This window comes from Hippopotamus amphibius, chromosome 13 (genome assembly GCF_030028045.1).
Source record: "Hippopotamus amphibius kiboko isolate mHipAmp2 chromosome 13, mHipAmp2.hap2, whole genome shotgun sequence".
Lineage (NCBI taxonomy): Eukaryota > Metazoa > Chordata > Mammalia > Artiodactyla > Hippopotamidae > Hippopotamus > Hippopotamus amphibius.
In genome coordinates, this window is record NC_080198.1 from 22,565,056 (window position 1) to 22,637,144 (window position 72,089).

General features: G+C 38.3%; 2 protein-coding genes across 2 annotated transcripts; both read right to left on the reverse strand.

The window, feature by feature from the left end:
• Positions 1-25,218: 25,218 nt before the first annotated feature.
• On the reverse strand, positions 25,219-37,120 carry KBTBD8 (kelch repeat and BTB domain containing 8). Its single transcript, XM_057704363.1, has 4 exons — positions 37,048-37,120; positions 36,190-36,400; positions 31,336-32,450; positions 25,219-28,508 (listed from the first exon to the last, which is right to left on the reverse strand). Exons 1-4 carry the CDS (start codon positions 37,061-37,063, stop codon positions 28,045-28,047), a joined length of 1,806 nt encoding a protein of 601 aa, XP_057560346.1. The 5' UTR covers positions 37,064-37,120; the 3' UTR covers positions 25,219-28,044.
• Positions 37,121-51,139: 14,019 nt separating this feature from the next.
• Positions 51,140-52,375, reverse strand: LOC130834874 (OCIA domain-containing protein 1-like). Its single transcript, XM_057705897.1, has 2 exons — positions 51,800-52,375; positions 51,140-51,601 (listed from the first exon to the last, which is right to left on the reverse strand). The coding sequence occupies exons 1-2, from the start codon at positions 52,350-52,352 to the stop codon at positions 51,564-51,566; spliced, it is 591 nt and encodes a 196-aa protein (XP_057561880.1). The 5' UTR covers positions 52,353-52,375; the 3' UTR covers positions 51,140-51,563.
• Between the last annotated feature and the right edge of the window lie 19,714 nt (positions 52,376-72,089).

Sequence of the window (72,089 nt, forward strand, 5' to 3'; positions counted from 1 at the left end):
TGCAAATTTTTGTGGCTGTCATGTTAACCTTTAAATACTTCTAGGAACATCAGCATCATGTGAGAGATTACCATATCTCTGTAGTGTCTGTGATCCCCTGATGTTAGATATATTTGGGGGATAAGTGCATATTTCTGAAAAGAGAGGTCCTAAGTGTCATCAGATATTCAAAAGGGTCTGGAACTAAAATAATATTAATAATAATAAGAATCCCTGTTCCAGAGCTTTACATGATTCCTCTTTACTCTAGATGTAAAAGCTTTTTATTTCCAGTTGAGATTGCATGATGGCCTAGTGTGTGTCCTGTTGATCTGCAGTAGTGTTTCACGTTCATGAGAATGGATGTTCATGCTTGATCCTGTTTGGGAGAGTCCAGTATTTTAAAAATATGTATTGTGACTGGCAAGGATGAAAAAATTAGGCCATTAAAAAAAAAACAATTAGCAAACTTTCCACAATGATGCTTTTTCAACCTTTGTAAGACTACTAGATATAATTCATAGTAAGCACAATTTTCCGATCATGTGAAACAAAATATAAATAAAGACCTAAATCCAGCCATAATAATAGAGTGCCTCTCAGATTGATTAAAAATTATTTGTTTAAATCCTTCTTGGTACCCCATGACAGACAGAATAAATCCCAAATCCCTTCAATTAGTTTTGCGATCTAGCCCCATGGGATTTATGTCTACAGGTTTACCTATAATAGGACTTCTAGCCTAGGCACTGGTGACATTGGGGCCACGTAGTTCTTTGTGGTAGGAGGCTGTTCTGTGCATCATAGGATGTTTAGCATCATCCTTGGCCTCCACCACCTTGATGCCAGTAACCTCCCCCTACACTCAGCAATGTCTCCAGACATTGATAAATGTCCCCTGGGAGCCAAAATCTCCCTGGTTGAAAATCACCAGTGTAGAGTCTTTTACTCCCTCAAACTTGACTTCCCACCGTAATGAATTTTTTTCAGTTTCAGAATGCACATGGTTCTTTCTCTATAGTTGTGTACATTCCATGCCCTTTATGTATAGAACACTCTCCCCACTCCTTTGTGCCTGGTGAGCTCCATCTTATCTTTGGGCTCAACTTAGAAGTCTGGGTGAGGTAGGTACAGCTCTCACCAGCATTTTCCCTTTCACAGAGTGACCCAGCTCTGTGGAGTAATGGGATGTTTGCTTGTCTGTATCTCCTATTAAACCATAAGTTGCAAGACATCAGGAATCATTACTGTTACTCATTAGTGTGTCACCACAGCCTGACACATATTTGATACACAATAAAGAGTTGTTGAATAAACTAACATTTTAGCCAAAAAAAAAAAAAAGAGTGAGTACTACCATAGTGCTACTTTAAAAAATACATTTTCTACTACAGTTATTGAGCATTAAGCTTTCAAAAAAATAACCTTGGAGGAAACCTCGTACAACATGTGCCAAACACAAATCACTGTTTCAGCTTAATTCTTTCCATGCTTTTGACCTTTATAAATTTTCTTGGCTTAATTCATTTTATATTTAAAACCGATATTTTATCATAATTTGGCAGATTTTTGTTTGCTGTCTATTAGCACGGTAAAGGTCACATCATTAGATGAAGCCTGATGGCAGGAAAAACACAGTAATTTGCCAATGGGAAACATATAAAAAGTGACTTCATTTTTTATGTTGTCCTACACCTTTTACCTTGGGGTTGATTTTAAATGTTATTACTCAAAATTGAAAATTATGTCGAAAGTGAGTTCTGGAAGGACACAAAAGAGAAAAATTACTTAGAAGTTCAACTCTAAAACCATGGTTATTTCACACAATTAAATCGTAGAAAGGTGCTTAAAATATCTCGGCTGACAAGGGATTTTTGAAAGCTGCTAAATAATAGCTACTTAAGTAGGTCCAAAACCCTGGGCTATGTGTTTCACTTTGTTTCTTATCACTAACATTTTTTATAGTGATAAAAGAAAATAATTTCTAACAATACTTATATGCTGGACAGAAAATTATTTGATGTCTACCAAATTGGATACAAACTACATTCCATTCTTGATAGCGGTATGTGGGATGCAGGGCAATGCTCACAGTAATTGTCTAGGCACCGTTTCTCATTTCAAAGACTCAACTCTAATGCAAAGCAAGGTAACCTGTCACAGTGATTTACTGAGTGTCTACTTTGTGCAAAGAGTGGACTGAAAAAAAAACAATAAACAAAACAAAAAACAAACAAAAAAAAGTGGACTAGAGGAGATAACAAGAGATAAGTGATACAGAGCACTTGCTTGGAGGGACTACCCATCTGGTAAGGGAGAAAAGACACGTGCACAAAGGACTATACTTTAGCAAAGCAGTCCCTGTGTGTTAAGGATAAGCAGAATACTGCCTGAATTTGACAACAAGACAGAGAACATCACTGCGTGCCTATATATGTGTGTGTTTATGTCTCTGTCTCTGTGTGTTTGTAATGGGGTTGTCTCAGAAAGCAGGGCCTTCTGATAGATTAAATAATATGTTTAAAGAAGCATTTATGTAAGACATTTTGGTATCAGTGAGCAGAGGATGTATTTGGAGCTGAGAACTAGAATATTTGGTACCTGACATGTCACAGTGAAGGATGTATCTTTACCTTGGTTGAGAGGAGCCACATTTTAACAATATTTGTCTCTACCCCACTAGTATTAAAATGCCTGTCATTAAGTAATTGGTGGTGGTGGTGTGGCTGTTTGAGGGAAGAGAGGGAGGGAGAAAGGAAGGGAGTAAGGAAGGAAGGGAGGGAGGGAGGAAGGAAGGAAGAAAGGAAGGAAGGAAGGGAGTGAAGGAGGGAGATACTAGCAGGGAGCCACAAGAGATGTTTATATCAGGATTCTATAACTTCAGCTATATTGAATAAATCATCTGACGGTGGGCAACAGAATGAATAGACTGTGAGGAAGAGGGGTGTGATCAGATACCAGCTGACACTACTGAGATAAGAGGAAATGAGACCATGACTCTGGATGGCCATAAGGATTAAAGAAGAGATTGATGAGAAAAAATATATTTTATATGGAGGGTTTCAGGAAATGATAAATTACTGAATTGGGTGTTAGCAAGAAAGACTGGATACCACTCTGAAGTTCCGTGGCTGGACAAGTCAGCAATGTTTAGTAAATAGGGAAGCTGGTGAAGGGGGTGTATGGGAATCCTCTGTACTATATTCTCATTTTTTCTACAAACCCAGAAATGTTCTATAAATAAAGTCCACTTTAAAAAGAGAGAGAGATTGAAGCGTAAGCAATCCACTGTATAAAATGCTGCAGAGATGCTGAGAAGGAAGTCAGAGGATAGACCTGTGGGTTACACATTCATAAGTCAAATTCCAAAAAGACATTTCAGTTAAAACTGGGCAGGGAACTCTATTTACAGAGAATGCAGTAGTGAGTGGATGATTAGGGCATGGAAAGACTAAGAAGAATGATAGTGAAGACAGACTGTCCTAAAGAATCTGGGAGCTCAGACTCCAGGGAAGCTCAAGAGCATCTACAGGTGGGGGAAGGAACCAAGGAACAGAGGGAGTCTGAAGGGGCAGTGAAGGAGAGCATGGTGGATATTCACTCACTTCCTCTGGTGTAATGAATTACCACACACTAAGTGGCTTCAAACAACATGAATTTAGTATTTCCCAGTTCTGGAGGTCAGAAGTCTGAAATCAGTTCCAGTGGGCTGAAATTAAGCTATCAGTTGGTCTACGCCCCTGCTGAAAGCTCTAAGTGAGAATCTGTTTCCTTGGCTTTTGCAGATTCTAGAGGCCACCTGCATTCCTTGGCTTGCAGCCCCTCCCTCCATCCTCAAAGCCAGCAGGGTAGAGAGAGAGAGAGAAAATTCACCCTTTCTCTGTCTTCTGTCCTATTTGGGCCCTCAACGGAGTGGATCATGCCGGCTTACAGAGGTAAGGGCAGATTTTCTTAGTCTACTGATTCAGATGCTAATCTCTTCCAGACACACACTCAGAGACACACCCAGAAATATTTTTTTTACCAGCAATGTGAGCATCCCTTAGCCCAGTCAAGTTGACACAATTAGCCATCATAGTTACCCTTTTCAATTATGTGAAGGCTTCATAGAAAAGATGCTGATTGGTTATTCTCCATGCCCATGAAGTCATTATTGAGAAGTAAGGGGTCTCTTGTCAAGGAGATGAGAATGTAGGGCACATAAAGGGGGACTTGGTTCCTGGTGATGCTGAGGAACAAGGGGGCACCCGCCTTCCCCAGAGATCCTTCATTGGAGAAGGCAGCCCCCTTTCTGCTAATCAGATGTTCACCCACCTGAAAATTGTGAGCTCCTCTCTCAAGGACTTTTTTGCATAGAGCCATGATTTGATGATCAAAGGCCAAAATGCACTCTCAAAGTCATGCCTTTGTCACTAAAGTAAAAGCTAGTAAAATAGGAAAGAAGTAGTAGAGACTTTGTCATCCAATTTAAAATGAATGTAAATGACTGCTATGACGTTGTAGTAGAAAGTTTGGAAATGCATCTATGAAACAAAGTTCCCAGAAAAAAAGAGGAGAAACCATAAACAATTAGAAATTTTCACATATTTCATTCAACTTTTCTACATTTTCTTATTCTAAAAGATTACAATTAACTAAGTTAGTAGGCTTAGTTCTGCACCAAACATTTCTGATGTGAAGACGTTTTAATAAAATTACCGTGGTTAAATTCTTGCAGCTAGAATGGCTTCATTTAGCCTGACCTCCTGACACCAAAAGAATATACATTATAGTTTTTAAATTCTTAAAAAAGGTTAGAAACTAATTAAAAATTGTTTAAAACCTCTTCAGTATACACAGTACATTTTGGGAAGTATAAGACATTCATTTGCCAATGAGCTTTCTATCTGCTACCAAATTAGTTATGAAATATGATCACTAAGGCTGTATCCAACTCTACCAAAAAGCTAATTTTAGAATTTTAATATGATCAGCCCCTAAATATGATCAGCTTCAGATCTAAAATAACTGAGAAGGGATACTTATCACAGAACTTTTGACAAATTTTTGTTTCATAATTAAGGTAGGTACATCAAAATCCTCTTGAGATTCTCAGTGTAGACCTTTAGAGAAAAGGATTAAAGTAATACTGAGTCCTAACTTGAAAGAGCTTTCAGAGGATTCAATCTCACTAATTCTTACCCCAGAATATAATGAAAACACATCACTTTTTCCAAACTGGATAGAGTGTACCATGCTAGAAGGACCTAGATTGAACCTATACAATTTCAAGTTCATATCATCCCTGAGACAGAGGAGAACCTGGTTTTTCAAGCTACCAGTTAACATGATGATAAAAATATAACCACAGAATATTAATTACCTTCTCTACTTAAATGTATGCATAAGAATACATGCATAAAAGTTCAAAGTACGTATCTTTTTAACAAAAGATAAATGTATCCTTTTCTTACAATGGACTCCTGGGAGGACTTGTTTAAAGTTCTGCAACCTTCTGGATGTGAGTCATAAAATTAAAGAGCAATGAAACTGGGGGAGGGAGGGATAAGATGAATAAAAAATCGGTTTGATATGTCAAGAGAGTCTGTATCTTAAGTACTGTGTCATATTTTCTTCATTAAAAATGAAGAAAAAATGAGAAAATTGCTATGAAAATCAATTTATTCACTTGAGCAGTAAAGAAGTATAATTATGTAAAGCATAAAAGGAGATATCCACTTATAAATATATATCAAAGTTTTATATACTGTTATTTATAAAAACTAACTGGTCTTTAAAAAAGTAAGCGAGGGCAAATAATTCACAATTATTCAACATGTGCCCCTAAATAATAGTTAACACAGAAGGCTTAGTATATGCTAGAAAATTTGTATATGTTTTACATTGCATATATATTTTTTACATTGTATATATTACTGTATTAATCCTCTAAGTATTTTACTGAGGTAGGTACTATTATTATCCTCTTGTTAAAGATAACTGAAACTATGAAAATTCAAGTTACTTGCCAAAGATCATACAAGCCAGTGAGTGGTTGAGTTTGGGTTCAAATTCAGGGAATTATAGTGTTAGCTTTGTTTAGTTTGTGTAATAAGTAAGACATTCTCTTTGTTTAAAACAAGTAAACAAAAAACAACTAAATGAAAAAGCTACTCAGAAAGGAACAAACAAAACTGTTCAGAATAGTATAAAATGAATCAGAGCACATCTCTCCATCCTGGGCTCTAAATGTAAATAGTTTTGGGACTTAAGTATATAGACTTTATACATATGTATACACACACTTTCATAAAAATGGGACACATTAATACCATGTATATCATTTTTCTTAATAGCTAACGTTTCTGTGTCTTGAAAACACATCTTTCTGTGCACTATTACAAATAATATAACAATTACTATTCTTATACACATAAATGTTTTTGTATGTGCTGAATTTCTCTGAAACAAATTCCTAGGAGTATGATTCTTGGATCCAAGTGTATGTGCTTTAGGAAATATTGACAGATGATAAATTAGCCTCCAAAATGAGAATTAATTAGTTAATTACCACCTTGAATGTAATGTTAAAATCAGATCATCCTTTAAAATCATTATTTTGAAAAAGTCTTTTGTTTGTACATGCCACTGTTTTGATTCTTATATTAACAGTCATCTATGATCTCTGCCCAACTCACTGAACTGTATAATTAGTTCAACACTCTCCAGTTTGGTTTTCTTAGACTTTGTTTTTCTAAGTAAGCAAACCAATCATTCACAGGTAAATAATCTTGTCTCTGTTTGCCGACAAAGTCTATTTTGCTCCCTTGTCTAATTTTCCAATGGTTGGTGCTACCAGAGCAGGGATAAATAACAGCACCCCTTCTTCTGACTTGAGTAGGAACGTCTGTCCTCCACCACACGTGTTTGGTCAGAGTTTCTGCTAAGATATTCTTCATCAACGAAAGCAAATTTATTTCTCTTCCTACCTTACTGAGTACTTTTATTCACTTTAAGTGCTGAATTTTACATATACTGCTATGAGTACAGCTTTTCTCCTGTGTGATTTTCGGAAGTCTTTCTCCATGGCCCTGTCTCTATTTTCAGCAGTCTTTTCTACTTTGTTTCTTTTAATGCTGCTTTCTACAATGATTTTATTAGTTCCCATTTCTTTAGTAAGTTTTCCAGCACATTTTCATCTTCTTTTTTGTCTTCTGGCCACTTCTTTGACCTCTTTTTTTCTATAGTATATGATTTCTTCAACTAATACGAAAGTATAGAATTGTATGGGTCTGAAGTTTTCTTTTGTTTCCTGGAGTACTTCTTCTCTCATGTTTTCATTATCCACAAGTTACCTGTTACATTCCCCTCCCCCCTCCCCTGCTTCTGGAATCAAACCATAGATCCCAAAGTGATTCCTTTCTGCATGTTCCTCTTTTTTTGAATGTGAGTAGTTTTTCCTGGGCAGCTGGTTGACTCAAGAACAAAGTAGGGGCAATTTAGGGGAGCAGTTGTCTGCCACTAGCTTTAATTGGGATTTCTTATTTTTAAATACTTTCTTATTAGATCATGTCTTCTGTCCTGGGGGCAATACCATTCCTCAGTTTCTAGCATTCTTCAGTTAGGGGTGAGTAGGAGGTGAGAGTAGCTTCCTGTGCCACAAATCCTTCAGTGATTCAGTGTTGCTTTATCTCTGTTCACTTGACTTGATTAGCACATGCAAAGGTCATCCCTGCTTCTCTTCTCTGCCACTTATCTTCTTGCACTTTTAGGCATTTTTTCCTGGGAAAGGCATCTAGTTCAGAGTAAATCTGGATGGCAAGCCTATACATTTCCTCCTCCATCCCTACCCTCCCATTCTACTCTGCGATGGCATCCCCATAACTAGGTCTTCTTTTCTTACAGCCTAGCCATCCACGAAAGTCAACACTCATTTGTAGGATCTTTCAGTCCACTTTCACTTACTTTTGAGGAAAATACAGATCTATCTCAGCTAATCTTAGTATGAGATATTTCCTTCATTCCACATTTCCACTTCTACCTGGGTATCATATGAAACTTGTCCTTTAAATCTGAGATGAAAGTTAGATATTAATGCTATATATGTTCAGCCATCCAGCTTCCGAGGGAAGAGGGGAGTGACCTGGGCTATGCATATTCACAGTGAGGGATCTTGGATACTCTGTACTTTCTCTTCCAAGGTGTTGAATCCTTTGCTTTAAGGGTCAACACTGCTAGATTGAATACTTTTTTATAACCCTCCCTAGGGGAACTTCTGAAATCTGAGGGTCAGCAGGCCATTGTGGTAAGAAGTTGGGTTAGAATGGCAGCTAACAGCTCTTCAATTGATGGATTAACAGCAACTTTATTCTGTTTATTTCTCTGCACAGTTGTGTTCTACAGTTTAAACTTGAAAGACCCCCAGATAACCCTTTCAGGCCTTACTGATGTGAGACCCAGAAGAAAATACTACTGTTTGGGGATAGCACATTTTCTCCAATCCTAATAGTACTTCTTATTCATACTGAGGTAATGGAAACCTAGTATCTTTCCTACAACCACTAGCCCCAGTGTAGCCTTTCCTGATGTTTCTAATTTCCAGGATAAAGGTAAAATCCTACATATTTTAGAATAAAGCGAAAACTGGTTATTTGCAAAGGAATAAGAATTAAACTGGTATCAGGCTTCTTACCCATGATACCAAATGCTTGAAGGTAATGAAGAAATGCCTACGAAGTTCTTAGAGTAAAGGATTGTAAACTTTCACAATCAAGGGTAAGAGTAAAATTAAAACATAAGAACATTTTCTGATACACAAGGACTCAAACATTATACTCCCTGTGAACCCTTTATGAACAGGATTTAATAAAATTTACCTCCAAGTGTTTCTCTTAGAAAACTAGTAGAGAATGGGTTCATATAGAATTAGGCAGAGGGCAAGAAAGAGGAAGTAGTAAATCTGACACAGTAGAGTAGAACAAGAGTTTTTAAATGACAGGGTGTAGTGGGCTTTGGGGACAGAAGTGTGGAGGACTCTGGGATGCTTGACTGAGGTCTTCAGGAAAAAACAGAGAAGAGATGAGAAGGGGAGGGAAAGGGAAGGGAGAAGAAGTAATAGGCATTTAGAAAAAAACTTAAGAATGTGTATTTAATTTGAGATAATATTTTTTTCTTTTGTCGTTCAAGAATTTTTCCTGGCCGCTAGGAGTTAACTACCTCCTACCAATGGTTAGAATTTTTTAGAGGAAGACTGCAGAGAGAGAGAATAGAGCAACACTTAGCTCATGCCATGCAAAATAAGATTATGCAGCAAGAAAATAATCTTGCAAGGCCAGCTTCCATTCACTTTCTTTCTTTTTTTTAATTAATTAATTTTATTTATTTATTTTATTGGCTATGTTGGGTCTTTTTTGCTGTGCACGGGCTTATCTTTTAGCTGCGGTGAGTGGGGGCTCCTCTTCGTTGTGGTGCGCCGGCTCCTCATTGCCGTGGCTTCTCTTGTTGCAGAGCACAGGCTCTAGGTGCGTGGGCTTCAGTAGTTGCAGCACATGGGCTCAATAGCTGTGGCTCAGGGGCTCTAAAGTGCAGACTCAATAGTTGTGGCTCACGGGCTTAGTTGCTCCACGGCATGTGGGATCTTCCTGGAGCAGGGATCGAACCCGTGTCCCCTGCATTGGCAGGCGGATTCTTAACCACTGCGCCACCTAGGAAGCCCTCCATTCACTCTCATGTGACCAAGTGCCTGCCTTAGTCACCTGGATATAGAAGTTTCTGTGAGACAGGTCTCCAGGAGGAGAGAGAGAGAGTGGTGGAGACATAAACAGGAAGGAAAAGAACTGAATGGCCAAGATGATTCTCTCATTATTTCCCTCTCAAAGAGAAGAGAGGATGTGTGAGAGATGTGGCAGCGACATCAAGAACAGAGCCAGCCTTCATCCTTGTTTACAGCTATGGCCATTATCATCCCCTGGGCTGTCCCCACACCAGCCCAGGACACGGCCACTCTGATTTGATAGGACAACCTGCTCATGCAGGGATAAACTGGGTGTGTTTATCCAAGAAACTGAAGACTCCTGAAAGGTTACGGTTAAATTTATTGGATCAAACTTAGCTTTAAATGAAAGTGGACATGTTATTAGTTTCCTCCTGCTTACCCAGGAGGATGGCTTGATTGGTTGGTTATATTCAAAATAATGAAATTATTATTTCTCCTTATATCTGAGTTACAATATTAAAGTTTTACAACCTCATTCTTGCTGCACACAGATCCTTTAGTTTCCAAGATGGGCTGCCACATGTGGTTAAAAAATTAGTTCCCGTCCCCTTTTCCCATCTGTTAATTTTATTTTTTCTTTACCCTCCCCACATACAACATGATAAAATAGATGGAATCAGTATAACTCTACCATTGTTCGAATGGAAAGGAAATCTAAATTCTCCAAAGAGATTTAGTAAGCGTTTAGGAAAAGTGTATGAAATCTCAACACCGACAAATATTCCATGCCCAGTCCTCTTTTCAGTCAGGAGGCAGTGTTTCTACCCACATGCTCCTGCTTCAAAACAAAGGACAATGTTCTTCCTAAAATCTGGTAAAACAGAGTTCAAGTGTATCACAGTAAGCAATGATCTCATTATGTATACTGCACATGTGTAGAAAAGCACCAGATATTTCCATCTGTCCATCTTTATCTGCAGCAAATTGATTTCACAACTTTTCCGGATGTTAAATGCCAAGCCCTGTATAAAAATGTTTGCCAATCACTGCTAAGCCTGAAAATGTATCTTTCCAAACAATGGGGAAATATGGAGCCTGCAAGTCCCAGAGAGGAAAAAGAAACCCGTGGTAAGTAGAAAAGGGACTTTCACACTTTAGTTCATCAAATAATTGGGGGATTCCCGTCTGCCACAGACCCTGCTCTGTGCTCAGCAGACGCTCAAGATTAAATGCACAACATATGTGGTCCCTGCTCTCAGGAGCTTCAAGTCCAAACAGGGACAGAGGAGAACCAGAGTACTGAGTGAAGGTGCAGGGGTATAAGAGGACAGTCCCAGCAACATTCATTAAAAAACAGTCAGGTTCCTCTGAGCCCTATTGGTTAGGCAACGAGGCATTCTGGTTCATTAAATCATCTGATTATTCTATATGAATAAACAATTTTCAGAGTCAGAATTTGAAGCTGACACTGAACAGTGAACTAAGGAGCAAAAGGCTTTACTGAGTTTTCCAGGCATCATTTCAGAAGTCATGGTCATTCTGAACACCTGGTTTGCACTTGACACTGCAGCCTCTTTACTTTGTCAGTATTGCATTCCTGGTTCTTCCAGGACCTCTCTGTTCTTGGCTCCTTAGAAAGGCTCCCTTCCCCTTCCCGTGCCTCACGTGGGCCCTCCAAGCCTTGACTTTTCCCCACACCCTCCTCTCTACACTCCCTCCGTGAACACTCACATGCCTCCGAGCTCCAGCTCTGCTCAGTCTTGGGAGAACTGCCAAATCCACATCTTCGCCTGACCTATCACCTTCATTCGGTTTCCTGTCTCCAGGCCCATCCTGGCTGTTTCCCTGCGCAGCAATCTATACGTAGTTATCCCACTGTCACTTGCAACTCGGCTCTTCCAAATGTGAGCTCACTTGCTTTACATCCCACTCTGGCTTCCTTTCCAACTGTCTGCTGTCCTAGCACCAACATGTTCTGTTTTTTCAATAGAACCACTCTGGCCATCCTCCTGGGTCCCCACTCACGGGGGACTGGGGAGAAATTCGTAAATCCACTTTCATTTCCAGCTACATTCGCATTCCATAACTTTAACAATTACCTTTCAGTTTCTTTGTTTCTTCAAGAGTAAAAACGGAGGCAGTGACAGATGACAGCAGGATCAGAAGTAGGATCTAAAAAGATAACACACACAAAAGCATTTCGAAAAGTAGAAAGTATCATGCAAGAATAAGATAGCAGCCAGTGGCTCATCAATATTAAAATATTTTTCACATGGGAGGCTATTGTCATATACAAGTATGATCAAGAGCATCCATCGCCTTAAAATACAGCCTGTCGTGCTGAACAGCAAATCAAACTTGCGTAGCTCTGTGCTCAGGAAACTGTGGATAGTATTTTATTTTTGGAGGAGTGAAATGTGGGTTTAAGAAGAAAACAGAACCATCTCTTAGAAACCTTCAAGGAAGACTTACAGATATGGAGGCACATATTTTGCTACATATCACATTTATGTATGACTATAAAAGTATATATCCACGTGCCAAAATTACCTCCTTTTTTTCTCCTGTTCCAGCTATCATTCTATTGTGGTTTAATCAACTGTGGACTGCAATTGCTCCAGGACTAAATCCTCAGGCATGTACTGCACAACTTGGAGTGGGTTGAAATTCAGGAAAATCCCTATTCGTTGGGGGCTGGGTCTAGTGATAGGTACCATCTCCCTAGCCTCCCCAGCTGCTGCCCAGACATGCTGCACAGACACCACGTGAGAGGAACTAGTTTCTCCACACCTTCTCATATGCGCGCTCTGATGAGCTCAATTCTCCTGCCTGTGACCGCTGCCATCACCACACCCACCACATTCTTTAGAAAACACAGGACATTTGAGGACTTATCACAAACCAGATGTTTTGGGTCAGGGGTGGGAACCAGATTTGGCTCTCAACTGAATTTCATCCTGCCTGTGGGGCAAAGTAGCAAGAAGTTGCAGAGACGGTTAACGTTTGTATTCTCTGGCAGAGATGTGAGAGGCCACAAAAAGTGTGTCTGTTTCTCTCTGGATCAAGTATTTTTCTCCCTGGTTTTTCATTCCGCTTCTATTTCTAAGAGTTTGTCTTGTGCCAATCCAGAGCTCAGCCTGCAGGTTTGTGTGTGTGTCTGTGTCTCTGTAGTTTTCATTACTTCAAGTGGGGACAGGGGAACTGCAGAACTCTCACCAGGGAATGGTCTAGAAATGGGATAGGTTATGACTTTGCATGGGTATTGCTCATTTCCTGTTTTTATTGAAAAGGCATGGAGTGCTCCGATTTATTAAACTCCATCCAGCGCCTCTGTTTCTGAGTATTGCCACCTCCGGGCTTCCTGGGCTGGGTGCCTGCACCCTCACCCACTCACACCTTCAACCTGCACCTTAATTCACAGCAATCTAATTTCTGCCCCTAGTTCTCTGCTAAAACTACGGCATCCTTTCTGATCTTTAAATTTCCAGAGCCAGGAGCCTCTTTATAGTCCTCGCTTTCCTTATTTTCTTCGGATCACATTCTTGAAATTCTCTCCTGCGGTACTACTCCTTCCTGGGTCCCTTTCTCCTTGATAACTTCTCAGTTGCCTTTCTTCTGCCCTTTCAACTGAATTTCTCAGATTTTTGTTCCTAGCTCACTCTTCTCATTTTACACTTTATGTTTGAGCCAATGCATCCATTCACTCGAATTTAACTAAAACCAGTTCTGTAGATGTCAGGCTCCTAAGTTCCACTGCTAATCTTGACCTAAGCTTTAGACCAATTGTTAGAGAGCATCTGTGGATTTCTTGTCATCTCAGATGCTCACTGGTTACAAGGAAATGCCCCCCTGTGTTGTGTAGATTCCTCTTGGCACATGACCTTTAAAATTTGACTTTGGCCACCTGATTCATGGAGAGTCCTCAGACATCCTAATTAAGTGTTGGCATACAATGCTTTGACCTTATCTTTTTATTCTTAAAGGAGCTTTAGAATCACGTATTTCAAGAACTGAACCATGTAACCTGAACTCTGTAGATCCCTATCTATAAATGAGAACCAAGGACAGGATAAACTCTAAGGACAGACTCTTTTCTGCTTTTAAAAACAGACAAACAAAAAAACCTAATTTTTATTTTGCAGACAGAAGTTACAAGCCTTGTGGAAATTGCTTTAAGTACTGTTTGTTTAATTTCAATCCTTTGGAAATGCACAGTGCAGAAGTGAAAGTGATAACTGTGTGACTATAAAACAGTGAAAATTGTTTTCATGCGTGGATTATGGGCACAATCTCATTAATAAGAGTCCAAATGGCTACCCTTCATTTTAGCATGTACCTTATATTAGCTATTAAAGAAATACTGTTCTACTAAGGCTGTGTTTTAAGTATATCTAAAATGCAACAGCATAGCTGTGAATAATACTAACAACAGTGTCCATTTACAGAGTGTTCATTATGTGATAAGCGCTACGATAAGAATTTTTCCTGCTTATTTGATCCTCACAAAAACTCTGCAAGGTGGATTATATTATTAGCCCTACTGTATATATGACAAAATTAAAGCCCTTAGAGTTTAAGTAATGTGCCCAAACTCACCCAAAACACTGTGATTCCTGTTCATAAGACCAATATAAAATACTTAGAAACTATATTACACATTTTCTATTTGTTAATATTTATGTCTAATTTTTTCCCACCAAATCATATAGCTGTGCATATATTTGTAGAAGAGGAAAGAAAGGAAAAGGATCTATTAAATATCATTAATTCTAACAAACTAATCAATAGAAAGTGTTCTGTATATACATGATAAGGATAATTTAAAATGATTACATTATAATGTTCAATTTAGTTTTAATAGTATAATTAAAATATATCTCAAAATGACTGAAAATTTTAATTAAATTATATCTATAATTTTGATTTGGTCCTGGAAAGCTGGGCTGTTAGGTACTCAAGAGTCAACAATCAGTGAACTATGTATTAAATAATTCTGTGGCCATATATATTACAAATAAAAGACACCTAAATATAATTAAGTATATGAACATATTTACTAAGTAAGACTAACTTTTTAACTTATTGTGAAGTACATCATACATATAAAAGAGGACGTATGACATATGAGGTAAAGAATAACTCATTCACTTAGTAAACAAGTAGAAGCTTATTATAGGGACTTCCAGATTCAGCAGTGAAATGTAAATAGTTTGGAAGCTGTCACTCCCAACCTTACAATAAGAAAAGAAAAAAAAAAGCTGTTCAACTGAGAATTAATGACTTTTCTTGGACCCATCAGAGAAATTAGTTTGCAGGGTGGTCACCCTGAAACCTGGAGTACAAGTGAATCCAGACAATTAGAGTCAAGATCTGCTTACCTAGACCAGAAGTCCCAAGAGCCATAAACTGAAAAAAAAAAAAAAAAAAAAAAAAACCACTTAAATGGTAACTTTGATGAATTGCTGAAAGCTGAGTGTGGAGTAGCAGGAGAGTGAGAAATTCCTGGCCCCCTGCACTTTTGTGGGCTTTACCTACAGGAACAAGGTTCTCCTGGTGAAGAGCTGAGAAAGACTCCGTAGAGGCTCTGGCATGAGGGGAGGGGTAAAAATTGTGAAATACACCCAGAGCCTCTTCCATAACAAAGGCCTGCTCTCCAGGGAAAAATACTTTGACTGCCCTTCATAGAAGCTGGAGGAAGAGCTAGCCTTCCCCTCTTATCTAAGGGGAAAAGGAATGAACACAGTCAACAGGGGTCAGAGCTTTAAGGAAATAGATTAGGAACACTGAACCAGGCAAGGGAGAATGGGGCAAGGGGAAATAAAAAGCTGTACCAGTGGAGAAGGTTACAAGACACAGGCCCACTAAAATACTGAGATTTAATCATGAAACTTTACAATATTCTTCCTCACCCACACCACCACACCAACAGGGCTGCAGATAATAAGAGTGGATTATAGCTGAGTCACAAGACGTAAACTCTTTCTGAGAATTACTTAGAGAAGTCCAAAGGAAAGAGGGGAGACAAAACAAGGGAACTACAGGAATTTGATGCCTCTGGTACCCGTAGCTACAGCAGTCATTACGAACAGCCCAAACTGCCAGCCATATTAATATAAATCCTCACACTAAAGGTCTGTTTACCTCAGTTCCTATTACCTGATACATCATGTCTAGCTTTCAACAAAAATTATGACATGCTAAAATAAGGCAAGAAAAACACAATCTGAAGAGCAAAATCAAGCATCAGAACAAGACTCAGATATGTCAAAGATTTTGGAATTGTCCATGTGGGAATTTAAAATAACTCTGATTAATATGTAAGGGTTCTAATGGAAAGGTCAGACAACAGGCAAGAACAGATGGGTAATGTAAGCAGAAAGATGGAAACTCTAAGAAAGAATCAAAAATAAATACTAGAACTCAAAAAACTATAAAAGAAATGAAAAATGCCATTGATGGACTCATCAGTAGACTGGATATGGCTGATAAAACAGTGAACTTGAATGTATGTCAGTAGAAACTTTGTAAACTGACATGAAGAGAGAAAAAGAAGGAAAACAATGGAACAGAATATCCAAGAACTGTGGGACAATTACAAAAGGTGTAACATACACATAACTGGAATACCAGAAGGAGAAGAAAGAGAAAGAAACAGAAGAAATATTTAGCAATGGCTGAGAATTTCTCTAAATTAATGAGAGATACCAACTTACAGAGCTAAGAAGCTCAGAAAACACCAAGTAGAATAAATAACAAAAACCATCATGTAGAGGTATCATATTCAAATTGAAGAAAACCAAAGAGAACAAGAAAATCTTTCTTTTTGATGAGATGAAAAATACATTCTACTTATAAGGGGATGAAAATAAGAATTACATTATACTTCTCTTTGGAAGCTATGTGAACAATAAGAGTGGAATGAAATATTTAAAGGGTTGAAACAACAACAACAAAAACACAAGCTAGAATTCTACGCCCAGTAAAATTATCCTTAAAAATGAAGGAGAAATTTTCCCAAACAAAACCTGAAGGTATTCATCACCTACAGACCTGCCCTGAAAGCCAAGTTAGAAATTCTTCAGAAACTGGTAAAATGAAATGTCAGAAATTTAGATCTACATAAAGAGATGAACAATGTCAGAGAAGGAATAAATGAAGGTAAAGTAAAATATTTTATTTTTCTTATTTAATTGATCTAAAAGAATAACTGTTTAAAGTCAAAGTAGTAGCAATGTATTGAGTGTTTATAGCATAAGTTTAAGTGACATGAATAGCATTGTCACAAGAGCTGGAAGGGAAGAATTAGGAACTTTGTTCTAACCTGCACTCTACGTGAAGGAGAACAGTGTTATTTAAAGGTAAATTTAGCTTTAAAATGTATATTGCAAATCTAGGCAACAACTGGAAAAAAATGTTAAAGATGTAAAATTGATGTGCTAAAAAGAGTAGATAAAATAGAATCATATAAAATACTCAAAACAGAGAAGGCAGGAAAATAGTTGGAAAAAAAGAAACAAAGAATAAGAATAACAAAGAGAAAACAGTAACAAATACGGTAGATATTAATCCAAACATATCGATAGTCACATTAAATGTGAATGGTCTATATATACCAATGAATAGACAGAGATTCTCACAGTGGTTATCAAAACAAGTCCCAAGTATAAGTTGTCTACAAGAAATCCATTTGGGTATAAAGATTCAGATAGTTAAAAGAAAGGAGATGGAGAAAAATATATCACGTTAACACTAGTTAAAAGAAAACTGGAGTGGCTATATTAATTTCAGACAGGAAGCCTCTAGAACAAGGAAGATGATCAGCGATTACATAACTATGAAAGGGTTATTTCTCCAAGAAGACATGATAATGATATTTTGTACTAACTAAACAAAATGAAAATACAGCATATCAAAATTTGTGAAATGCTACAAAAGTAGTGCTTAGAGGGAAATTAATAGCATTAAGTGCATATAGTAGAAAAAGAAGAAAGGTCTAAAATCAGTAACCTAAGCTTCCACCTTAAGTAATTAGAGAAAGAAGAGCACTTAATGTGTAAAGCAAGCAGAAGAAAATACATAATAAATATTAGAACAGAAATCAATGAAAACCACAAACCAATAGAGATAACTGGTTAACCAGAATCTGGTTCTTTGACAAGCCCAATAAAATTGATACGCCTCTAGCTGGGTAAACCAAGAAAAAAAGGAGAAGATACAAATTACCAAAATCAGAAATCAAAGAGGGTTAATCATTACTGATTCCATGGACATTAGAAGAGTAATAAAGGAATATTCTGAATAACTCTATGCCCACAAATTTGATAATGTAGGTAAAATGGACCAGATACTTGAAAGACATAAACAAAGTTCACTCAAGGAGAAATATATAACCTGAGTAACCAAGTGTCTATTTAAGAAATTGAATTAATTAAAAAAAACTGTCAAAAAATAAAGCATCAGGTTCATATGGTTTCAACTGTAAATTCTACCATACATTTAAGGTAGGAATTATACCAATTTTCCATTATCTGTTCCAAAAAAACAGAATCAGAGGAAAAACTTCTTTTTATGACTCTAACACCAAACCCAGATAAAGTTACAAGAAAGGAAAACAATTGACCAGTATTTCTCATTAACAGAGACATGAAAATCCTGAACAAAATATTAGGAAATCAAATTCAACAATGTATAAAAAGAATTATATATCATGACCAAATGGTTTTATTCTAGGTATGTAAGTCTGGTTTAACAGTTCGAAATCAATCAGTATAATCCACCATACCATAGGCTGAAGAATAAAAATTATATCACCATGTAAATTATTTAAAATGTATGAAACAAGTTCCCTGAAGTGGGTGGGAGGGAAAGGTGCTGACCTAAATAACTGTAGAAATGAGTAGAGTCTGTAAGAGCAAAGACAAAAGAACTGTACATAAGCACCATGCTCTCATTGATAAAGTTGCTTCTCTTGGGAGTATAGGTAACAATTCTGATACCACTGTATGCATCTACTAGAAATAAAAAATTTAGTAAATGGATGGTAGATGATTGAAGCCAGGCTTCTCACCGTTGAACTGGGAGAGAAGGCTACCGGTTTCCATGTAGCAATGGGTTACAGTAGGACACATCAGTATGAACTAAAATTTAGCTTCATGTTGATTATAGCTTCATATAGGAATTTTTTAGGTATGTACATATAAAGCACATATTTTATATGCACACATACTTCCTTTTTCAGTCAGCTGAGAGGGTCCAGAAACAAAGACATCCCAGTAGCAATGAGTACAGTGAGTGACCAGATGTCCAATGAAAAGAACTAGAGATTCTTAGAGAAATGGCTGATCCCAGGACTGGGGAAGGAAACATACGAGTTAAGCCTGGAGCATCTTGTAGGGTCGAAAATAGGAACAGCTCATAAAATATTAAAAACAGTAACAACACCACTCACATTAATGGGAGTATGTCCGAGGGGCACAGGAGCCACAGGAAAGAGCTCCCAAAGGCCAAAGCTGGAACAATTTAAGCCACAAAATAAAGTAGTAGTGGATTATAACCCAAAGTGTATAGGTGTGCGTGCGTGCGTGTGTGTGTGTATAAACCCAAAGTATAAAATGAGTCCATACTGATAAAAATAAATGATTGAATAAATAAATAAATTAGGGAGAAGAGAAAAATCTTTGCAGTAGAGTCCCGAATAATTTATGTAGATAACTCTGCCATCAAAGAGGTGGTATATAGTTCTGCACTCCTTAAGTGGAAGCTGCACACAGTGACTTACTTTGAAAGGAAAGAGGGGGAAACAACTTTATGGAGAAGTAACCTAACAAACATTATCTCAGCCAGGTGATCAAGGCTAACATCAACAGTCACAAGTCATATTGAGAGTATATACCCTTGATATGATGACATGGATTGGTACTTCACCTCTGTGGACTTCCTTCCTCAAACACATAACCCCAGTCTAATCATGAGAAAAACATCAGACAAATTCCACTTGAATTGGTGATGACCTAGAGGGACAGGATAAGGAGGGTGGGAGGGAGGCTCAAGAGGGAGGGGATATGGGGATATATGTATAAATACAGCTGATTCACTTTGTTGTACAGCAGAAGATGGCACAACAGTATAAAGCAATTATACTCCAATAAAGATCTGAGAAAAAAAAAATCCCAATTAAGGGATATTCTATAAAATGTCTGACCCGTACCCCTCCACATTGTCAAAGTCAACCAAAACAAGGAAAGTCTGAGAAACTGTCACAGCCAAAAGGAGCCTAAGGAGACATGACAACTAGATGTTATGTATTCTGCATGAGATTTGGGGGTATAAACAGGACATTATATAAAAACTAAGGATTTCTTAGTGAAGTATAGAATTTAGTTAATAATAATGAATCTATATTGGCTTATTAACATAAGATGTTAATAATAAGGGAAACTGGGATATACGAGGACTCTGTTCTATCTTCTCAATTTTTCTAGAAATTTAAGTTACTTTGAAATAAAAGCTTATTTTAAAAAATTATATGCAAGATACTTTTCCAGGTATGGGCAAACAGTGGATGGCAAATAGGGCTGGGCTTTGCTCTCACAGAACTTTCTGTTTAGTGAAGAGACAGCGAAAAGTTGTGGGAGCTGGGGGGGTGGGACACTTTGGGTGGTAAGATCTAGCATGACAGGGGCATTTACTTTAGCTAGGATTGTTTACTTGAAACAAAAGTTTACATACTGCAATAGGATTTAGCTAGGAAGATCTCTTTGAGACCTGAAGATAAGAATGAAGTGGTCATGCAAAGAGCAGAGGTGAAGGAGAGACCATGTTTCCAGGTACAGCAAACAGCATGCGCAAAGCTCATAATATAGGAGCCTTGAGGGATTAAAAAAAATGGCCAGTGTCTTCAGTTGAGTTTTTGCAGCAGCCAGTCATGAGCAAGGATTTGAGTGCAAGAACAAGGATTTGAATGCAAGAAGTTCATTAGAGGGAGGGAAGGTGGTCCCAAGAAGCATTGGTAGGAGAGTAGGAAAATGAATCAGGGAAGATGTGGTTATCAAGCAGATATTATGGGCAACTAGGGCTCATCCACTTTGGGGAACCCCAGGACACAGTCTAGAACATGCCTTGCTTAGCCCACCTGTGGGAAGAAGCTCCCATCAGGAAGTGGCTATAAGCTGCTCCTCAGGGGTAACTACCTGTAACTGGAATACCTGTATAGCAATTGGAAGCCATAAAGGTCAGTATCCATGAAAACAGTGAATGCCAAGTGTGCACGGGAGGAATACCGACAAGGTCTTTAGATACAGCCAGTGTATCTAAAGAATAGGTAGAAAGGGGGAAAGCGTCACTGGATAAGGATGGAGAAGTAAGCAAGGACTTTTATGTAGCACCTGATGGTAAGCAATTGCTACATTCTATCCCTGGCAATCACACAATACCATTTGTTGTAAGATCACTCTGGCTGTTTTACTGGGGATGGATTACTGAGAATGTGGACACAAGTCAAAATCGGCAGAACTGTTTTGGTGCTGCTGTAGCAGTGCAGGCAGTAGAAGCCTGGCTTCAGCATAGGTGAGAGCAGTGGAAATGGAGAGGAGTGGACAGATATAAATTGCATTTTGCAGGTGGAGCTTTCTAGGGGGTGATGGGAAAGGAGGATTTAAAGATGTTAAGTTTGAGATGTCTCCACCAACCCAATAGGAGCTATCTAGCAGGCAGTCGGATGGGAGACTGGAACCAAAAGTAGAGATGTGGTTTGAAAATATAAACTTGAAAGGCATCAGCATGCAAATGACATTCAATGCCAAAGAAATAAGGGAGGGCAGATGAGAAGACAGAAGAGGACTCAGGGAGAGAAGGAGCCAGTAAAGGGGGGTTAATAAGGAGAGGCCAGTAACAAGAGAATTTTCAGAACATGGTGTCCCAGGAGCCCAGGGAGGAAAGGGCTTCAGAAAGGAGATAGTGGTCGACTGTGCCATACATGTCTGTGAGGTCAAGGAAGATGAGGACAGAAATGTGAAGAATGAATTTACAGCTTAATGTTGTTGAAGAGTTTGAGGACAGGCGTTTGGTTGCTGAGGAGAATATAGTGACTGGAGTGGGTTGAAGAGTGAATGAAAGCTGGGAAATAGAAACACCTTGTAGAAACAACCCATTACGAACATTTGTCTTTCATGGAAGCCAAGAGAAGGGGCACGAAGTAGAGGGAGGTGCTGGACTGAAGGACAATTTGTTTTGTTTTTGTTTTGTTTTGTTTTGTTTTGCTAAGTGGGAGAAAGGTGCATTTTTTGTTTTAATAGAATGATCTGAGAGGAGTGTTGGATGACTCAGGAGAGGGAATGGTAAAGGAACTGAAGCATAAACAACCACGGGTAGAAATAGCACATTTCCTCCACATATTTTAAGAGGAAGAGCAGAGAAGATTCAGGGAGATGGTGGGAGGAAAAGGAAGCACCTATATAATGGCTGCTATCTTACTGACACATCATGAAGAAAAGTAGAGAACTAAGAACCAAGATGGGTGACAGATATGGCTATTTGAGAAAAGATAAAAACTGTTCCACCATGTTGAGAACCTATGGGAGGTACATCATGTCAAAGAGAGTCAGCTTGACCATGGAATTTCTCCAGCAATATTCCTCCACTCAGGGCCAGGCACAGAGGAGCTGGGATCTTCGGGGCTGGGGTTTTTTCAGGCAAGTATGGCAGCAGTAAAGAGAGGGAACTGAGGAAATGTAAAATGACATTATTTTGAATGGATCATGGAATTTAAGATGGGTAAGTTCAGAAAAAGTCCCCAGTAGGGGCTGATGGATAGTGGGAAAAGTCATGGGGTCAGTGGATTGGCCTCTCAGTGAAACCCAAAAAACCTAACTGCAGGATTCTTGAGCAAGTGAATTTAAATAATAGAGGTGGTAGCTAGTAGGAAGCTTATTATGTATTTTTTATCATTTTAGTGATTTAAAATACATGATTAAAAAGTAGACTATTGTGTCTATGGCTACCTAAGTCATACTGAACTGTGTCCCCCTCAGCAGTCATAGAATACTTTACACTTTCATAAGTTAAAATTTTGCCTTGTGGCTTAGCAATTTAAATCTCCAAATATATACTTTACGACTGGAACGTCTTCACTTTTTCCTTTCTCTGGGATAGCAGCCATATTGATTCCCCTGTCCAACCATGTACAATAGCCTCCTTATGAACCCATACAAGTAAACTAGGCTAAAGCAGGTTATCAAAAAAGGGAGGAAAATCAGCAGACCCATGAACCAGATGCCCAACTTTCTAGGTTCTGGGATCTTCTACCAAAGCGATATAGGTCGTCAAAATGAAGTGTGGAGTATGAGAATGAAGGACACGTCAATTTGATATTTACTAGAACTGGTGGTAGTTAATGCTACCTCTTCATGTTTACTATCGAAAGCCATTTAAACCCTGTCTACCAAAGTTCCAAGTCAAGAACCTTTAGTATATCCTAGACACATTAAATGAGAGAAAAAACTTTTTTCCCTACTCAAATCCATTACATAAAATTCCAAATTTCACTTCAAAAAACTAGCCAGTGTCATTTACAGCATTCCTCTGAGGAGTTAGAGATCCCAGACCACTTATTTTTAATTTTTGCATTTGCAAATAATTTTTCATTAAAAACCAGTCAAACAGCGAAGCTTTTAAAATGGCAAGTCATTTTAACTTCACAGAACCAAAATAACAGTACTCTAAATCAGTATTTCTCAAGCCTTTTCTTTTTTTCTTCAATTTGTTTGAGGGACTGAACTCAGAACGGTGGTATAGGTATGCTAACACATATATGGAATCTAGAAGAATGGTACTGATGAACCTAGTGGCAGGGCAGGAATAAAGACAGACATAGAGAACAGACTTGGGGAAACAGCTGGGGAGAGGGAGGCTGGGATGTAGTGAGAGAGTAGCGCTGACATATATGTCATACCAAATGTAAAATAGGTAGCTAGTGGGAAGCTGCTGCATAGCACAGGGAGATCAGCTCAGTGCTTTGTGACAACCTAGCAGGGTGGGAGGGAGGCTCAAGATGGAGATACATGTTACATATATGTAGGTGACTGACTTTTTTGTACAGCAGAAACTAACACAGCATTGTAAAGCAATTATACTCCAATAAAGATGTATATATATAAAAAAAACAGAACAGTGGTATATTAGCATAATGGTATAATGATGGGGGTGCAGGATGAGTGACTGAAGGTATTTTCCTACCTCATCTACTCCCTTGTTGAGAATCAATCAGTTATAAATTATAGTAGATATTATAAATAATAGTGTTGGGGAAAAGGTGGGACTCAGAAAAGGCAACTGTTAAACACAAAATACAGAGCATCTGCCTTTGTATCAGTTTTGTTTAGAACTAACGTAGCACATAGAAACTAGGTTGAGGTCAAATTGGAAAGCTTGGTTCTAATCCAGGGTGAGCGCCTCATTAATTAGATGACCTTCAGTGATTCACTTGGTCTTTGTGTTTCTAATCTAATAAAATAGAGGTGATAGCACTGGTTCTATCATATCTCAGGGTGCTCTAAAACTTAAATGAAAATTCATTTTTTACAAACACTGAATGCCTAGTATGTCCTAGGCACTGAGCTGAGATGAACAAGAAATAAAATAAATCCCTTGCCTTCATGGAACTTACATTTCAATGGGGGGAGATATATGAAAAATAAAGCGGGAAAAGATAGGTGGTACAGGTTGGGGTGGAGTTGGAAGGCATTCTATCTTATACAAGGTGGTCAGGGAAGGCCTTTCTGGAGTTTTAATAGAAACTTAAATAAAATAAATGAGTTGTCAGGGCTTCATTGGCAAAAGACACAGCAAGAGCAAAGGCCCTGATGTCGGAGGGGCTTGGTGTGGCCAAGGAACAGCAGTCAGTGTGGCTGGAATGGAGTGAGCGGGTTGGAATGCCAACGTAGTCTGAGCAGCGGGGTTCTAGATAAGTGGTGGAAGGAAGGGGTGTGGCTCTCATAAGAAGGGAGATGGGAAGCCACTAGGGGGATATGAGCAGAAGAATGTAACCTGACTTATGTTTTAACAAGATCACTCTGGCTACTGTGTGGAGGACAGAACAGATTACAAGAGGTCAAAGGTGATTGAAAGGAGACCAATTCAGTGGCAAAGCATTGAGGCAGACAAGTTAGGCTAGTTTAGACTTGGGTGATAGCAGTGCAAGTGGAATGTGATCAGAGTCTAGGTATGTTCTGAAGGAAGAGGCAACAGGATTCTCTGATGGATTAGACATGAATTGTGAGAGGAGTGGGATACCAGGAGTTGAGGGCAGAACCAATTCAACAAAGGAGCTACCAATATGAGTGAGCTTGCTTTAGACTTTCCAGAGCATTATATAAGGTGACATCAACTTGTTCATTTTGTACCAGAGACCAAGTACTTGATAGATTAAAATTTCCGTCTGTTCCTGATATAAGGTATTTCATGATTTTCACCAAGTTTTAATTATGCAAAACTCACTAGTCAGAGGTCAATTTACAACAATGGAAGTTTTCAGTCAGAAAAGGCTTTATTATAAGAAACAATGCCATCAGGTAAAAATGCAAAAAATTGTGCAATTATGGCAAAATGTTTAAAAATATCTACACGTATGCCCCCAAAGGACTACAGTACTTACTACATACCTGAGCACTGAACATTGAATGCCATTTTAAACTGCTTCACGTAGGGAATCTGATTCCTTGCAGGTTACATCCACTGTTCCTCATGCACCAATGAAATCAGCTTGATGCTTAAGCATCAACTTTGTAGGATAACAGAAAACAAAGATGGAAAATAAAGAATACAATTCCTACTTTCCTATAACATAGTATACCATGTCCAGTTTTCAATGTGTTAAAAAATATATAGGAAAGTGCTGCATACTTTCTTCAAATGCAAAAACAAAGGTCAAGTGGGACTGGCATCTGTCAGTCCTATATTTTAATTCTGTATTACCCATATTTTAATTCTGTAGTACCCATTGTGCCTTTTACTTATATTCTCATCATACTATGCAAATGTACCTTAAATATCTAAACATAGACCCACGCATATTACTAATCTTAGTTTTCTAGGACCTCTTCTGAAATCATTTGAAAAGTGGCAAAATATCCCCGCTATATAATTTAAACAAATAGTTCTTCATACAAAATTCAATATATAGTCTACTTCCGTAGCAAATTCTAAACCTTGGCTTTGACACACTATACTTAGATCACACCCTCAATATAAACTGTTACGTCAAAAGGATCAACTGTTGTGCAGATCAATAAAGTAAACGGACTGCAGAATTAACCACAGTACATTATACTCCTATACATCACATGGCACATGTAAATTGTGAACTCATTGTTCTAATGTCATGTTTTCAAGTAACACATTCTTCTAAATAAATACAGGAGATTGTCAAAAAGCGGCAGGAAGTCTTAGATATGCAACAAAGCTTTCAAAAATAAATTACATGAATGTCTCTTGTAAAACTCAGTTTTGTTTTTTCCTCCCCTTTGCAATGTAACACAGTAAAGATGCTTCCAAATGCTCACAGAAATAGCCCCAAAACAGCAGGAAGATAAAGAAAAACTGGGGAGAAAAAACATAGGTGATTAGTTGACAAAGTCGATAAGGAGATTATAGACACACTACCAAGGCCAGTAAGTAAAAAGCACGTATCCAGCTTCCCAAGACTAGATTTTAAAATTTGAATTCTCTACATGCTGTCCACTTTAAATTCGGCTTAAGGAAACGTTCCCTACTTGTAGAGGGCTATGACAAGCAGTTTGGAAAGTTTCTGAAAAACGAGGTATGTGATGCAAAGAGGCAATGTTTTAAATTTGTTTCACAGTATCACATTACAATTTGTGCAAGAGTTTTTAATACAAACCATGTCAGTTTGTTTTCTTTAAGAGATTTAAGAGAATCAAAATGTTCCAGTTAAGGACAGACTCTGGGCTGTACTTATATCCTCTATTAATTATTCCAGGCAGAGTAAAAAGTTACTGATCCAAATATCTGCCTTAGGTATAACACATGAGTTGATTTGTCCTCTGTTAATATTTCTAGCTAACTGTTAGAAATTCATCAGTTAAATATGAAAAATGATTTAGTACCTATAATGCTCTGGTTCTGTTCACTCACTCTTTTCCTTCTCAGTCACCTTCAGCTAGAACAAGGTTTTCAATGAAAACTTATTCATAACTGTTAAGTGCAAAAATTTTTTAAAATGAGGTTTTAATTGTCACAGATAACGTAAAAGCCATTAAGTTAGACTACTGCAGAAGTTTTGTTTCTGGAAAACAGAATTTTAAAAGTAGAAGTAAAACTTCACATTACGCTCTGTGCAGAAGAGAAATAAGTTAGTTTTCATTGTACTGATAATGAACGGGCAGGTAGAGGATGGAAAAGGAGGTTAGGTGACAAAATGGCCCATGTTAGTGCAAAATGAGTATAAAATTCTTTTCACGATTCTAAGATTGAATCTAGTTAGACCTATAACTGGCCATACCTTGCCATCATGTAAGTAGAGAATCTTATGAGATCACAAGAGTTCAACAGGTAAAGGACTATGGCCATGAAATGAACACACCAGTTTGAAAGTTAAGCATAGGCTCAGACAACTTAAATCTACCTAACTATACACATGAATTAACTTATACTAGCACCAGCCACCTGTGATTTGAGCCCTTTTCGGGATTTAAAAAAAATGAGACAGTGTTGGCACTTGAAAAAATTGTTAACAGAAAACTGCTACTTTAAAACTTTAGCTTAACTTAAAGCAACGTGGGAAATATAAAACAATGACACTAAAAGCTCTCTCTGAGACTGATTTGTTTTTCCTTCAATCTACTCTAATAACAGAACACATTTAAATCCAGTACACTTGAGAACAGTACACAAATATACACATATTCAGAATGAGGATCTAAGTGAGAGCATCTCTGTAGTAGAGAGGTCACAGCTACAGTCCTAGTGATATTGCCTCAGATTTTTACCCGTATTTAAAATAAAAATTCACGTCAAACTATTCTGGATGTCTCTAACCTATAATACCCTAACCGCTCTTTTAAGAGTGCATAGTTGTCAATTCATCTGGTAACTCAGTGACTATTCATCACAAAATTCTAGAATGATGTGATTACCAGAAAAAAAAATGCTGATAATTGCACTTTGTTACCTTTTGCTTACTGAAATGAAAACATCATAAGGATGAAAAGAAATCCCTCCCTACACTCATTTAAGAGCACCCATCTCCATGTATAAACTCTCAGCTTTCTTAAATACTGACACACCTCTTCTATCATTGAAAGACTACATTTCCTCGAGCACGAGATGCCGGTGAGCTCACTAAGGGCTGCCACTCATTAAAGTACTTTCTGAAGACACTGAGGATAGAGTTTAGCAACAGCACATTCAAAATGCCGGCCAAGGTCCCAGAGGCGATCTGGGGTCTCATACACTTTCATCCATTGGTCAGTGATGTCATCATATTGGTAAAGGGAATTTTTTCTGCTGGTTCTGAAGACATGTTCTTCGACGGTCACTTGAGTAGCTCGAACAAATAAATGGAGTTTATTCTGGAAAAGTACCAGTTTAAGGTATGGGTTTATGGACTCATCACATGGAAAGTCCTTCTTACGAGTCCATTTATTGAGCTCAATATCATAGGCTTCTACAGTAAACATCCGCTGATGATTTCCACAGGTTCCAGCTATGTAGTAGATAGAGTTCTTGTATACAGCTGCTAAGCCCTGGATTCTAGGCACAGTCATGGGGGTTAAGAAACCCCAGTAGTCTTTCTGAGGCTCATAGAAGAGGAAAAATTCTCCTAAAGAAAGAAAAAGGAAAAAAAAAAAGAAAAGAAAACAAGAATATGTACATTTATATGTCTCTTTCATTTGTATGTTGACGACCCAAGAGTAAATTGTCCAAATATTTTACTTTCTAAAGTATTTCTTTTATAATCTCCAAGGATACATGAAATATTATAAGAAAGCTTAAAACATCTTCATTCCGTGGCACAACATAATAACATGATATTAGAGTTAACCTGAATTGGGGTGTTCAAAATGGGGAAGTATGAGGCGTTACTTTGGCTTGATGGCAGAATAATAGTTAAGAGCTTGGCTCCATTTACTCTATCCAATTGGGTATTCAGAAAATTTATTTTAAGCCAGTTCTAAAAAAGAACATTATTACTAATGGTTAGCCAGTAAGATCAAAATATATATATAGTTTTAATCATGAATAAACCACTATAAATTTATGTGCTAATTATATAATTAGAAGATAGTACATAGAATTGTTCAGATTTGTGTCTATGGGCCACTCATGTGTTTCCTTTAGTGTTGCTTGTAATGCAAAGACAAATATTCAAAAGGAGAAAACATGACCTTAAGATGACAGAAAACATGCACATCATTTATAGAACTGACAGTGAGTCAGTTTCAGTTCTGTTTTGACAATGAACGGGTGTGCTGAGTTAGACTGCCAATATAAAAATGTCAAAAAGAATTAAATTAGTGAAGATTTACAAGAGCTTGGTTAATGATAACATCTGTATAAAATCCTTGACATGAAAATCTGAACCCTTTATGAACAGATTAAATGATTCTCCAATAGCCACTGACGGTAGAGCTTAAGCTTCTGACTATTCATGTCAAGTTTATTTATATAAAGAGGCTTTGTTTAGATTAAAGTACCTATTCTAAATTGAGCTTCCCTTTGAAAACTGTTTTGAACTAGGTTAACTCCTATCAACAAATATAACTGCCTACTTAATAAAAGTGATGCTATAATTTCAGTTTTTCATAAAATAGCTTGTGAAACTCCCAACTTTGCATATTACCTACACTTATTGACTAACACGTAACATGATTCTTAATAAAGGAGAAAGGAATTAACACTTTCTACCACGTACTACCTCTCTACAAATTTCTTATAAAGAGGGAAGATAACACATTTTCAAAGTTGATTTTTAAAATCTAAACTCTTCTTTAAAAAATTAAAACCAGTGATGGGCAACTAGGAAAACCCTCAGTGCCTCAGATTTCTCTTATATAAAACACAATCTCAGATTAAACAATGTTCGTTCCAGCTCTGAAATTCTATTAATTCCTTGTTACTTTGCTTTAGTATTTATATTAATACACAACCTCTACATTCCATTTGGGAGTCTTCTAATTAATACTATCCCTATCAACTAACTGGTCAGCCAGCAAAACCAAAACATATAAGAGAGAGCTTCATCATATTGGATGACATAGCCTATCCAACCATACCTGATATATTTTACATCCATTCAGATACTCCACGTTTTGGCAAGACCAACAAACCTAAATCGTGCCCATGCTTCTGTTCAACTAAAATAAGGCACTAGAGAGTACTACTCCCTCTGGAGAATTAACATTACATTTAAGTTAATTTTAAGTCAAATAAAGGATTAGAGCAAAGAACGTTAAACAAACAAACAAACCCCACAATAGGAAAAGACCTAAAAAATCACGTGTATCTACACAGAAGTTGCCCCCCTTCTCCTTGTTTTATTAGAGCAGTTAATGTAAGGAAAATATTTATGCATAAGCAGTTAAGACACAAAAGAAGAATAAAGATGTTGGTATTGTCAACACTGCATTCAGCATTCAAGCAACTAAAATAAGAAACCAAACACAAGGAAAATGTTAGCACAAATTAGAACCTTAAATATCTTATTTACTCTTACTCAGTTCCTCTTTCTACTTCTACTAGATCATCTTTGGCAGGGTACGAATTTTCAATCATCTAAACAAAAAATTTTAACCTAAGAATATTATTGTCCGTCTCATAATGTTAAAAGTAAGAAAAAGGTGACATCTCAAAGTTTTTCAGTGAAAAAAAATTGAAAACAATGCATTATGGATGATAACATTAACTGCAGTGAAATTAAAATCTTGAAGACTGTAATTTCAAACTCTTTGCAATTAAGTTTCATAACTTGACATCATAAGGCTTATACAAAATTCTTTGGCAACTGAATAGTACAACTGCAGTTGATGCTTTGTGTTTTTTTTCTCTTCTAAACTAATCCAGTAAGCTCCATAAGAAAAGTAGTTGCTATATTTCTTGATTATATATTATCGAAGAGCAAAAAAGTCATGTATCAAACCTGCTTTCTTGTTGAAAGCAAGTTTCAGATATTCCATTTTTTGGCAAGATCAACAAACCTAAATCATGCCCATGCTTCTATTCAACTAAAATAAAGCACCAGAGAGTACTACTCTCTCTGGAGAATTAATGTTACATTGAAGTTTAAATAAATGGGTTTAGCCTCTTAAAAATGGCTCTGAAAGAGTTTTTCCCAAATCCTGAACTATTATTTATGAAAAAAATGTTTTCAAAAATACTTATTCCACATGATGTCAAAACACAGTAAGAACATAAGACACAGGATCATTTTAGGACCTTGAAAGTACCTGCCTTTTCTGATTGAAAAGTTTATTTTCTTTACTGGTCCTTTAAAGAACAGACCCTTCCAACAAATAGTTTACGATAAGAAAGCCAGAGGCATTCCTCAAGGAACAGGAACAACGTGTTTTGCTTATGTTTTACTATAAGTGAGTGAACCACAATTTGACCTGTTACCCTTTCATGAAAAACTAAATCACTTAGGCACCTACCCTGTAAAACATAAATCTTCTCTTTGTACTCCACAGCATTATGAAACTCCATAGCAACAGGCATGGCGCAAACAGTCGTCCAACAATTCTCTCTGCTGTCGTAGCACTCCACGGATTTTAGTGAGTTTCTCCCATCACCTTCATAGACACGCCCTCCGATGGCGTACATCTTACCACAGCAATACACCAGCTTGCAGCCTATTCGGGCTCGAAGCAAGGATGGTTTGGATAGCCACCTATTAGTGGAATGGTCGTACATCCAGAAATCATTTTCTGCCTTGTGGTCAATGGATACCTCACTGCTGCTTGGCCTGTACCCTCCTGCAATGTAAATATCATTGTCTGGTGATACGAGAATCCCAACTTCTCTTAGATCATTTGGTGGTTTGCATAGTTTGAACACTCTTCCTGTGAATATATCTAGACAAGGCACTGTTTGCTTCTTTCCTGAGTGTTTGTGGGCAGCATCAAAACATATAATCATTTCTGACGCAGTCATTCCAAGTCTCTGGGTACAGCCATTGGTACTGGATGGTCCCTTTTCCACATAGCTTTTGGCTACAGCCTGTGCAAACTGAGGTGGAATTTTCTCTATAAAGGTGTCTTCCATCAGAGGAAAACGTATGCATTTGGCAAAAATTTCTGGAAGGTGCACTTCTCTTTCATTCTGCTCATGTTCAAACCACCTTACAATGCTCTCGTAAACATGCTCTTCCCGGTCTACGTTTAAATCGTCACTGTCTAGGATGCTTATCAGTTGGTCTTTCGTCAATTGGAGAAACTCTTGTTCTTTGGTGACACACAGGAACTTCTTACGAATGTATTCTTTAGACCGGTCTCCAAGTTCCTGATGGCCATAATGATCTGCAAAGATGAAGACCCCAATAGAATTCTGTGGGTCCAAATGGCTGATCATGTACTTAGCACATTGGTCTTGGATGGAGGGAATCTGGAAGATGCTAGCTGCCGTGAACAAGGCTTGAACATTGGCCTCTGTCAGAACAACTCTGGAGGTATAGGCATAGTTCAACACTAAATCCATCGACTCGGCTTCAACACCGACAATTCGAACTTCTTTTTGAGTGCTTTCTGTAAGGCCGCTAGTGAACATGGATCTAGGAAGGAAAGAGTGGTGAATTTATGTGCGCTACAAATAAAACGTATTGTGGCAAAATTTTAAAAGCATAAAGTTACCACAAAGATTACCTTTTGAAACTGAAAAATACTTCATGTTTCCTGATATCCTGAACATCAGGAAAGGGGACAAAAGTTGATCATCTAGCAGAAGAATTTTGTCTGTCTAATCTCAAAAACTCCTATTCTCAGGACCAGTCAGTCCACTTTGTGCCAACTCTGAGAAAAGGAGAGTATACCTAATTAAAACACACCAAAAGGTGGCATGGAATCCTCCAGGACATCTTATTCTCCTTGGAGCCCAATCCAGGCTTCTGGTCAAGTTGCCTCAGGGACTTGGATCTTCAATCACCAGGTCAGTCAGAAAGTTTAAGAATATCCATAGGATGTCATTGTGACACATTAGCATATAGAGACTGTCTAATAAAACTTTTCATGCCCCAGTGGAAATTTACAAGGCAACCTGTGCCCAAAATATATCTTTAAAAATTTCATCTTAGAAAAACAAGATGTTCTTCAGAAGTTCGTATTTTCTACCTATTCCTTTTTAAAATAATTATCCTTTGAATGCTTCCTTAAGCATTATAAAAAATATAAAGAACATCAGTTCACTTATCCTTGGATATTTTGAAAACCTTTGCTTGCTTTGAGAAAATCATGTATATTCCTTGATTACCTATTTTTAGTTACCTACTTTTACCTACTAAGATCTTATGGAAAAACCCAAAGGAACTTTTTGACCAACACAATATATTTGTATATAAACAAAGATTAAACAGTGTTTAAGAATCAAGTGATTCTTTGGAGATAATGGTTTTCAAAATTCCAAACTTTTGTCTTTGAGACCAAGCCTTTTTTTTTCCTTTTCTTTTCTTTTTTTAAATTATCTGTGCATTTATGGTACTTTCTTGGCCAAAACATTAAGTAACCAAAAGCCTGGCTCTTTAAAGTGCTAGTCACTTATAAACATCACTTGCCTTCCTTCTCCCTCCTTTAAGGTTTCATTCTAGCCTGCTCTTAAAATTAAATTGAAAAAAAAATCAAAAGCTCTTGTAAAGTCCTCTTGAGAAAAGGACTGTGTGCCCTAGGATGCTTAATAAATGTCTACTGAAGACACTGACCTAACACTGGTGATAAACTTGATTATTCAGTTCCAGACCCCTCCTGCTTTACTTTTAAGTGTGATGTTATGAAAAAAAATACCCTTAAATGGGAAGATTTCCGGTCACTTTTAAAGTCTTCATCAAAAACACGAAATTAATTCAAGAATGCAGTATAGAATACTGGAGGTATACAAGGGTGGCTGGACCCAGCTTGTTGCCTGGGTTAACCATGCTTTGAGTCCTGTTTTTACTTCTACTGTGTAAATTTTAAGTTTAATATCATGCAGGCTTTTTTTTTTTTAATGACCGAAAACTAGATGTTCCTATGTGTGAGCTGGTTTCTAATTCAGGTGCTGAAAAACTCAGTTATACAGCTCCCAATTAAAAAGAAAAATAAAGCCCTTCATTACGCAAAGATTAACTCCCAAAGAAGAACATTACCACATAGCCCTTTATCATGACAGCTACTATTGACTTGAATAAGCTGGTCGCACACATAGGAGCAGTGTGACACTCAAGTTCTCCTCTGTTCTAATAGGTTCCTTATGTAAACTCTATATGAAGTGGGAGTACTTCCTCACACGAAATCCTGAGCAGCAAACAGTTTCTAATAATCATACAAATTCTACTTCTGACAAGTTACTGGGATCAGGAAACAGCCATGCCAGATTTCAAGCTATTCTATTCCTCCATCAGTGATGCAAGACTTAGAAACTATTAAGTATGACTTTCTGCATCTCACATAAGGAACAACACTGGTGCCAAGAAACTTCTTTACAAAAAGCTCTATCAGGAGAGGATAACCTAATCCTTAAGTTTTCTAGCCAAATGTCTTCATTCGAATTCACATATCTTATGCTTAGAAAGTTTCCCAAGCATTTCCTTAACTGCTTGGAGATTAAGAAAATCAACTGTAGCATACTTCTTTCCAAGTGATTTGTCAGGTCTTCAAAACTAATTTTAAGTAAGTATTATAGTTAAATGATATAAGCCAGAATATAAAATTACAGAGAGATATAGACATTTTCAATTAATTAATTAATTTATTTATTTATTTATTTTACTATTCAAATCTAATATACAGTGAACACTTCTGTATATTAAACTTTAAAGAGGACCCACTCTTGTTCCTTAAAAGTCATACAGTGCCTAAGAAGCCTGGCTCTGGAATCAAATCCAGCCTCTGCCACTTACTAGTTAGATAGATGATTTAGCAGGTCACTTAACCTCCTTGAGCCTCAGTTTTTTCACACATAAAGTGGGAACAACACCTGTGTAGAGACTGATTGTAAAGATTACATAAAGTAATATATGCAAAGTGAGCTCTGCCCAGAGCTTGATAAGCAGTAATTGTGACATATATTTAAACACATAAATGACCTAACTATATATCTAATGGATAGCCTAAATAAATGAATCTCACCAGCAGTTTCCATTAGAGGTCTAACTTCATATCTTCTGTGTATACCAGTTTCTTCTTTTTCCTTTCCAGCTCACTGCCTCGTTATGCTTAATACTTAATAGTCCAGTGACCTACCTTACGCAAGTCTAAATGGTTACATCACAAGCATCAAACTGAAGTGACTATATTTAACCCAGTATTCTGAGAAAGAGGAACCAGAAACTGTCTGGAACACTACACTGCTATATGCCCTATAAAGGTAAGCACCTTCAAAAGGAAAAAGCACATTTAGAGTGTGGTTGAGAAAACTATCTCACAGTCATGCGTGCACCATTTTTGAATACAGAAAGGCTTAAAGTGAGCACTTGAAACAAAACAAGTTAAACTCAAACAGGAAATTGCCTTTATCACTGAGCTTTTCTTGGAGTATGAAATTATTTTTTAGACCCGTTTTGAAATTTTACTTTTCAAAGTTTTATGATATACAAAGATGAATATAAGTGAACATGAAAATTTAGCTTAAAAATACATCTGGAAATCTTAGAAATAATCAGTAGCCTGGGACCTAAGAGACATAGAAACTGTATTTCATTCATTTTTATTTCACTGCTCTTATCCCCATGGCATTAAAACAATCCATTAAATGGGTAATTTGTTTTTAAAAGAACAGGCTATTGTGTTTTAAATTCTAAAAGAGTTAACATGCACTAAAGAAATTCTGGATAAATTTTTGGAACAAATTCCAGATCAGCACTGTCAAATAAAACTTTTTTCAGTGATGGAAAGTTCTGGGCTGTACAGTGTGGCAGCCACTACCTACATGTGGCCTCTGAGCACTTTAAGTGTGGTTAGTGTATGTGAGGAACTGAATTTTTACTTTTACTTAATTTTAGATAAGTGAAATTTAAAAAGCCACATGTGGCTAGTGCCTGCCATATGGGGCAGTGCGATTTTAGATTTTTTCTGAAACATACAAACAAACATATATTCACTAACTTAACCAAACACCTGAATTCTAGAAGAATCTGTCAAGTGAAAAAAAGGAGGGGGAGGGGGGGAGGGCTTAATAAAATAGGGCCTGGTATTTATTTTCAGAAAACAAATGCATTGGTTTCATTTCATTGTTGCATCTCAGTATAAAAATCAAGTGGGCAATACTGAGGGAGAAAGGGAACTTGGTGCGGATATCAAAAGAGGTTTCCACCATCATCATACCTGAAGTAAGGGCTGATTGCAGCAAGAACGTTTCTATGACAGGAAAATGTTTTCCCGTGATCCACTTCCACTACAATGTCTGTCAGCTGTCCTTCATCGTACATTGTTTTGAGTTGCTTAAGAATACTGCAAGCATGGAAGGGGTCCATGGCATCGTTGGCTGTGTCTGAAGATGGAATCCCATTCGGTGTTGGGGAAGACTTACTTAAATCTAGGAGAAAAATCGTACAACCACAAGAAGTTCGGAGCCAGTTGCAGCGTCGCGGGTTTTATTTTTTGTTTTTTTGGTTTTGAGGTTTTTTGGTGTGTGTAGGCTGGGGCGGGGGACGGGTGTTTATTTGCTTGGCTTGTTTTTGCCCCACTACAGAAATACATATATGTATACAGACACCCATATACACACCGCGAGGTAGGATCTGGGAAAGAGTGAGCTGCGATGCAAGTTCAAACAAACCAGCCTGCTCCTCCGGGAGCCCGGCGAGCCCGAAGCCCCGTGCTCGCGGAGGGACCGTTCGGGCAGAACAGGCGAGGTGTCTGCGGCGACTCCGCCGACAGCCAGAACGTCCCAGCTGAGAGCGGAGGGCAGAGCCTCACGAGGGAAGCTCGATGGATGGCGGCCGCCAGTGCCCCCTCAACCGCCTTGTGAACAGGTCGGAGCGGCGGCGGGTACCCGGCCTCCCATCCCTGTCCCGCCGGACCGCCCACCTCCCTCTACACCATTCATCCTCCCTTCCCTCATCCCTGTCCACCTCTCCATCCTTCTCTCCGCCTCCTCATCGCCGCCCCCTCAGCTCGCAGCCTGAGCCTGGCCCCCGGCCCACCTCTCCTCCACACCTCCCTAGCCACCACACGACCCACCTGTCGACGCGGCCATTTCTCGACGCGGCCCGGGCTCCAGCTATTTAAAGAGGAAATGTCATTTCGCCCCTCTCTCTCCCGGGTTCCGGCTCTTCTAAGCCGCCCCTAGCCAATGGGGTGGCCTATGCATCCGGCTCCGCCCTTGTGCTCCGAACTCCGAGCGCCGATTGGCCATGAGGAGCGCATAGGCTCGTCGGGAAATGTAGTTTTTTTGCCCCCGCTCCCGCGTGGTCCGGATTGGGCGGAGGCCCAAGTCGGGGGTTCCTATTGGCTGGTCCGGGCGGAGGCGGAGAGCTGGGAACCCGCCAGCCTGTGTCTGTGGGGCACGCAGTGCCTGCCGGGAGAGGTAGTCTTCTGGCTGAGGAGAACTGTCATTCTGAGAGGCTGGGGTAGGGAAAGCTCTTGAAGTGCAAATTTCCCCATTTTAGGCCTCTCTCCAGGCCCCCGGATTTTTTTTTTTTCCACCTTATTTTTTCGTTTCCTAAACCTCCTGCCAATGATTAGCTTCCCGTATGAAAGCGGGGTTCCGCGTGAGGGCTGTGAAACCAGAAAAATTTAGAAATGAAGAAGAGAGCTGTTCAAAAATGCGAAGGAAATGTGACACCCCACACCAAAAAAATATATATATAAGGAAGCCGAAAAGCAAGCCATCTCTGATGAGTCACCTGTGACACCCAATTGAAATAGCGTCGCATTGACTGAGTGCTTCGGTTTCCACAGATTAACTTGGTCTGGTTACGACAACGGCTGTAACGGCTCAGGATCTGTAACTCCCACTCAATGCCTTGCTTTTCTCCAGCACCCAGAGAACACCTGTTCCACTTTTAAGAGTACATGAACGTTATAAAGGGATTCAGGTGCTTTCCTTTTTTGCTCCCGGTAAATGGAGTGGTGAGGATACTAAGTAGCCTGGGATTTCCTTTGAAGAAATATTGGAAAGTGCCCAAAGCCTGGAGCCAGGGACGGTTATTGAACCCTGGCTCTTTACTTCTTAATGTGGGACCCTTTAATTCTTGGACACTTAGCTCCTTCACCTGTAATGTGTGAATAATAATTCATATTCTATCTGCCTCATAGGCTGCAAGCCTTTTGAAACAAAGTAGAAACTTTACTGTTGACGTGTTTTGGTTATCTTGTCTGTGTTTCTAGCATCTAACAGGGTGCTTAGCACATTATAGATACTTAATATTTTTAAAATAAATGTAAGACACAAGGGAGCTAATGTTGGAGATGCTATTTCTAGATGTTTGAAAGGTAAGGAAGTCTTATCGGTGAATGGAAAGAATTTTTCGTAGAGATATAGTTAGCCCGTGAGGCTAGCTTTTCTAACGCTGAAAAGGTCAAACAATTAAATTTCCTAATGAAGGATCTGGGAATTTAAGTTGTGATTGTGAAACGGAGGGGATGAAAAACAATCCAATTCTGTCCACTAGGTCTGCTGAATAATTTAGAGCTCAAAGTATTGTAATTCTGTGCAAGTTAACAAGAATTGGTGTTTCCTTGGGGATGGGATATGTGGACAGTGATATGTACTTATAAATTCTCCTTATAAAAGCCCTATCTGCACAGTTCTGCATGGATGAAATTGATTTAAATTTTGTTATTCAGAACTTTAAATTTACAGTTTTTACAAGCCAAATGCTGTTGATTTCTACCTTATGGAATTAGTGGGAGTTTCACTCACAATATTGATGATATTAAGAAAAAAAAATGGCATCAATCCTTAGGGTTAGCCAGATTTAGCAAATAAAGACACAGGTCATGCGATATAGGGGATATACTTAGAGTAAAATATCATTTGTTATCTGAATCAAATTTAATTCAGTGTTCTATATTTTACCTGGCAACCTTTTCAAACCTGTTAAGATAGGGGGTTGTTTGTGTTTTGTTTTTGGTAGCCACCTGTCTAAGGCTTAAGAAACTTGGCCAACTTTCTTTTTCATTTAATTCTTCCCTAATTAACAAATGGATTTGGCAGTATTGTTTAATTTTTGTACGTTTTCTGATTCTCTGACCCACAAGAATTTCTGAATTTAGAGGTGGGCAGATGACAAAGAACAAAAGCCAATTTAAATATAAATAGGGCAAAAAATGAAGATTTATAATTACAAGTTTGCCATTTATATGACACTGTAAATAGACTCCATCCTACTGGGCAAATGGAATGCCATGTTAAAGATTCCAGCATCATTAGAAATACACTTTTAAAAAATATAGAATAAGTGTGAAGATGCAAAAATTGAGCCAGTAGTCCCACAGTATTCATTCTCACTGATCTGTAAGGATACAAAGAAGATTTTGTTTCAGGGTTGATACTAAATAGCCAAAGATTACAGCTTTGTTTTCAGATAGCTCTAATTTGAAATTTAATAACTCACTGCCAATCTAGAAAGGCAGTAGCAAGAGTAATCCAGTTTTCTTTATATATTAAGTACTATATTGTCCTCTGAAGCAGTCTTCTCAAATAGTTACAGTTTAAAGTAAATTTTAGTAAGGATGAAAACTGAAAAAGCAAACCAGAATAGTTGAAGGACCTATATTTGGTTCAAATTAGACATTTAGAGCTATTTTACTTTAATATTTATTACCTAGGAACCAAGACAAAGAAGATGGTTATAACCATGGTTGTTTGAAAGTAAAAAAGTCTTCACATTTAAATTCTAACAAAGATGAAGGGTTGTGAAAGCAGCAAATTTGGAAAAGGAGAAAACTGCATAGTCGCCTTGGTTTTTTTTCTGCTTCCACTTGAGGAGAATGACTTTTAGCAATTATCAGCTGTGCCCAGGCTCTTGTCGATAATACCACAAAACACAAGAAGGATAGCAGCTCTGATGAAGAAAGTGTAAAAGAAAATAGGACTTCACTTCTGCAAATATGTTCTGCAGTTTTCCAATTTCCCTGTTCAGTATGGCTTCAGGCTGTGAAATTGACCAGAGCTACATAAAATGAAAGTAAAGAGAAAATACCTGTGACTCTTAACTTTTTGCAAATGACATCCTTATAGTATATTTATTCTTTTCAGGCTACAGTCACAACAGAATATGGCATTTTTCCTTGCTAAAGATTTTTGTGTTGGCTGAATTAATGCCTGAAGTGCAGCAACAAAAGTGATTATTTGAATATAAATTGATATAATGTCACATTTTGAAGATTTTTTTGTGGGGGGTAATTTCTAGAACCTTGTATATGATTTAGTTTCTTTGAAATACAAAACTCTAAATAGATACTAACATCAGGTTTACTGATTGAACATTACTGGTCTTTGCTGTATTTTAATTTTTATTCCCTCTAAGGTGACGTGAGGATTCAAAATGGTAATAACTAAAAGATTACATTTTGTGAATCACTGAATTTGATCATACTGAAGGATGTTAAAACACATTAATCTGTCTTTTAAGTATTTGAAGTTTAGCATATATGTGGGAAAAAAAGACTAAAATGAGCAGCAGGGATATTCAGTTCCCCAAAAGTATTTATTACCTCCACCCTGAACCTGCATTCTGGGCAGGCACTGTATAAATGTTCTTGACACCAAAAACAATAGGTATAGGTGATAGAGAGAGAGAGATAGCAATACACATAGAGCCTGAATGTTTGTGTCCCTGCAAGATGGATATGGAAACGTGATCCTCAGTGTGATGGTATTTGGAAGTAGGGCCTTGGGGAGGTGATTAGATTATGGGGGTGAAGCCCTCATGAATGGGATTAGTACCCCTATATAAGAGACCCCAGAGACCTTTCACCATGTGGGGACACAGTGAGAAAACAGATATCTGTAAACCAGGAAGCAAGTCCTCAGTGAAAACCAAATCTGCCAATGGTTTGAGCTTTGATTTTCCAGCTTCCAGAATTGTGAGAAATGAATTTCTGTTGTTTATAAACCACCCAGTCTATGGTATTCTGTTATAGCAGCTTGAATAGACTAAGGTGTATATATGGATGGATAGATAGATAGATACAAATGATATAAGGTGGTATATTCTCTCTGTCTGTCTGTCTGTCTTTCGCTCTCTCTCCATATGTATACATATATGTGTGTATAGGAAATATGTATGTATTTCCTAACTTCAGGGATCTTATAGATCTTATGATTTATCCGTTGAGATAAAACACATTCACATGAAGATCAACTAAAAACTGAGGGTTGAGGGCAGCCCCTAGTTAGCATAAAATAAGTATTTAAAGAAACTAATGTTGAGGACTTCAGAAGAAAGAAAAGTTTCTGTTCAGCTGGTATGGGATTTAGTCTAAGCATCAAAAGAAGCATCAAAAGATACACCGCAGAAACAGTCATAAAAGCGATAGAGTATTTTCTTACCTATTTGCTTTATCTTGGCTTGGCCTGAAAAGCAAAGCATTAACTCATTTATGCTTCAGTATTGATGGGGCTTAATTCAGGAACTGAACAAGTAAGGGAGTTAGTGGCTACATGTTCCATTTTTTCACTTAATTTCAAGTTTTAATTAAATTTTATAGGAACAGTATTACAAATGAAGAGACTAAAACTTAGAGAATTTAAATAACTTGCCCATAGTCATATAGGGATCTACGGCTCCAAAGTCAACTTTCTTTTCTTTTTTTTAATTAATTAATTAAATTATTTATTTATTGGCTGTGTTGGGTCTTTGTTGCTGTGCACAGGCTTTCTTTAGTTGTGGTGAGCAGGGGCTACACTTCCTTGTGGTGCAAGGAGCTCCACATTGCCGTGGCTTCTCTTGTTGCGGAACATAGGCTCTAGGCATGTGGGCTTCAGTAGTTGAGGCACATGGGCTCAATAGTTGTAGCTTACGGGCTCTAAAGTGCAGGCTCAATAGTTGTGGCCCACGGGCTTAGTTGCTCCGCGGCATGTGGGATCTTCCTAGAGCAGGGATTGAACCCGTGTCCCCTGCATTGGCAGGTGGATTCTTAACAACTGAGCCACCTAGGAAGCCCCAAAGCCAACTTTCTTTTGATTACAGTATATATGGGTCCCTGGTAATAAGACAGAGTATTGAAAATGAAATGTTGTAGGATTTTTTTTCTCCATTAAACATGTCTAGTTCTCTGTCAAACACATGGTCAATTAGTATCTGCTAATATCTATCATGAATGGACAATACTATTGGTATAGGTTTGAGATATTTTTATGCCCCAAGAAAAGGGAAAAAGGATAAGCTAGAAGGGTAATAGTCACACTGTTAAAGTAATTTGAGTTTGTCAGACAGAATTGATAGTTTTAGACATACAGTAATTTAGAATTTTTTAATCTTTCCACTAAATTATTAAACGAAATGGTGTATATATATATGCCCCCCACACACACACACATACACACACACACCATGGTTATGTATATATGGTAAATCATATATATATAAATGGTTAATCATATATATAATTACATATATAAATGGTTAATCATATATAATTGTATGTCATATATATATACATGATTAACCATTGATATTTGTTAAGCTGACCATACTTCATTATTCTACTACAAGACTGAGTTGTTATACAAGACTGAAGACCCTGAATAGAATTACTGCACTGGACCCTTAAGTTACAATATTTAAATTTAGAATGATTGACAGAGCCAAAACCACTGTCGAAATGTGAGACATCAACACCCTTTCTTGTATGAAGATTAGCTTATAACCCAAATGGAACTGGTAGAATTAAACAGTGATTATTGATTCTTTCTAACCTCAGTCATGATCCAAAATTTTTTAAGCTCATGGTATCATTAAAAAGCCTAAAGAGAAGAAACATCAGTGCCTTCATCACGTAGGCATAGGAACAGAAATTCATGGAGAACAGACATAGGTATTAGGAAAGAAGTATATTAAACCAGCAGAGAGAACACAGAGTATGAAGAGTTGATGGTACATTAATCCCTAAAATAATCAAATATTTATAAAGCAAATCTGCTGGCATACCACAATAATTTCAGAGACACTTAATTTTTATTTCTGGTTGTTCTACCACAGGATTTCTTAATCTCAGCACTATTCATATCTGCAACCAGATAAATCTTTGTCATGGGGAAGTGGGGAGATGGTTTGTCCTGTGCATTATCAAATACTACTCAGCAGCATCCGTGGTCTCTACCCACCAGATGCCAGTAGCACCTCCCACCAAGACTTGACAACCAAAAATGTCCCCAGAGATGATCAAATGTCCCTTAGGGGAAAATAATCCCCAGTTGAGAGCCACTGTTCTACAGTATGCTCCTGTCTGTTCTGTGCCCTCCCGCTTTAACAGCTCCATTACACTTTACATCAATCTACTATGTTTATTATTTAAAACTGCTTTGTTTATCTTCCTTTTAAATATTCATTGCAAGGATTTGAGTTAATCATTTAGTGTGTTCATCCCCCCATTCTCTACACCCATCCTCTCCTATTTCATATACAACAATTATAGTGGTTTGATGTGGATCCTTGTGTTTATATCTGTTCTTGTAATATATATATTGAGGTTTTATATGTCCTTGATTGATATAATGGTATTCTGCTATGGAGCTCTTCTGTTTCTTAGTTATTGCACTCAGTACTATGTTTTATTGTTTGTTTGTTTGTTTTTAATTTATTGGCTGAATTAGGTCTTTGTTGCTGCCCGTGGGCTTTCTCTAGTTGTGGCAAGCGGGGTCTACTCTTTGTTGCAGTGTGTGGTCTTCTCATTGTGGTGGCCTCTCTTATTGCAGAGCGCAGGCTTCTAGGTGTGTGGGCTTCTGTAGTTGTGGCACATGGGCTCAGTAGGTGTGGCTCGCAGGCTCTAGAGCACAGGCTCAGTAGCTGTGGTGCACAGGCTTAGTTGCTCCCTGGCATGTAGGATCTTCCTCGACCAGGGCTCAGATCCGTGTCCCCTGCATTAGTTAACCACTGCGCCACCAGGGAAGTCCCAATACTGTGTTTTTAAGGTTTGTGAGCATTGCTTTTTGTACATGTGGTCGATTCTTCTTCCTCTTTACATTTCCATCAACTAGCTCAGTGTCTGATATACATTAGGTGCTGAATAAATGTTCACATAATCAGTTGCATAGGTGAATATATCAAATGGTAAATGGGTGTAGTAGACAGAATAGTGGCTGCCCAAAGATGTCCGTGTTCTGATCCCCAGAATCTGTAAATGTATTACCTTATAAAACAAAAGAGACTTTGCAGTTGTGCTTAAATTAAGAATTTCGAGGCAGGGAGGTGATCCTGGATTATCCAGGTCGACCCAGTGTCATCACAAGGATCCTTATAAGAGGAGAAAAAAGGGTCAAAGCCAGAAACAGATGTGATGACAGAAGCAGAGGATGAGTGATGTTATTCGAAGATGAGTAAGGGAGTGTGGCCAAGGAATGCAGGTGGCCTCAAGAAATTAGCAAAGGCAGGGTAATGGATTCTCCCCTAGAGCCTGCATGAGGAAGGTAGTCCTGCCAACACTTCGATTTCAGGAGTTCTGATATCCAGGACTGTAAGATGATTTCTGCTGTTTTAAGCCACTAAGCTGGTGGCAATTTATTACAGCAGTGATAGGAAAGTAACACAGTGGATGAATTAATACATGGATGAGTGTGCAAAACTTTCCAACAGTTGCACTTCTCTCTCCTCTTTTTCTCTCCATTAAGTGTTTAATATTCATAAAGATAGAGAGAATCTCAAGATATAAATGAGGAATGCCTTAAAAGGAAGACTTATAAAGGGAAAATTACGAGGTAAACAACCACCCTACATCGATCTGTTAACTGGATAGTCAACTTGACTGCAGTGGGGGCTTACTGGGTCATCTTGTAAGGAGAGTGAGATTCAAATTGGACAAGGCTTGAATACCTGGGAGATGTGGTTCCTTTGGGGCCACCTTTGGAGATTAGCTACTATGATAGAGACATCAAGCCTCATAATTGTGGCAGAATGCTTTCTATGGCTCTGGAACCAAAATGATAACACTCAGTAGATTAAACTGTGACTCAAAGCCAAAGATGTCTTACATGCAGCTTTCTGGCATGGCCAGATCCATCCTAAGAAAGAAATATATTCACTTAAATACATAGGTTTGATCAATTAAGTTACCATAATCCACAGAGGTGTCAAATTTTAATGTATCTCGCCTAATTTGAAATATATTTTTTCCAACCATTTCTTAAGGCCTCCTTGTTAGAGCATATATAGCCTTAACTTGTGGGACACATGTCTGCACATGCACTGGGACCTGGTTTTCTAGGGAATCAGAGTGAGAATCATGCTTTAGGAGGTAGATTATCATAGCTGTCAAAAGGCACAGGCTGTGGGATCAGGCTACCCCAGTTCAAATTCTTATAGCTATAACCTCAAACAAATGAATAACTTCTTGATGTCTTTGTTTCCTCAGCTCTAAAACAGGGCTAATAAAAGCATTTACCTCAGAGAACTGTTATAAGGGATGAGGAAGATAATTTGTGTAGATTAATATATTTAGTCCATTGATGGGCACAGAGAAGGTACTCAGTGAATACTAGTTGTAAGTAGTAGTAATAGGACTCAGATAGTGAAAATTCAGTTTAATTTTTCAGATAATTATGGCAGTTAATTTTTTATTCTTCATGGAATATTAACCAGTTTTGCAGCTTAATCTGAGTTAAACTTGATCAGGACCCTGAGATGCAACTATTTTCCCAACTCAAGGCTCACCATCAGTGACCTCTAGCCTTGTGAAGGGTGAGAGAAGAGGAACCAAGCCACCCTCATAAGTGCTCTGAATCCAAATGTCCATGACATTAAAACCAGCATGTATGCGTTAGAATAGACTAAAATAAGTTGTGGTAACAAATAATCCCATACTTCCAGTGGTGTAAATCACGAAAAGTTTACTTTACACCCTTACTTATATTCAACCCAGGCCAGCAGAAGGCTCTGCTCACTCAGAGACCCAGACTGATGGAGTGGCCACCATCGTAAATGGTGATGGTTGCCATGTTAGATAGAAAGCAAGCATGTGGTGAATTGTTCCCACCTGGGGAGACATGCATCCCTTTCCTTCCCATTTCACTGGCCAGAAAAGTCAGGTGGCCACTCCTTACTGCAAATAGGACAAGTTCAATTCTACCACTCTCAGAAGGAAGAAAGCCAGAAATATTTGGGAATCAATGTCAGTGATAAATATACTATACAAAGATTATGCTGGATACTTTTAGTGATGTGAAAGTAAAAAAACCTAGACCTTACTCTCAGTGACCTGGCAGATAAGAGGCAATCTGTGCATAAGCACATATGACTTTAAAATTATCTAGCAGTTGCTAAGATTACTTTACCCCAATCATGTGGGAAAAGTAAACCAAAGCCATTGATGGCAGGGATGCTCTACCAGGGTGAATTTGACCCTCCCCACCCCGCCCCGCCGGCGGATATGTTTGGTTGTTACATTTTAGAGTGTGGGTGTTGGTACTGGCACCTTGCAGCTTAGAGGACAGGGAGGCTGCTAAATATCCTACAATTCACAGGACAGCTCCCCACAAAAAAGTAATTATCTGACCCCAAATATCAATAGTGCTGAGGTTGAGAAACTCTGGGTTATTATAATTTTCACACTTTGTCACACATATTCCCAAATCCACCAAAATGAAGATTATATCTTTGAAATGTCTGCAGTTGAGACTGTACACACCAATGCTCATGACAGGATGCCTGAGTGTACTCCACCATCGTACATTTCACATTCAGGTATATGGTACTTTTATCCAGAAGTACAAATCTGGTACATCCATTTTGAAATACACATAGGAGAATTGACTGTGTTTTCAATTTTTTTTCCAAAAGACTTTGAAATTCAAATTGGAAGCAATGCTCTTCAGAACAGACAGTACCACAAATGTATTGGCCATCTTGATTAAGCAAGGTTTAGTCCCAATGGGGAAAAAAAAACCTGGCATGACATAATTAGATGCTGACTGTGGATAATAAGATGAGTGCTATGGTGAGGCCTTCTTGCCAGAAGCACCTTTCTCTAAGAAGAGTCTACCATGATAAGAGCAGTCAGGAAATGATCAGTGGTTAGTGACCAAGGAAAGGGGTGTGTGTAAATTTTCTTGGTACCAACTGAGTTTGTGAGACAAGGTTTGTCAGACACCAATGCAGAGGCAAAGGAGGCAGTGGAAGGAATTTGTTACAATACTTAAAGGTCAGGAGCTATAAGTAAACTACACTGAGGGAAATTTGAGCTCCCAGCGTCAACTTGTGTTTGAATTTGGGTTTAAAGTTGGATCCCAGATGGCAAGTTTTGTTTCCTAGTCTGAGTCTCAAGCCTGAGGCTTGCAGAATGACTGGCTCCAAAACAGATGATGTGATGCCTGGCAAAAGGAGATGTGTGGGTTGTTAATCTGTGAATCAAAAAGCAAACCCTGGCCCAGCAGTATGTTAATCCTGACGGTGAGAGGGAGCCAATACAATCATTTACAAGAATGCATTCAGCGTGGGGTCTCAGAAGTGGTTTAAGAAAGCTTCAGCTATGTTTGGAATGGACCAAATCAATAAATTGGTGATTTTTCCACCTGTGTTAGCCCACTGACTCCTCAGAGGGTTGAAGCCTGTAGTGCAAATGCAATCCAAACACTTTCTTAATGACTCAGGTCAATGGAGCATGCCTCAACTCAGTTTGGAATTCTTTCATTCACCGGGTTCCTGCAGTCATAGGGGAAATTGTAATTGCTATGCAAATTCCTCATTAAAAAATTGGCACCTTTCACACCTGGCCTTGGTAAAGACCAGCATTTTTTTCCTTTCATCCTCTGGGTTCTGTTTATTAAGTAAATGCTTTTGTTCCAAGAGAATATAGGTTCAAGTGTTTAGGAGTAAAGGGTCATGATTCCTACAAGATATTTTCAAATGGTTTGGCATAAATAATAAGTATAAAAGTATACACGCACAACAAGCACCTACTGTACAGCACAGGGATCTATACTCGATATTTTGTAATAACCTGTAAGGAAAAGAATCTGAAAAATAAAAATATATATATATGTAATATATACCTGAATCACTGTGTTGTACAGCTGAAACTAACATGCCATTGTAAATCAGTGGTACTTCCATTAAAAATAAGTAAACACACACACACACAGACTCACACACACACACAGGAATAAAGCAAAAGTGGCAAAATGTTAACCTTTTGGTGAAGTAAAGTGAAGCATTTACAGGAGTTTATTGTTCTACTCTTGCAGATTTACACTTTTTCAAATAAAAAAGTAAAAACAAACAAGCAAACAAAGAAAACCCCAGGTATATGTGGTAGTAGAAAGAAGGAGGTTCTACTGTCGAAGTTTGAAAACCTTAAAATGAAATGGCCATAAAAATTGTTTTGAATTTTTCCTTAAAGAAAATGTGGTGGAAGTAAGGTTGTAGCCTGAGTCATGAGGAAAGACTATCCAGATTTGATGGAACGCGGTGTTTATACCTTTGTTAAGTGAAGTGGATGATGCTTTTCCATCAGTGATGATAGATGATTCCAGATTTAGTTACACAATGTCAACTGATGCCGCTCGTTACAAAACAAACAAACAAAAAGAGTGAGGAGCTTAGGGGCATAATCAGGATGGTGACAATAAAAGTATGCTTTTTTATAATGACTTAAGTCTGAGTTGACTTTGATTCATCAGCGCTGGGCTGTAAGCTGCTTGGCTAACTAGTCCCAGATTGTAGATTGTGCTGGGAGAAAAAAATGCTTCATTAGCACTCAGTGCTTATGAGACCTAATAGTTCATTGTAGTAGATTGCTCTTTGGAGACCTCCTTGTTGATTGCTGCTATGCACTGAACTGTGTCTTCCCAAAATTCCTATGTCAAAGCCCTTCCCCCCCAGTATGACAGTATGTGGAGATGGAGCCTTTGGGAGGTAATCAGGTTTAGGTGTGTGCATGAGAGTGGGGCCCCCATGATGGAACTGGTGCCCTTATAAGAAGAGACACCAGAGAGAGCTTACTCTCTCTCTCCCCTCCACATGAGGATGCAGTGAGAAAGCTAATAAATTCAAAATAATGTGAAAGTGATAACATATGGTTATAATTATTCAAAACATAATATACCTTGCTAATGTGAATTAATATTCTGTAGACTTCAGTAATAAAAGAAAATTAAAACTAAAACTATTATATTACCTGCAGGAGGGGGGACTTGCATAGAATATTACACGCATATACACTAGTATATCAATTAGCCAGTACAGAAAGGTAGAAACAGTTTTATCTTTTGAATCTTTTGCCATATTACCAAGAAGATGCTGGTATATAACATTACAGTATAAACTAAAGTCACACCACATTGTATTTTAACACTTTCACTTTAGAAAAACATAACACAGGGACTTCCCTGGTGGTCCAGTGGGTAAGACTCCACACTTGCAATGCAGAGGGCCTGGGTTCAATCCCTGGTTGGAGAACTAGATCCTGCATACATGCCACAACTAAGAGTTTGCATGCTGCAACTAAGAGTTTGCATGCCGCAACTAAGAGCCCACATGTCACAGTGAAGATCCCGCATGCCGCAACTAAGACCTGGAGCAGCCTAAATACATAAATACATAAATAAATTTTTTAAAAAGAAAAAAACACAACAGTTTGGTTACATACAAAGAATTACAAAGTATGCTAAATCTCATAAAAAGGCTTAATATCTCCCTGTTACTCTAAGAATTGTCAATTCTGTGCCTATTTGTTATACTGGAGGGAGAAAGGTATGAAAGGTTATAGCAATAAACATCTTTCTCAGTTTATGATTGAAGTAGTTTTCATGTTATGTTTTATATTAAACTGAACTACGCAACTTCCCAGTATATCTTCCAACCCAACTTCAACCTTCCCTACATCTCTGAAGCTGCCATTGAATTGGTCCTGACTCTACTTAATGGATAGTGGTCTGAAATGGATGAGTAGATTAAGGAATGAGGTCAGATATTGTCAACTGGGGGAAGACAAAAGCACAACATGAGAGTTGTGAGTTATGTTTTATTTGGGGCAAAATGAGGACAATGGCCTGGGAGACAGCCTCTTAGCTAGCTCTGAGGGACTGCTCCAAAGAGGTAAGGGTCAGTACACATGTGGCTTTAGTGAAGGGGGTACGTGCAGTCAAGCACACATTTTGACAGAAGGTTGCTGCCCGTCACATGAAGGTTGCTGCTCGCCATGAGGAGCATATGTCTTCATTAATGGTTTTAGGGCTTTTCTAGATATGAGAAGATGCGAGAATTTGGGCTCTTACAATCTTCTCCTGAAAAATATCTCATTCTCTGCAGTCCTGTTCTGTCAGTTTTTCCCAGAGCACAGAGCACCTCCTTCCTAATATCCACCCTGAACTCCTTTAGGGTGTGTTGAAGGTTAGTGACTACAGTGGCTAGTAACCTAATCCTTGTAGAGGCAGATGGCAAGTGATAATTTTTCATCCACAATATAAAACTTCTGTTGCATTTTTGCTTGCCACACGGGCTAATCAAATGGATTCAGTGGGTTTAGGCATAGATTAAGCAAGAAATTTAAACACCTAATTGAAACATTCTCTCCTATTTTGTTGTACTTTGTTACTGAATCATCCAAATGTTTTGCCCTACTGAAATATACACATTAATTATATGTATAAATGACATATGTGAAATAGAATTCATATTTTATGGCAAGACGAGAAAAATTTAAACAAAAAAAGTCTCTGTCCTTTGGCCTCCTCTCTCCCCCAACTGTGCATTGTGTATCTGCATTATTCATCGACCAAACCTCCCCCACTGGCAGAATTACCTGCTAGCAGTATTCTCCTAGCATCAGTAAGACAACTGCTGAAAGATAACATTCTTTCTTGATCTCATAGGGGGTCACATGGTGCTTCCATCTGCATTGTATAAATTGCCAATAATATGTAGTGTACAGTTGTCTGCCTCAAAAAACTTATATAACTACCTTGACTTCTAACAGTGGTGGAACAGCTTTCAGAGCTTTCTCAGATGCTCTTCCAAATTATAATCCTCAAATTTGGCTTGAATAAAATTTTCCATGCCTTTTTTAGATTGACTGATTAATTTTTCATTGACATATATATGTATGTATATTGTATGTATATAAAAGTTTAAATAGATTTATAACAAATACTTTTTTTTTTTTTTTTTGGCAAAAAGCTTTTTTAATAATTTTTGATGTAAAGTTTAATGCTTAAAATTATGTTTGCTCCCCCCCAACTCAACATGCAAGTTATTTATTTTCAGATACAGTGATTCTAGAGCATTACACTCTCTTCATAGTTTTATAACTGAGTATCCTTGCCCTGTAACTTAAAACAATTTCACAAACTGTGTATAATCATGGTATATTACCATCATTCAAAGAGTTCCCCAAAATGAATAGATTCACACAATATTAACATTAAAATGTAAGCTTTTAAAACATCATCTTCATAAGCCAAACCACAAAAACCCAGGTTCTAGTTTTAAATGTGTTTATGAAGACTGCTTGCTGAGATCAAAGCATGCAGATGTTCATGACCACCTAGATGAAGCTGGATATTGAAACTTCTTCAGTAGGTCCAATGATGCAATTTTTCACTCATCCCAAGTATCTCCATATTTGTTTACTTTGACTTCTTTTTTTGGCATTCTTTCCTGCATAGGCCTGACTGAGGGGTCAGTCTTATGTGTTAAAGTAACTTCATATGACTCTCTGTTCTTATTCCTTAATTCCTCATATGTTATATTTTTTCTTTTAGGACTTTCTTCAATGTTGGGATCAGGTCGTTGGACCATAAAATGCTGAAATTCATTTCAAGAGAAGTTTCTACCTTGGGCAATATGATCAGTAATACCAGTGGGAGTAGATTCACTCATAGAAGCACTGAATGGAATTGGCTCATAATGAGGAAGCATCTCTTTTTCTGCATTGTCTGCTGCTGGGGATGTCACAAAAGATGAATGACCACTCACATTTGAGTCATATTTTGACTTCTGAGAATAGTGCCCAGTTGGTGAAGAGCGTCGTGCCTGTCCTGATCGTAAAGCTTCTCCAAGAGGGGAATTCTCAAGATTTTTGAACTTCTCTTGGCAAGTTTTCACATAGGAAAGCTTTCCGGCAAAGTATCCCATGATGCAAGCAAATATAAGTTTAGGGATGGAACCATATTTGGGATGACTTGAAAGGATTCCTTTACTAATCAATCCTTGAGTAATCAACATACTTGTTGCAGCCAAAGGTACAGATCTGAACCAGAAGCTTTCATCATTGCATTCTGCAAAGACTCTTCTTTCTTCCTCTGTTGGAATGTAATCAGCCCCTATGTGGGGAATTGGTCTTGGAACTTCTGCATTCGGTTCTCGAAAATCAGCCCTCCCATTCATCTTTCGGAAGGAAATGACGTTAAAACCTCCCTGCGGAGTCTGAAGGCGAGCAGGCTCAGAACAGACGCGCAGGCCTGCGCCTGTCTGCGCCGTCCGCCTCAGCTCCTTCCTCCACCCTTCCCCGCCTCCTGGTAACAAATACTTTTAAATAAATTTGGTATGTCTTTTTGCCATGTTTGTGGGTACATAGTTGTTAAGAATTATTTTATCTTCTAGAAAATTCAACCTTTTTCATTACAAAGTGACATTCCATATTTTAGTAATGCCTTTCATCGTGAAGTCTATTTTGTCAGATATTAATATAGCCACATGAGTTTCCTTTTAATTGGTATTTATATGGTCTAACATTTTCCTCATTTTTCTTTCAAACCGACTGTATCCTTACATTTAAATTGGCATACATTCTTAATATAAATAGGACATATTTTAAAATATTTTAAAAATTAATATAACATTTATATAGTTAAATATTCTATATTAAATATTACTCTTAATATATAATATATATAATTTTAATATTTTAAATTATCTTAATAATTTGAAAAAGTTTAATTTACAACAGTTTAGTTCTTCTAGATTTAATGTAATTACTAGGGAGTGCTACTAGTATTTAGTAGGTAAAGGCCAGGGAAGCTGTTAAATATCCCACTGCAAGCAGACAGGGTAGGGGGTCCCCAGAGGAAAAGAGCCAGATAGAGGTTTCTAACATAAGAAAGCCCATTTTAGCCCTAAGCCATTTGTGATCTAAGGCTGCTCACAATGGCTGTCCTTGAATAAGTCTCAGTAATAATAACCTCAAAGTTAAGAGAAGTAACAATGGCAAATATAGTAAAACAGATAATAAAGACTCCCAGTTTTTTTTTTTTTCCCAATGGTAAAGATTAGCCTGAAACACTTTATTGAGCTGTTCTGCAGCATTTGACCCCCCCTCAGATGCTCAACCACTAGATCTGTTGGAACCTAAGTGATGATTATGTTGACCTTTTCTAACCCTCCTGCCTTCAGTCAACTAAAGCTTGGACTCTGTCAACCTTTGCCCTAATCCTGTGTTGAATTTTTCTCTGCTCAAGCTCCTTCATGAACACACATGTACCCTTAACTTAAAACTTCCTCAGTTTTGCTCTTTGGAGAGACCCTGCTTGAGAAGGGTCCCTGGTGTTCTCCTTTCTTGCTGCAAGTAATAAATCCTCCTTCTTTCGTTCTTTGGCCTGCTTGTGTCTTTTGGTGGCTTGACACCCACCAAGAGGTGAACCCAGTTTTCAGGTAACACTACCATGCTCAAGACAGCCTCCCACAACAAAGAATTATCTGGCCCCAAGTGTCAAAAGTGCTGAGATTGAGAAACTCTGTGTTTTTTACAGTTTTTTTCCTGTAATTGATTTCTAATCTTATAGCGTTTTGGTTGGAAAAGATGCTTGATATGACTTCAGTTTTCTTAAATTTACCAAGGCTTGATTTATGACCCAAAATGTGATCTATCCTGAGGAATGTTCCATGTACACTTGAGAAGAACATGTAATCTGCTATTTTTGGATGTAATGTCCTACAAATATCTATTAAATCAAGCTGATTTATTGTGTCATTTAAAGCTTGTGTTTCCTTATTAATTTGCTGTGTGGATGATCTGTCCATTGGTGGAAGTGGGCTGTTAAAGTCCCCCACTATGATTGTGTTACTGTCGATTTCCTCTTTCATAGTTGTTAGCATTTGCCTTATGTATTGAGGTGCTCCTATATTGGGTGCATATAGATTTATAATTGTTATCTCTTCTTGGATTGATCCTTTGAACTTTATGTAGTGTCCTTTCTTGTTTCTTGTAACATTTTTTATTTTCAAGTCTATTTTATCTGATATGAGTACTGCTACTCCAGCTTTCTTTTGATTTCTATTTGCATGGAATACCTTTTCCCATCCCCTCACTTTCAGTCTGTATGTGTGCCTAGGTCTGAAGTGGGTCTCTTGTAGACAGCATATATATGGGTCTTGTTTTTGTATCCATTCAGCCAGTCTGTGTCTTTCGGTTGGTGCATTTAGTCCATTTACATTCAAGGTAATTATCGAGATGTGTGTTCCTATTACCATTTTCTTAATTGTTTTGTTGTTGTTTTTGTAGGTCCTTTTCTTCTCTTATGTTTCCCGCTTAGAGAAGTTCCTTTAGCATTTGTTGTAGGGCTGGTCTGGTGGTGCTGAACTCTCTTAGCTGTTGCTTGTCTGTAAAGCTTTTGATCTCTCCGTCAAATCTGAATGAGATCCTTGCTGAGTAGAGTATCCTAGGTTGTAGGTTCTTCCCTTTCATCACTTGAAATAGATCATGCCACTCCCTTCTAGCTTGCAGAGTTTCTGCTGAGAAATCAGCGGTTACCCTTATGGGAGTTCCCTTATATGTTATTTGTCGTTTTTCCCTTGTTGCTTTTAATAACATTTCTCTGTCTTTAATTTTTGTCAATTTGACTATTATATGTCTTGGCATGTTTCTCCTTGGGTTTATCCTGCCTGGGACTCTCTGTGCTTCCTGGACTTGGGTGGCTATTTCCTTTCCCATGTTAAGGAAGTTTTCAACTATAATCTCTTCCAATATTTTCTCAGGTCCTTTCTCTCTCTCTTCTCCTTCTGGGACCCCTATAATGCAAATGTTGGTGCGTTTAATGTTGTCCCAGAGGTCTCTTAGGCTTCAGTTCTTTTCATTCTTTTTTCTTTATTCTTTTCTGCATCAGTGATTATCACCATTCTGTCTTGCAGGCCACTTATTCGCCCTTCTGCCTCCGTGAATCTGCTATTGGTTCCTTCCAGTGTATTTTTCATTTTAGTTATTGTGTTGCATATCTCTGTTTGCTCTTTAATTCTTCTAGGTCTTTGGTAAACTTTTCTTGCAACTTTTCAATCTTTGCATCCAGTCTTTTTTCAAAGTCCTGGATCATCTTCACCATCATTATTCTGAATTCTTTTTCTGGAAGGGTGCCTATAATCTCTTCATTTAGTTGGTTTTCTGTGATTTTATCTTGTCCCTTCATCTGGTACAAAGTCTTCTGCCTTTTCATTTTCTCTCTCTTTCTGTGGCTGTGGTTTTCAGTTCCACAAGATGAAATACTGCTGATACTGCTTGATACTGCTGTCTGCCCTCTTGTGGAGGAAGCTATCTAGGAGGCTCGTGCGTGCTTCCTGATGGGAGGGACTGATGGTGGGTTGGGCTGTGTGGGCGGAGCTCAGTAAGACTTTAATCTGATTTGGCAGGCAGAGCTCAGTAAAGCTTTAACCTGCTTGTCTGCCAGTGAGTGGGGCTGTGTTCCCACCTTGTTGGTTGCTTGCCCTGAGGCTACCCAGCACTGGAGCTTACAGGCTTTTTGGTGGGGCTAATGGCGGACTCTGGGAGGGCTCATGCCAATGAGCCCTTCCCAGAACCCCTGCCACCAGTGCCCCTGTCTCCTCAGTGAGCGACAGCTGCCCCCCACCTCTGCAGGCAACCCTCCAACACTGGCAGGTAGGTCTGGTTCAGTCTCCTATGGGGTTGCTGCTCCTTCCCCCTGGGTCCTGGTGAGCACACTATTTTTTGTGTGCCCTCCAAGAGTAGAGCCTCTCTTTCCCCCAGTCCTGTAGAGGTCCTGCAATCAAATCCCACTGGCTTTCAAAGTCTGATTCTCTGGGGATTCCTCCTCCTGTTGCTGGACCCCCAGGTTGGGAAGCCTGACATGGGGCTCAGAACCCTCACTTTAGTGGGTGGACTTCTGTGGGTGGACTTCTGCAGTTTGTGAGTCACCCACCCAGCACTTATGGGATTTGATTTTAATGCGATTGCGCCCCTCCTACCATCTCATTGAGGCTTCTCCTTTGTCTCTGGATGTGGTGTGTCTTTTTTGGTGAGTTCCAGTGTCTTTCTGTCAATGATTGTTCAGCAGTTAGTTGTAATTCCGGTGCTCTTGCAAGAGGGAGTGAGCGCACGTCCTCCTATTCTGCCATCTTGATTCCTCTGCCGAGATTGAGAAACTCTGGATTAGAGAGCATTAGTAGATCTAGCAAGTTGCTAAGTAAAGATTTAAGGGAGCTTCTATTATACGTTTGCAAGAATTAAGTTAGGTCAAACTCTAAAGGATGTCAAGACTTAGAAATTGTTGAGGTCCCTAAGGAAGCCAATTAATGCATACCTTCGCCCCATTGTGGATCCTAAACCGACTGAGAATTTGGCATAGAAAGTACACAGGGATCAGTGCACCAAGCCTGATTGGAGAACATAACATGGACAAATAGCCAAGGGGGAATTCTGAATGCTCTCCCTCAAGTCTGAGGGTAGAAAGAACTGCATCTGGCAGCATAAGAGAAATCCAGGGAAATGGAGAGGGTGCAGCCAGAGGAACAGAGCAGTGTCTAACTCATCCAGATCTTCTATCAGAGAAACACAGGCCACAGATGTCAGAGTGTTTGTCCTCTCTTCAGCCAGATAATTCATTTCTCTTCCCATGGAAGTGTTGAAGAGGTGATAGTTTCAACGTTTCCAATAGGGTAGAATTTCTATTTTATTGGCTGGAGGGACTATGGAAAGAAGGTAAGGTTGGTTCTTCCTCAATCACAGTGGAAAAAGCATCTTACCTGTAGAAGGCCTATTCTTCTTACTCTCTCTTTGAATAAGCCACAACTTTCCAGACCTCAGTTCCTTCCAGTGCATAATAATCCAGATTTGTCAGAAGAATGAGGGCTGGCTCAGATAATCGGTAGAGATCTCTTAAACTCTTATGAACGTTCCAAAGAACACACTGATGATTTAAAGACAGCACGAAATGTATGCACTTATGAAACCCTAACTGTGAAGTCAAGCATATAATCTGTCTTCTAAATGGTTATAAATCAGGTGTGGGGGAAAACTGTTTGAATGTACAAGGTGCGAGTATTTTTGGGCATAATCTCAAGCTCTTCTGGGCTCAATATCTTCATTGGCCTCAGTAGTAGCTCACCTATAATTCAGAAGTTGGTTATTCTGTTACCTCAGTTTTCTCTGTTGGCTTGGGCTCTGTGACATTTCTGACCCCAATTTTTTTATTATTTCTTTGCATCTTCTGTCAATGATAATTTTCATAAACAGAGGTTTTCTTTGAAATGGCTCCAGGATTTTTGACAGCCACCTATTTCTGTCATTGGCTCTTGATGATGATAGGAGTAATAAATGTACAGGATTTGGGATCAGAGACAGGAATTTTAGTTATGATTCAGCCAATTGCTGGCCTAGTGATTGAAGGAAAATCATTGATGCATCTGAGCCTTCACTGTTTTGTCTGTGAAATGGGAATTTTAAAAGTATTTAACTCTCAAGGCTCTTGAGAAGGTAATATGTGTGAAATCCCTTGTAAAACTGGGAAGCATGTGCAAATGGTAGGAGGTGTTATTCTTCATCATCATGCAGCTGCTTTCTGGGACATCATAGAGTCTTCTTTGCTTTGAGGAATAAACATGCAGGAAGGAAATTGCTTTTTTACCCAATAATTAGATGTGTGGTTGAAGAATAGATGGGGGTCTCTTTGCACTGATGCAAACATCCAGATGTGTTTGCTTGACTTACTCAGATGTGTTTGCTTGACTTACTCAGGTGTGTTCCTAAGGGTCCCACCTTAAGAGGAATCTCTCCATCTTGCTTCTATGTGCTCTGAGAGGTAAACCCAGGCCCTGAGGACCCTATTTGATCAGAGGCCTCTTTCTAAATCATAGTGGCTTCTGGCAGTGTGATTTAATGTTACAGGAATTTTCAGAGTCATAATATTCCATCTCTTTTAAGTCTCAGCTTCAGAACCTGTCATTAGAAGGAATGACATGAAAATGTGTTTATCCAAAAAGCTTTCTTTTTCCTGCTTGCTTATTAGATAACTGTAACAGATGAAAACAGGAGTAAGAAAGTCAACACTGCATTTTAGCTAGAGTTTCTAAAGCAGATTTCTCAGAAATCACTTTCTGATTGAGTAGAACTTTAGTAAGTCTCCAGAGGTTGGCTGAAAGGTGGATGCATCCTCAGAACAACTCCTTCTGTTCACGCCTTTGGACTCGGTTGGTTGCCTGGTGATACTGATCATGGGAAATTGCCACTGCTGATCCCTCTTCTAATTTAATAAAACTCAGAATTCTGTCTCCCCACCCAGGAATTCGGCAATGTGTGTTTGAAGAGCCATAAAAATGTCTATTCTCTTTGACTCAGTAATTCTACGTTGAGCATTTATCCTTAGCAAACAACCCAAAAGATGGAAAAAGCTATGTGACCCCCAAGTACTTATTCCTACTTGATTGAGAATATCAAACAACTTGAAAAAAGCATTCATATCCACCTTTAGAAAAACTTTTAAGTCAGTTGTGATGCAGGCCTGTAAGGGAACATTGTACAACCAATAAACATTATATAAAGGTTATCTTAAAAAATGGAAATGCTTATCATATAATGTTGAGTAGATAAGTAGAATTTGCAGATGTCAGTGCAGTGCACTCTGATTATAACCATGGGAAAATATGTCTAAGAAAAAAATACTGTGAATAAATTCACCAGAATGTTATTATCATTCCTATGTTAGGGTGGTGAGATCATAGGAGATTTTCAAAAACTGTTTTTCTCTATTGAAGATGGGTATATAGATTTTTATAATAATTTTTCTAAACATTTACATCTCTCAAATTTCTTCTTGTCCTCATTTCTCTTTCTAGTGTATGATCTAGATTGATTCCAAATTTGTGGAATTAATTAGATAATTAAGAGGAACCTCAGAACTATGAGGAATGATTAAAGAAGGCATCTGACACATCCTACAAATAAAAGGAAGTTCCCCAGAGATATGAAAGAAAAAAAGTGTGAAGGTAACTGAAACATCATAACGTTATTTTATGGGCTTGGAATGAGGAAAGCGTGCTCTGTTTTACATCTAGCTTTGGCGAAGCAAATAGCTCTAAGAAAAGGAACACTTTGGGTGGGTATAACTGTCCAGCAATGCTGTGAGCAGATTCCCTTGGGTTCTCAGAGTACAGAATGCAGCAATGTGTTGCAGTGGAAAGTTCAGAGCCCTGGGTCCTTGCTCTGACTCAAACAGCTCAGCCACCTCCCGCATATGCCTCTGTCTATCTGAACAGGAATCTAAAATGAGGACTGTGTCATCTCTAACGCCTTTGCCAGCTCTGCTATTCATTCATTCATTCAACAAATTTTTATTGAGCACCTACTGCATTCCAGGCACTGCTCTAGGTACTTGTGGAGATAAAAACTAAACAGAATAAAATGAAACAAAATCAGAATATGACATGATTCCCAATCCCCAAATAAGCATTTGAACCATATTTTAGAGGTGGGGGTAGGAGCAGGACAAAGTAGGAAGGCTTTGTTTTGAAGCTACCTTTACAAATAGGTACATGAAATATACTTTAAAAAATAACCATGCCCCTTACTAAGGCAGTCAAAAGGAAGACTGTCATTCTGTCCATTAGTGCTGATACTATGTTCGCCCCATTAAAAAGCAGTTACAGAAATTTGGTCTCTACCTAAGAGAATATATGTTCTAAAGATTCAAGTGAGATAATTAATATGGAAAAAAATGGTATGATGACCTAATTGAGAGATAAATACCCTGTATCTTGCATTTAGATCCCTTATTAGGTTTTGGTTCTATCCCTTTCTTGTTATCATTTTTTCCATGTTCATTCCCCGAATGGACAAGAGTGTCATTCTAACATTCTCAAGTTACCTTCTTATAAGAGGGAGTGAAGAATGTTCACAGTCTGGCTGAGACTTCCTACTAGGTGCCAAAACCCAAAACTTTATTTAATGTTGACATAAAACTAGACCAAGACACCCACTAGTCAAATACTATAATGTAAACTTTGTCAGTGACAGGCTCAGTGCTTTAAGTCAGTCTGTAAGTTTTAGTATTCTAACAATTTCCTTTTCTCTGTTTATTACTGAGTCCTTCTGTATTCCTAGACCTTCTTTTAATGAAAAACAGCTAACACATACCAGACATTAGCTGCATGCCAGGAACTTTGCAAAGCACCTTACATACATTATATGATTTTTAATCTTCACCAAAATGCTATGAGATAGACACTGTAAATAGATGACAAATTAAGAAGTAGGCAAAGGTAACCTAACAGTAGTAACAGGGAACATACACAGTAAAGGAGCAGTGTATATAATTTTGAAGGTACATCACTTAAAAATATAACATTTCACTTACTGTACAACATCTGAAATCATGACAATCACCCATGTGGTAGATGGGGTGCTAGCTGCCGAGATCCCCACTTCAGGACTTAATTCACCCGGGAATGAATGCTGGGAGTGAAATGGGCTGACAGGACTCAGGTCAGTGTCTCTCCAAAGATCACCTCGTCTGAAGAGAGCTGCCCTACCCAAGACCATACTTCCCTCCCTCCAAGGACTGGTTACAACAGGGGAATGAAAGCTCTAACGCTGGACTTCCTAGAAGAGCCATCTCAGCTTCAGAGCATCCTGTTGGGCTGACAGGGGTCTTCTTATGACTGCATCCTTCCCTTCTGTAGGCATTGATCCCAACACCATTCCTTAACAAACCTCTCAAATGCTCGTCTCCACCCAGAGTCTGCCTTGCAGGAACCCAACCCAAAATGTGTCAAGAATCACATAATTTCAAAGGTTGATCAGCCAAGTGATTACAAACTGTGTGAATGAATGAATGAATGAATGAACAAACTGACTACAAAGAAGCCCCTTTGTAGCCAGTGGATAGAACTGCCCTCCATCCTTTGTCTGCGTCAGTCCTAATCTGAGGGCTTTAGGAACATATTCTTTGCATAAAATGTATTCACTGTGCTAAGTGCATGATCTCGTTTTATTCTTATAACAAATTCTATAAGGTAGATACTATTTTATTCCCATTTTGAATGTGAAGAAACTGAGGATTAGAGTGGTTAATATCTTGTCAAAGGCAAGTGAGATGCAGAGTGGGATCTGAATCCATGTCTTTCTGACCCTAGGACCTGTGCTTTAAGACTGCCATGCTATAGTATCTTACTGGCTAATAGATCTTGGTTTTCTCCACAGTTCCTTATGCATAGAAATAACTTAATTCTTTTTACTTGATTTGCTGATTTGACAGTACTTAAAACAGGCCTTTCCAGAAGGGTAGTTAAGCATTTGAAAATGACCTTAAGCCAACCTGAACTTTGCACAGAAACACTACTGTTGCTCTACCTTACAGGGATTTAACTGGCTACCTAGTAAGGTGGGGAAGCCCAATTCCTTACCTGTATCTGAGGCCATAGGATAGGAACCAACCCATAGTACCACTAAGCTACATTTGCTGGTTGAATGAATGAATAAATTAATGGATGAGAAAAACTTCATTTCAAAATTTTAACAGAGAGGGGAAAAATATTCCTCTACATTTTACAGAGGATTATTTTGTGTGTAGATTTGCCAATCAGTATTTTAATAGATTGACCTTATGTGTCACCAGAAGAATAATTATGAGGCACAGAGGAAAACTGATGTTGAATTTTGAACCAAGATGAATAGTAAACATCGATTAATATTGTATTGTATAGAATCGTAGGTTTTAATCAATTCAATTCAATACATACTGAGCTTGTATATAAGATAACATGAAGATTCAAAGTTGATATCAAGGAGATTATATTGTAAAATTATGAGCACACACACACAAATCTTTAATACAGATAATGTGATAAATACTAGAGGGCAGACAAATAAAGGACTGTGGGAGGAGCCATGAGAAGGAGAGTGATTTGGTAAGGAGAGAGAAAGCCTTCCTTTTGCAGACTGCCTGAAACACACTTCTGAACAGTTACTCCCCTACTCAAGAACTTTCAAGAGCTCCCTATTGCCTACAAATACAGCCTAAACCCCTTGACATGGCCTGGTTTGCTAGGCCACAGTCCTCCAAATGTAGGGTCATGAATTCATCCTGTTTTTCCCAGGACTTACCCAGTTTAAGTATTGAGAGTCCTACTCCCCTGGAGAACACCTCAGTCACAGGCAAACCAGGACAGATAGTCACCCCAAAGACACATTTTGGTGTTTGATGAGGCCAAAGTGAGCCACTCTCAGATTCTTGCAAACGTCTCCTGCTTTCTCACTTTTGAGTTTTTTTCTTGCCTCATCTTTCCCTAGCCTTGTATTCCAATCCACCTCATAATTCAAGAACCATATTCAGTATCTCCATCTCTAAGTCTTAATGATGACATTACCTATGTTAATACCACTACTACTAATAAGAGCTAACCTTTATTAAAATTTCTGCTGCATCTTAAGTGGATCTTCGTATTCATCTTCACCCTCCATCATGTAGGTTCTACAATTATCCCTATTTTACAGAGGCATAAAGTGACGTTCAGAGAGAATACTGTAATTCGTCCAAAGTGATCTAGCTAACGAGAGGCAAAGCTGAGATTTCACTCTGAATCTGACACAGCAGTGCATGCTTCTAATCACAATGGTACACATCCTCTCCATCTCTCTTTCTAGATTCTTCCTGGGTGAAATTAACACCATCTGCAAAATAAATGCTTTTTTGGCCACTTAACACTACACTGCACTAAGAGCAATGTATGTACACTTGACTTGTTTCTGCCCCCATGCTAGGAGCTCCTTGATCCTGGGAGCTAAGTCCAAGTCGTTTCTTAATCCCCAAGAGTATGCAAGAGACATAAGAATATATGTTACATGAGAGGCGAGATATGTAGACAAATGGAAGAGATTGGACAAATGCAAGAGATTTTTAAACTTAGCCTTAAAGAAAAAAGTAGGTTTTAGATGGAGAGGATATGCCAAGCAAAGTGAATACTAATACTATGTATCATTAATAAGAATATCTGGTGAATTCTTACTCTGCATCAGACCGTATGGCACCCCATACTCACAGATAAGCTATGGAGAGAAGTCTTATTACTATCCTTGTTTTTCCTGTGGGGCAATTGAGGCTCAGAGAAACGAAACCAGTTGCCCAAAGTTACATAGCTGGTAAATGGCAGAGGCAGACTTCAGAATCATCTTTAGGTGATTCTATAGCAAGAGCTGTGGATTCTGAAGAGAGGGGAGAAATCATAGGGCATGCCGGCAGAACCCCAAGTCACCTGCTTTAGATGAAGCACAGAGGGCACAAAGAGAATGTTAATAACAATACTGATGATCATGATGGTTGTTCTTTGCTGTATCAACCCTTCCCGTTCCCTGTCGCATTTGATGGCGGGCATCTCCGGAGCTCACATTTATTGAGGACGTCATTGACAAAGCACCACATAAAGCACGCTGCATGGATCACCTATCTCATTTTCTCTTCACAACGACGCTTTAAATAGGTACTGTTAGTATCCTAATTTTTGAAACAAAAGAAAATGAGGCATAGATGCCTCAGGCGGTACCGAAGCTCGACGCCTAGGAAACCATCTTCCGGATTTGCAACTACCGCCAAAAGAGGAGCGCGACAACCGCCTCCCAGCATGCACCGCTCCCGCGGGCCTCGCCCGCGTGCGCCTTCTAGTCACGCTTTCCCGGGCGCTTGTAGCTGAAGCCTATTCCGGCCCGCGGCATCCCGGAGAGCGGGCACCGCCTCGGCTCTTCCTCCGGAGATTCGGCTTTTGTAAGTAATTCATTGTTTTCTAGGGGGGAAGGGGGTCCCCAGCCGTCCTCTGGGCGTGTTCCTCGTACTCATGCGCGGCTCTGTGGTGACACGTGAGGTGCTAGACTGAGGAAAAGGGCTGTGCAGCCAGGTCCCTTCACCGGCCATTTAAGATGCGTTGAATGTTGCAGAAAATAGTGTTTAGCTCATAGTCGTTTCCCGTTGAAGAAGAAGCCGCTGTTGGAACTCAGGTCAGCCTAAGAGAAGGTGAGGGTGAGAGCGGCACAGGCCTCAGCTCAGGCTAGAGCTGTCGGGGAGAGCCTGTCCGACTCTCTTCTGCCACCTAGCGCTGCTCGCGGTGAAGGTTCTCGCTCTTGGGGATGTTAACATTCTCTCTTCTGTGGGACAGGAGTCTAGCTGTGTGTTGCAAGGTGTATTCTTTGAGTTATATGAAAGGTTAGTCATCTCCGGGTGCTCTTCACTTCTTTTGGAATTTGGCACACGTCTTGATCTCTTGGGAAATGAGCTTTGTGCGTTGAGAAATAAAAGTAAACCGAGGTGGATTTCAGATGTATGTGTATGAATATGAACTTCTTGGAATCAGTTTCAGTTTCACAGTCGGCCCTTTGACGACACAGTGCAGGCTCCTTTAGTAGAATCTCGCCTCTGGTCCCTGTCGTCTGGCTTCTCAGAAATTGGTCCTTTTATACAGTAAGTGTTTGGTTTGACAAAAATGAAGTTGGAAAGCTCCAAAGCAGCTTTCGAACTTTGGCCTTCAGTCTTAGACTCCAGGTTTAATGAACATTTTGAGGAAAAAGATGATGCTCTGTACTTTAGTACTTCCTTGGGAGAAATAAGGAGAATATAGCCATTGTTCCTGTGTAGAGATACAGAAAAGCCCTAAACATCCCATTTTTATTTTCCTGGAGTCTCCTCTAGCCTCTGAGTATTGTGTGTGTTATTCAAGTTTCTGGAGGCTTGTTTCCTTGAATCCTCTGAGCTTTGGAAAAGCAAAGGTTTATATGATTACTGTTATTTATTTTATTGTGAAAGCATGCCTATGAAGTTACAGATGTGTTGGAATCTAAATAGCAAAAGTACTATGTAAATCCTTATATTTGATTCAATTTTTTCAAAGTCGTTTTAAATTGGTTCGATTAACTTGCGATTACAATGAACTATTTTATGCACAAGCGTAAATGTATAGTATCTTTAAAGAGAAGTTATATTTGGAATTTTCACCTCATTTTCGTATGTTGACTATAAACTCCTTGAAATATGCTAGTGCTTTTTCTCGTTACCCCAAAGAGCACAGTGGGTTTGAGAATCTGGTTGAAACAGAAAACCCTAATGGGCTATTGATCTTCAAATGTTAACAAATGTCACTTCTTATAAGCGGAAACAATTTCGTTGAACAACTTTGTCGAAGCAGATGGTTATCTGTAGTTTGGTGGGGGGAAGAAAAGCTCTCAAATTATTAAAATTTGATGTTGAAGAAAATTTTGAAATCACACGCTAATGTCTCCAGAAAGTTAATCTAAAAATGATAGCCTTTACCGATTCTAATAGAGCCAACAGCAGTTCAAGAATTCAGGCAGATTATGCGGAGTACTACATAAATGACTACAGCTGGAAACAATACTCAGTCTTTGTTGGGGGAATCTCATCCTATAATTTCTCTTCCTTTGGATATATTGCGCTTTTGATTAGGTGCATATTGTATTTATAAAAACAGTAATTTTTAACTCATAAGTACATTGAAGATAAATTGTTTTATAGAGCCATTTGATACATTTGTATTAAAAGCCAAAAATATATATGAATTTATTTAGCATTTCTTTCTTATATAGAATGTATTCACTTGTTTGCTATATGGGATTATTGGGTGCATGGACTCAATTCAGCATGGCCCTCAAGAAACAGTCCCCCAGATAAATGATGGTGATAGTAATGAGAGGTTTTCTGGGTGCATGGCCCTCTGCCACAGTATCTGTGTATTATCTCACTTAATTTGCACTCAGTCCCATGAGGTGGTATTGTTATTCTCTACTTGACAGATGTGCATTGAGTCTCCTTTGACTTAAATACTTGCAGGTGGTCATGAGACACTTAACCAAGGGTGATGCATTCAGTCCCAGGACATTCTGGATCCTATGCTGTGTTATTTCTCTTTCACTTGACTTGACTTTTCACCTAAAGGTTGGTAACTCAGTTAATTAGGGCAGGTGATGATGAAGCCTGTTGCTGGTTGGGTCCTTAACTACTTACTTTTGTTTGTTTCATAATTTGATAAAGACATGGAGTTCTATTCTTGACTTGAGAGAATTAGGATGTGGCCAACATTGACTCTGTATTTCCTCAGGCAAAGATCAGCTGCCTGGATGAGATGCAGCTGCATCCTCACCGCCTTCAATCCTTCCCATTACCTCCCTGATCCCTGATGTCATTTGCTTTATGGCCCTGGCTCCATTCCAAGGCCTCCAGAAAAGCAAGTTAACTAAGCAGCAAAGATTTGTTTAGGGGAGGAATCAAATGTGTTAGAATTTGGTATCTAACACATTTAGTTGTTCATGTGATTTGTTCCTTTACTTACTGTTTGAAAATAGTTAAAAAGATCTAAAATAAGTTTTTGAATGTTTCATGGCGTGTCAGAAGCACATATGTGAACCCTAAAACTTGGATTTAAAACTGCTTTCAGATAAATAGCAAAATTCTTCCTCCCAGCCTTCAGCAGCAAGATGTTTTGAAGTGTTTAATTTGCACTCAGTATACACAAGAATAAGGCAAACACAAGATTGCAGACACGTTTGTGGACCCCCATTTCTCTTGCGTGCGCACACGCATGCACATGCCACACCCAATCCTGACTCTGATACTTATTTGAAATAGGACCTTAAACCACCTGAGTTTTCTTATCAGTATAATAAGGGAATTTGGTTTAAGTTCCCTGCCTACAGCAAGGTGCTATTATTCTGAAGTTATGACATCTGTTTTCTTTCTTTACATCTCAAGTGGAAAAGGTAGCAAGATTCTTTTCCTCATCAGAATTTTAGATTATAAGCAAAATGCTAAACCTTCTAGGCAAGGTCATGTTAAAATGAACTGTAATAAATTCAGATACTCAGAGTTAAATCTACAGGATTTAAACAAGCACCATCAGTACCTGAAGAATATGGTTGTCATTCTTCATAATGTCACGTACAAGATCAAGTCTTCTACATAGTGTCTTAAAAATATAGTTAAAAGAAAACCCTAGAGAAATTTTAATATGCATGAACACTTCCAATGAAGATTAATATTTTATTTTACCCAACAACCCTGTAAGCAAAAAAAAATTTGTTATTCTATAAACTACTGATAATTGCCTTAACTACGTTAGCTTTGTTCAAATTTACATTGATTTCATAGCCCTAAATAATTTTAATTCCATGAACTTGGTTTTCTTATACATAAGAGGAAATAGCTCAGAGTGTATGTGCTTTATTCTTTGCTTTCTGTGAGCTTTGTTGTTTTGAATACAAAATGTAGTTTTCCCTAAGGCAATGAAAATGTTATTTTTTTTTGATGTTTTAGATCGTAAGGAAATTGGATGAACATTGAGAATACACTAGGAACTTGATAACAAAATTCAATATACAATTATTCTCAATAGATATAATTTCTTCATTAACAAACAAAATTATTTCAACTTTTGTTTTGAAGTGAATTTTTTATTAAACTTCTTAAATTTAATAGAGGAAAAGGGTTTTTCACTGTCACATTTTTATGACCAGTATTAGGTGAATGGAAAATCAAGGAATAGGGAATGCAAATAAGGGAGGAAATGGTATGATTTGAACACCTATAAATTGTCAGTCTTTCCCAGACATTATTCCAGTTAGTCTTCAGAAGAATTCTCTATGGCAGTTTTCACAATTCTTGTTTTGCTAAAAATAAGCATGCTAAAATGTGATCACAAGCTCACTGCTAGGCAGGATCTGATTTCAGGTTTGTCTGGCTCCAAACTTTGAGAGCTTTCTCTTTCACCATCTTGTGTGAAAGAAATATATCTTTGTGCAAATATTATTTCCTGTCTTCCCTATTAGACTTTAAACTCCTTGAGAACAGAGATGGAATTTGCCTCATTCACTGCCCTGTTCTTTGTCCTACACAGTTCCTGAATCCTTAGTATGTGCTTAAGAAATATGAACTGAATGAACAAACCAGAAATGTTCTAGAAACATAAGTCATACTAACTTATCTCACTTCCTGTATTTAAAACACACTTATTTTTCAACTACTAATCTTTATTAGAGAGGATGGCTGTAGGTGTTTAGTGTTGAGTTCAAGATGGATTTTAATGAACATATTGAGAGAAATATGTGGCTAGAATTTAAAATAATTATCTTCCTTCTAGATCCTGAATTTTGAAGCTGAAATATCAATAGCAAAGTGTGTTATAACATCACTTATTAAAAAGGTTTACAAATAAGACCTGTTGAGCCAGTCTGTTCTGATTGGATCTCATCAAGTTAACTCCTAATAAGGTAATTTGCAATAGAATGTCTTCCCAAAATGGAGCATTAATTACCTGGTAATAGTTTTTTGGCATTACCCCTGAAACCGTGTGTCTTGTTTAGTCTTAGTGAATGAAATCAGTAAGTGGAGAAGTTTACTCGATATCCTAGATGCACTTATTTTATAATCGTTGCACATGTGCCAATGCCTTCAGGTCAGAAGCTGTGTTCATTATACAAAGGTTCTTGAACTCTCTTTAGATAAAATACTGTGATGTCTTTTGTATGTTTAAAGCTCATTCATTTTACAGTAATTAGCTCAGGGACTTGGTGTCTCAGTAAAATCATTCCATTTTGTGCTCTGTTACTTTTAAGATGAAGATTCTCGAAATCAACTGATTAAATATATGCAAGATTAAAGTGATCTTCCTAGGTTTTCTTAATCTTTAAGTACAACATAACTTTACAAATTATCACCTTAAAGTTCTTCCTTAATAGATCCTGTTTTGTGGTCAACAGCATTTCCTTTTTCTAACTACTGGACCATTGTTCATAAACTTTGTGAAATTGACAGTTCTTCTTTTTTATGAGAATTGTTGGTTTCTATTTTATCCTTAATGCAGTCAGTGGAAAGAGTACTGAAATTTGAATGATATCCTTGTAATAATTACATTTTAGTGTTTTGATTTGATACTAATTAGCTTTGAGAAAACTGAAAGAATTTTGTTAAAACCATGGCTCACATTATGTTGAGGAGAATAAACTTCACTCCAACCCTCAGAAAGAAATGATTTTATTCCACACCTTTTAAGTGAGATCTTATTAATACTATTTATTTTGTATTTGTAATACACAGCTGTTAAAATATTTTCTCATTTTCCCTTTTAATTTTAGATTAGAACACTGAAATAACTATTTTAGACCCTAATTGTGCTAGTTTTGCAAATTTTTATTAATCTCAATCACCATAAAGATAATATAAAATCACTATAATCCACTTTTAAAATTACTATTTGAGCTTTAGAGTTTTAGAGATGTCACCTTTGATCTTACATGTTAATCTTTCTTAGCCTTCTGTTTTCACAAGTTCATTACCTTTATTTTATCTTTTTCCTTATATAAAAATAAATAATCTTTGCTGCTAACCCCTTTTTTAACTTAATTCAGGATATTTTATGTTCCAGGTTAATTTTGGAACCATTATGGCATGATGTTCTTATTGTCACTATTTTTAATAGTATTTTATTGTGTTTTTTTTTTTTTTTTGCTGCCATTTTAGCCTATCTTTTATTCCTAGTATCTTTGATTCCCAGATGTATGTATGACACATCCCATTATTTGACATGACTAGATAATACTGGTTAGAAACTTTCCTACCAGGCAAAGCATATTTTTTTCCATTCCATTCCATAGATCTAAGGTCTAAGAAATTCCCTCCTTCCTTCCTTCCTTCCTTATCATATGGGATAGAGCATCTTACACGTAACAGGCCCTGTGCAAGAGCTAAGGATCCAAGATGAATAATATACCTTCAGTCCTGGTTCCCAAAACATCCTGCAGTTAGTAATTACAGACTGTCACGAATGCAGGTAAAAAGGATGGCAAGTGGTAAGAACTGTGACAACGAGGCATTGAAGGAGTTCTGGGTTCCGAGGGAGACAAGGGACCAACCTTGTTGACTGTAGCCATGGAAGAGTTGAGGGGAGATGAAAATCCAGCCTTTGCTTTAAGAAAGCAGAGGGTTCTACCAGGTGGAGAGATGGAAAAGAACATTCTGAGGATGGCTTTGCCAGTGGCAGCTCTGAACCGTGGAGAGCACACTGTGTCAGAAAGGCTGGGCCCTGCTCAGCATCTTCTCCACCACTTCCTGGCTTTCAAGGCTTGGATAAGCCATTCAACATGCTTGAGCCTCATTGTCCTTGTCTGTTGATCTTGTGGATTAAATGAGATACACAACATACTCAGGGCACAGAAGAGTGACACATCATAGACCCTCATGAATTTTAGTTTCTTGTGCTCCTTGGGTGTTCAGGGATGATCAGTAGCTCCTTGGAGCTGCAATACAGACAGATGATTGGTGAGGAAGTCAAGTGAGTGACCAAAGGTAAAGCAGGAAAGATAGGCTGGAGGCAGGATTATGAAGTCTTCTGTTTCATGCTTCTGTTTTATCTTAAAGTCAGTAAATGTTAATGAAGTAGCAGAAGAGTGATGTGATCAGAACTCTTGTTAAAATTGGATGTCTTGAGGCACTCTGGAAGAGGGACTGGGAGAAAATACTGCATGTTCTCCCCATCTGTCTGGAATCCATTGAGAATCCTTTTGGGGTATCTCAGCCAGAAATGGTGAGAAATGGATTCCAGCTACTGAGAAGGGAGGAAGGTTGCTAGGACAGCATATGGTGGTGGCCTGGGTCACAGTGTATCCCAGGAGGGACTGACCTGGGAGGAGTAGCTGTGGGGTGGTTTCTGAGGCCTTGGGAGCCTCATCACATTCTGAGCTAAGACATAGGATGTCTACCTCCAAAAGGACCATCAACCTCTGGGGAAGGAGCACCTGCTTGAGCAATGCCTAGGCTTAGAAGATCAGGATTTGCCCCATTCTCCTGCACTTTGCAAGCCCAGTTAGAAGTAGGTCTCTAGAGCTTAATCTCAACAGGTAAAGCTAGAGCCAGATGTCACTGTTAGAATTTTTTTTAACATGGCTTTATTTTTTTGCACTCAAAGTAACATAATACAATGCATGCATGTTCTAACAGATTGAAAGAATAAAGAGATGACTGCACCCTGTTCCTTCCTCTACTCTTACCTACCCCTGCCTTTCCTTTTATAACCAAGCTCCCTGAAAGGACCTTCCATACTCACATTCTTTATCAGCAAGGCCCCCAGCAGGAAATAGAAAGCACACTGAAATTGGGAATAATTCAAGGAGAGTTAATAAAGGGACTGTTATAAACATGTGGACAGTGCAGTCGCCTGAGGATGTTACCACCTGAATCATCAGCAACTTGAGTTGGCATATTTTAGAGATGTAAAAAATTTACTTAAAAATTACTGCAGATTGTTATTGCTATGGTGTGAGACACGAAGGATCAATTTCAGATGTGCATTAAATACTTTAGAAAAAAATGGTTGTTAGTTGTATATCCTTTTTTGTAACTTTATGACCCATGTTTATTTGAGTTGTTTAGTAGTTTTATTGTGATGGGCAATTGTCCTTGTGAGGATATACCTTGTTTTATTTCTACATTACTTTTCCCTCTGTATTTAGTTGAGACAATCATATGATGAACAGTAATTTGAAGGACTGGTTAATTAATGCGATCAAAATACAACTACTCAGTTTGAGATTTAAGAAGATTTCGTGGGAAATAACTTGACACATTGATGAAATATTTAAGGTAGAGGAGGCAAACAAGCCAAAGCTTTGCTTTTTCCTTCTTCCCTGATATTTCCAAGTTTTTCTTATTCCAAATCCTATCTGATAAATTTCTGTACCTGACTAAGCCCACAATTTATCAGTTGTATCTCCTGTACTCCAGTGGTCTTTTCTCTAAAATCTCATTAGGTAATTTGCCCTTTTGAACCACTTTTATCTTGTTTTGTTCTATTTTATTTTTTTATCCTCTTCCATGGGTGGCTTCATCTTTAAGATTCTGTTTTCAGTTTTATCTTTAT

Excerpts from the sequence above, each read along its gene's own strand:
- KBTBD8 (XM_057704363.1), bottom strand. Across the intron at positions 32,451-36,189 it reads GCAATCAGCCCTTACTTCAG|ATCCATGTTCACTAGCGGCC; the intron begins GTATGATGATGG and ends TTTCCTTCCTAG. Across the intron at positions 28,509-31,335 it reads GAAGATTTATGTTTTACAGG|GAGAATTTTTCCTCTTCTAT; the intron begins GTAGGTGCCTAA and ends TTCTTTCTTTAG.
- LOC130834874 (XM_057705897.1), bottom strand. The coding sequence starts at position 52,352 with ATGAATGGGAGGGCTGATTTTCGAGAACCGAATGCAGAAGTTCCAAGA. Across the intron at positions 51,602-51,799 it reads TACTGATCATATTGCCCAAG|TCAAAGTAAACAAATATGGA; the intron begins GTAGAAACTTCT and ends CAAAAAAAGAAG.